The sequence below is a fragment of the Carex rostrata genome, chromosome 28 (genome assembly GCF_964058835.1).
Source record: "Carex rostrata chromosome 28, lpCarRost1.2, whole genome shotgun sequence".
NCBI classification, from domain to species: domain Eukaryota; kingdom Viridiplantae; phylum Streptophyta; class Magnoliopsida; order Poales; family Cyperaceae; genus Carex; species Carex rostrata.
This window is the reverse complement of record NC_135945.1, coordinates 2,735,345-2,807,433: the sequence shown is the minus strand read 5'-3', so window position 1 is coordinate 2,807,433 and position 72,089 is coordinate 2,735,345. Positions and strand designations below refer to the sequence as shown.

General features: G+C 34.9%; 5 protein-coding genes, 2 long non-coding RNA genes and 3 pseudogenes across 8 annotated transcripts; 5 read left to right on the top strand and 5 right to left on the bottom strand.

Annotated features, from left to right (window-relative positions):
- Positions 1–5,110: 5,110 nt before the first annotated feature.
- Positions 5,111–7,626, bottom strand: LOC144546015 (uncharacterized). Its single transcript, XR_013508662.1, has 2 exons — positions 7,457–7,626; positions 5,111–5,316 (listed from the first exon to the last, which is right to left on the bottom strand). It is a non-coding gene; the product is annotated as an uncharacterized LOC144546015 (long non-coding RNA).
- Positions 7,627–11,708: 4,082 nt separating this feature from the next.
- On the bottom strand, positions 11,709–20,199 carry LOC144545716 (oligopeptide transporter 4-like). The gene is made up of 8 exons (XM_078294263.1): positions 19,886–20,199; positions 19,278–19,544; positions 18,967–19,064; positions 14,103–14,666; positions 13,605–13,857; positions 13,327–13,509; positions 12,513–12,916; positions 11,709–12,109 (listed from the first exon to the last, which is right to left on the bottom strand). The coding sequence occupies exons 1-8, from the start codon at positions 20,126–20,128 to the stop codon at positions 11,902–11,904; spliced, it is 2,220 nt and encodes a 739-aa protein (XP_078150389.1). The 5' UTR covers positions 20,129–20,199; the 3' UTR covers positions 11,709–11,901.
- Positions 20,200–21,893: 1,694 nt separating this feature from the next.
- On the bottom strand, positions 21,894–29,748 carry LOC144545740 (phospholipase D alpha 1-like; annotated as a pseudogene). Its single transcript, XR_013508574.1, has 8 exons — positions 29,617–29,748; positions 27,225–27,541; positions 25,439–25,739; positions 24,842–25,215; positions 24,374–24,677; positions 23,495–23,863; positions 22,738–22,967; positions 21,894–22,575 (listed from the first exon to the last, which is right to left on the bottom strand). The product of XR_013508574.1 is annotated as a phospholipase D alpha 1-like (transcript).
- Positions 29,749–40,000: 10,252 nt separating this feature from the next.
- Positions 40,001–41,276, top strand: LOC144545758 (flavonol 3-sulfotransferase-like). Its single transcript, XM_078294301.1, has one exon. It carries the CDS (start codon positions 40,013–40,015, stop codon positions 41,051–41,053), a length of 1,041 nt encoding a protein of 346 aa, XP_078150427.1. The 5' UTR covers positions 40,001–40,012; the 3' UTR covers positions 41,054–41,276.
- Positions 41,277–43,857: 2,581 nt separating this feature from the next.
- On the top strand, positions 43,858–44,530 carry LOC144545502 (flavonol sulfotransferase-like; annotated as a pseudogene).
- Positions 44,531–45,866: 1,336 nt separating this feature from the next.
- Positions 45,867–47,478, bottom strand: LOC144545916 (benzyl alcohol O-benzoyltransferase pseudogene; annotated as a pseudogene).
- Positions 47,479–48,152: 674 nt separating this feature from the next.
- On the top strand, positions 48,153–50,451 carry LOC144545501 (benzyl alcohol O-benzoyltransferase-like). Its single transcript, XM_078294069.1, has 2 exons — positions 48,153–48,619; positions 49,162–50,451. Exons 1-2 carry the CDS (start codon positions 48,179–48,181, stop codon positions 50,101–50,103), a joined length of 1,383 nt encoding a protein of 460 aa, XP_078150195.1. The 5' UTR covers positions 48,153–48,178; the 3' UTR covers positions 50,104–50,451.
- A 2,761-nt stretch (positions 50,452–53,212) lies between these two features.
- PGR3 (proton gradient regulation 3) lies at positions 53,213–56,732 on the bottom strand. Its single transcript, XM_078294440.1, has one exon. It carries the CDS (start codon positions 56,605–56,607, stop codon positions 53,332–53,334), a length of 3,276 nt encoding a protein of 1,091 aa, XP_078150566.1. The 5' UTR covers positions 56,608–56,732; the 3' UTR covers positions 53,213–53,331.
- A 6,031-nt stretch (positions 56,733–62,763) lies between these two features.
- On the top strand, positions 62,764–64,922 carry LOC144546025 (uncharacterized). The gene is made up of 4 exons (XM_078294580.1): positions 62,764–63,007; positions 63,204–63,274; positions 63,748–63,919; positions 64,566–64,922. Exons 1-4 carry the CDS (start codon positions 62,876–62,878, stop codon positions 64,728–64,730), a joined length of 540 nt encoding a protein of 179 aa, XP_078150706.1. The 5' UTR covers positions 62,764–62,875; the 3' UTR covers positions 64,731–64,922.
- A 3,204-nt stretch (positions 64,923–68,126) lies between these two features.
- LOC144545945 (uncharacterized) lies at positions 68,127–70,565 on the top strand. The gene is made up of 3 exons (XR_013508644.1): positions 68,127–68,511; positions 68,757–68,944; positions 69,457–70,565. It is a non-coding gene; the product is annotated as an uncharacterized LOC144545945 (long non-coding RNA).
- The last annotated feature ends 1,524 nt before the right edge of the window (positions 70,566–72,089 follow it).

Genomic DNA, 72,089 nt, shown 5'->3' with positions numbered 1-72,089 from the left:
TTGAATTGGACATTTCCTATCGAACATGGTATGGAAAATTTACCCGGATCATCCAACTTTTTGGGCAATTCATTCATTACCATGGCACTACCGTTTGAGTCTAGGGACACCATTTGGACTTCTTCAAGTTTACGCCTATTCGAAAGGATATCCTTGAAAAATTTGGTGTAAATCGGCATTTGGGTCATTACCTCAGTCAATGGTAGGTTTACATGCAATTGTTTCAACAATTCAAGGAATTTAGCAAATTGCCTATCAGTTCTCTCATTCTTAAGCCTACCAGGAAAAGGTGCAAATTTATGAGGAGGAATGTAGAGAGGTACCTGTGCACTTACCTTTGGTGGCTCACCTTGAGATGGATTCGCTTGAATAGCAGGGTCGCATGGTGCAATTGGTGTAGCTTCCTTTGAGGCGGAATCCTCGTGTGTGGAGATGTGCTCATCATTGCTTCTTGTCTCTTCACTTTGCGGCTGCACATAGGCATGCTTTGGCATGGGTGGATCCTCATATTGCGTACCGCTACGAAGCATGTGCCTAACCGCCTTGACATCCCTGGGATTGTTCTCAGGTTTTGGTGGAAGGGAACCCGGTTGGCGGGAGGATTGGGTAGCTTGTTGTGCAACTTGGTTTTCAAGCATTTTGTTTTGGGTTGCCAACATGTCTACCTTTTTGGTCAATTCATCGAATTTTTGATTTTGACTTGCCATGAAAGTCTCCATCATTAATTCGAGATTGGACTTTGGTGGTGCATTAGAACCATACCCTTGGTTACCATAACCTTGATTTGGTCTATTAAAGTTTGAGTTACCTTGGGTTGATTGGTCATTTTGTCTCCACGAAAAGTTTGGGTGATTCCTCCAACCGGGATTGTAAGTATTGGAGTAAGGGTTGTTATTTGGTTTGAAATTGCCTTGGTTTATGGCATTAACTTCCTCATGACTAACCTCATTACCTATACCACAATTCAGTGCTAAATGATCGGTCCCACCACAAATTGAACAAGGAAGAGAAGAAGGATAATTTACCGATTTTACGCTCATTTGATCAATCTTGCGATTTAAAGCGGCAATTTCTGCGGCCATGCTTGAATTCGAGTTCACCTCCTTCATTCCCCGTTGCAGGATGACCGGGGTCTCCCTAGGGTTGTGCCATTGGCTTTGGTTGAGAGCCATGTCATCAACCAATTTGTATCCATCAACAGCCCCTTTGTTCATGAGACTACCTCCAGCGGCTGCGTCTAGCATACCCTTGTCTTGTGGCAGAAGACTGTTGTAGAAGATTTGCAACAGGTTCCATCCTTCAATTCCATGGTGAGGGCAGCACCTCTGCAGCTCTTGGAACCTCTCCCATGCTTCGCTCATGGTTTCATCCCCTCTTTGTCGGAAATTGTGGATTTGATGGCGCAAGGAGTTTGTTTTGGATGGTGGAAAGAACTTGTTGAGGAAAGCATTCGCCACCTTAGGCCAAGTGTTCATGTTCTCGGGCCGTTGTCCCCTTATCCACCCCTTAGCCTTATCTGCAAGAGAAAAAGTGAAAGCCATCACTTTAAGGTCATCAGGAGAAACAGTTTGTACCTTGATTGTACTGCAGATTTCTTCAAAGTTGGCTAAGTGTTGCGTGGCATCTTCATGAGGCAGACCATGGAAAAGATTTCGCTGCACCATGCTAACCCATGCAGGAGAAATTTGGTATTCCTCAGCATTGATAGTAGGTGCAGTGTACCCCAGGTGGATTTCCTCAGCCCTAGGCGCAGTAAAGTCCCTCAAAGGGCGGTTGGCATCGGCTGCTTCAAGATTTTCTCTCTCTTGGTTAGCTGCCCTCAACCGTTGGAGTTCATTTGCCATCCGATCCCTTTCTCTTTGGAGGTTTTGAAACCTAGCATCATCATTGCCGGACGACATGTCTAACCGGCGTGGATTCAAGGGAAAGAAAGGTCCCCTTGTCGGGTGCTTGTTTCTTCTCTGGTAAAAAAGATGAGTTGATCCTCTCCTCGAAAACCACTCTACCAAATCTGTGGCGTCCGGAGTAGGAGGTTCCTCTGCCAGATTTCAACCTAAATCAAAAGAGAAAGGAAATAAAAGAAAATTAAAAACAATTACTAACTAAATTACTTAGGTCCGAAATAATATTCACCGTTGTCCCCGGCAACGGCGCCAAAAACTTGATGTGAATTTTACTACTACACAAGTAATAAATTCTAATTTACCCTCAATTCGGTTGCAAGTGTACAACCTTGTCAAGTAGTATTTAGGGATCGTCTCCACAGGGACAATTCGGAATATTAAACCTAACCTAACTAATTTAATTTAGTAAAAGGAAATAAAGGAATTTGTTTGATTTCTATGATGGTTTGGTTTGTTGCTGATCAAATTGAATTAACTAAATTCTAGGTCTAAATGTGGTTTTAAAGCAAGAATGAGAAATTAGGGTCTATTAGGGTTCCTATCCACTAATGTCACGATTAATTGATTTATTAAGGTTGTTCTTATAAATATGAAGGCACAGTTTAATGTTATCGGTATAAAGTGATATTTCTATGTTAATACCGTCTTTAAATTAGTATAAATGTCACCTCTCGGTACTTGGTTACACTAACCCAAAGTTATTAAGTCTTTAACTGTCCCAATTGGTATAGAAAGTTATTCGTCACCTCTCGGTACTTGGTACAATTTTCTAACCTATCGGGTTAAGCCCGTATAAGATGAGAGTCGCCTCTCGGTATTTAGCCTATCAAATACTCTTTTCTTTATGGTCAGGACTAAATATTCAATTTCTCAATTGTAAATACCGAATCCTAGGGTTTCATGCAATTTCGCTTAAGTCATCACAAACAAGTAATATAAAGAAAAGATCATACCAAGGAACAAGTAAATATAATATAAAATCAACTAATCCATGACATAAGTTTCAAGTTCTAACCCTAATCAACCCTAGAAATAACCTTAGCCAATCATGGCTGAAGCACACAAGAGAAATAACAAGTAAAAGAGTTCTAAAAGAAAGAAATCAATGTAACCGCTCGAAGAATTCGCTATCTTCTTCTCCCTTCTTTTGTCTCTCCTTTTTCTCCTTGTTCTCCTGTGCTTTTCTCTCTTTCTAATGTCTAAAATTCGTCCCTCAAAACAGTTATGTCCCTTCCAGAAATAAAAACAACTAATAATAGCAAAAATCTCGCTCTGGAACTGTTTATTGCGGGCCGCAATAACCTCCATTGCGGGCCGCAATAATAATACAAATTTTTCTGTTCTGCAAATCTGTTCTGACTAGTTGGTTGCGGCCCGCAATAAAAGTGGAAATTCGCCAGACTTCGTGCTTTCTTGCTCCAGATAGCTCGTCTTCCTTCGTTAAGCTCCAAGCACTTGATTGCCTAAAAAATAAACACAACTAGGGCAGTAATTTGAACTTTTAAACATTTCTAACCTAATTAAATTCTAATTTCAACAAAACTCGGCTTAATTCACACAACAAACCCTAGGTTTCAACATATATCATTTTGGCTTATCAACACCGTGGACAGATTGCCAAGGTGCGGATTTCGAGTTATTCCTTGATCATTCTAACTAATTTTATTTTTGTTGTTTGTTTGTGGGTTTTATTGTTTGCTTAGTATTAATTGTTGTTTGTGTGATGACTGTGCTTGTGGGTAGCTTGCTTTTAATTGTCGAATCGTTTGACTGATTTCTAGATAAGTGTAGATAAGTTATATGGTTATGGTTTAAATTTGCATGGCATAAAAATGTGATATAATGTAAGAAGCAATAATTATATACAAAATTTGTAATTAGTACATGCATGACGAAATAAAACCTGAACCATGAATTTGGTACAAACAAATTCTGCTTGCATGACATGAACTGTAGAGTTTATAGAAATGAATTGCATTAGAAATTAGTAGATATTCTAATAACTTTTGTAGTGAATTGTTAACCAAATCAGTATGCATGGTGACAATCTTTAGACGAGATGTTATAATTTAGACAAGTATGCATAAACCTCAAGTATAGTATTTAATGGTTTTTGTATTAACTGCTAAGATTAGACCACGGTATGATTTCAATCAATTGGTTTGACATTAGTTGAATCAGGTGTCGGTTTCCTTGGTTGCTAATTTATTGTTTGATGCGTGTTGATCTCTTGTTTGTTAGTCCAACTATATTTGTTTGTTATTATTTAGAATAGTTTGATATGAATAAATGACTATATTTTCTCAAACATGAATGTATAATGTTGCATATAAGAGATCATCATGTTTTCAGAAATTTTGGTATAATGTTATTGGAAGCAATTGAATTGAATTGTGAAATATTCGGGTAGCGCATAGCTGGGCTGTGTAGACGCCATATTCGGGTAGCGCATAGCTGGGCTATGTAGGCGCCATATTCGGGTAGTGCATTGCAGGGCAGTGTAGGCGCCATATTCGGGTAGCGCATTGCAGGGCAGTGTAGGCGCCATATTCGGGTAGCGCATAGCTGGGCTGTGTAAGCGCCATATTCGAGTAGCGCATAGCTGGGCTGTATAGGCGCCATATTCGGGTAGCGCATAGCTGGGCTATGTAGGGACCATATTTAGCTTGCATGTGATGTCACTTGTTAGCATTTCATGGATGTTGGAAATTTCTTATCATGCTATTGGACATTGAGAATTACACTTTGGAAACTTATGGTTACTTTAAGAAAATGAGACAATTGCATATTTCCTTCATGAACAGATTACATGCTACTATTTTGATTTTAATTTTTGCAAGTTGTTTCTTTGATTTACATTATCATTGTGGATTTATTTTACTTGTGCTCAGTGTTGGTTTAGTTTCCGTTAGTTGGATCTTAGAATAACTCGACTGGAACTGAATACTGTACTGGGAGATTTTCAATCTCTCACATTTTTCCACTTCGGTGGGTTCCAGGTACCAAGCGCAAGACACAAACACGAGATGTCGAACTAGAAGATTGCGGGACATGCCGCTAAGTTTTTACAGTATCGTGGTTCTTGTCTATGTCATTGGTTGTCACATCCTGACAATAGGATTGACAACCCGCTGCGCTCATCAGCACAAGGCGATTATATTTTAATACACAACATAATTATACATACATTACCAATGACAAGTAGATAAGCCACAATACATGAAGTATTTTTTTTTTCTCAAAGTGTCATGAGTTATATGTAACAAAACAAATCGATATAAATCTGATACGGTATAACAAAATACAAATGAAATACCATAGCAGATTTATCGGAAACAACATATACTTTTATTGTGGCAAATTCCGCAATCTTTGTGTTTGACATCTCACCTCGGCGTCTTGCGCTCCGTACCTGGAACCCACAAAGTGGAGCGGTGAGAGATTGAAAATCTCCCAGTGCGGTATTCAGTTCCAGTCAAGTTATCCTTAGATCCGACCAACTGAAACCAAAACAACACCGAGCAAAACAATACATACTACAATAATCTAAGAGTCCAAGGATATAAATTACCAACTATATTCAGTCAAGAAACATAATTATAAGTTCAATTTAAGAAGTTTCTCAAATACCGCGAAAGAAATGAGCTACTTAGAGAAACAATTTATAATCAGCAAGTCATAAAAACAATTTATAGCAAACCAATCAAGCAAATAAATATTATGACATGCAATGCTCATGTGCAATAGATTTAAAAAGTTCAATCCAATTTAGTTGTGCAACCATATCATATAATCATGCTTTGTTCAAGACTATTCATGATAGAATAAAATATAACTATATTAGATAACCATTTTGGTATTAACAATACTGGGTCATGCGCTACAAGTACAGCGCCTACATGACCTCAGTCATGCGCTACAAGTTCAGCGCCTACATGACCGTCAAGACTCATACAGGACTCCGATCATGCGCTACCACGAATATTGCTCCTACACAATTTCTGTTATGGCCATAACCTGAAATTATGCGCTTACCCCGAATAGGGCGCCTACATGACTAAAGTTATGCGCTACAAGTACAGCGCTTACATAACCGAGTCATGCGCTACCACGAATATGGCGCCTATGCAATTTATGTTATGCGCTACAAGTTCAGCGCCTACATAACAAAAATTACACGCTTACCCCGAATATGGCGCCTGTGCAATTTATGTTATGCGCTACAAGTTCAGCGCCTACATAACAAAAATTGCACGCTTACCCCGAATAGGGTGCATACATGATCGTCAGGTTTCAGACATCTGGTTCTTTAACACAGTTCACAGCATCATATTTCAAATCATTCTTTTCCAAATCATGTCAAGCTTTCATTTCAAAATAAAAATATGCTCATGCATGCATCCTTTTGACTCAACTAATAAATACAATGCATAATATAATTCAAACAAGTCAATTCAAGCATACCAAGTACTTCAAACAATAAAATATGCCTCACATGCAATTTTAAGCATTCATTCCATGCATTTGTGAAAATTACTATGCATCCATTTCATGCTAAGGTTCATTTAAATCAAAATCATGCTTTACATACAAAGTTATGTATTCATGTCATGCATTTAGAAGAAATACTTATGCATCCATATCATGCAAATGGGTCATTTAAATCAAACTCATGTTTGGTGGGAGTGCTTCGTACCATGTCATGCACTAGCTTAAGAAAAATATAATCATGTCCTAAAGCATTTCAAGTATTCTTAGCATGCAATTTGAAAACTATAGTAATAATTACCTCACTATGCAATTTGAAAATCATAATAATGATGCATGCCTTGCAAACATTAATTATTGCCCCCAAAATTCATCTATATTAACTATATATCATTCAAGCAACACAAATCAATAATTATAAGCAAGCAATCAAAAATTAAGCAAGTCAAATCAACAACTATAAGCAAGCAATCAACAATAAAGCAAGCTAAATCAACAATTATAATATAGCTCAATAATGCCCTCTATCAATTTAGTTAACCATCACCGATAGAATTTGCGAAATTCCTGATTGAGCCTCAGTCAAGGACATAAAAGAGGTCAATTGCGGTACAACAATATTTCACATACTCTCTCTTTGGTTAACTTTTAGTCAGAAAATAAATTTGGGGAAACATCTTGCAAAAGTCTATTATGAATGAAATTAATTTTTTTAGAAAAACAATTATTCACTTACCATTTTACAAATTAAGTTGCTTGCATCTAAACAACTTAAATTTTCTAATGAAGTATCAATTTCTTAATAGCAATTCTTTTATATTTCACAAATTTACATGAAAGCTAGATTAAATCTGAATTCAAGACTCTTTGTAAGTTTTTTTTTTTTTTTAACAATTATTCCCAAACAACCCAACAATAATCCCCAATTCAAGTGTATATGGTCAACAAAACAAGGAAGTGCTATTTAAGGGGCAACCAAACTTTAAATCAAGCAAAGGGAATAATTAAGAAGAGTGAACTATGCCAAGAACTTGAAATAAGTGACAAGGAATTTGAGCACACACCTTCTATTATTTTGCATGCTTTGGTTGTTATGTCATTTCCAGATCCCTTCATATTCTTTCCAATTTCTAGTGGCAACATCAATGGAGATTGAAATGTACAAAATGGTGAGGGTATGATGGCGTGTAGGTGGAAGGGATTGAGTTGGCGGAGTTAACAAGATATAATCAAATGTGAGAGATGATTAATTTGGAGACAAAAAGAATAAGAAGAGGAGGGACAAAAACATAATACGGGAAAAAAATAATGGAGTTAGGTGAGTGGCATAATTGAAATATTGAGTAATCATATTGTAAGTGGTTAACACGTGTCCCTCTTACACTTTTATAACATAAATGAAATTCAACAACAATTTAATTATTCAAAATGATGGGTTCATTTACACTATGCCTTTATATATATAGCAAAGAAATTGATTAATAAAGTACTAAAATTCCAATAATGCATATTTTTGGAAATAAATCTTAATTCAAATTAATATATTGTTAGACAAATTATAAAACATTTCAAGAAATTGGCGATCTATCTAATATCTTATATCACCTTGAAATTAAATTTTCCCAAATAATTGTTCAAAATAAATTTACAGTACTTTAAGGAGAGTTTAAACATGTTATATCGTAATAATAATTCCTTCGATTACGAGTTTGACTTCTTATCAAAATAATATTTTCAAGTATTAAAAAACTAGTATGTTACATTGGTAGTGTATGTATATATATATTTATAAGATTGTGCATGATAATTTAGTCGCCTTGCGTTGACAACGCGGCGGGTTGTCGGCCCTATTGTTGGGGTGTGACAAACTTGAACCCGTGATTGATTAAATATAGTATAAACTATGCACATGCTGAAAACTCGTCACATTCATTGATTAAATAGAGTATCAAGTATCAACTATGCTGAAATAGAGAAATATGAATCCGTGATTAAAGATGTTAACAATATTTCATTTGGGTTTACAATATCTTTTTTTTTCTTCCGGACAACAATATCTCCATTTTTATCATTATACAAACGACGATGAAGTGATTCAGCCAGCACGACATAGTTTCTGACAGTGAAAGAGTATGTTTATAGTTTTAATGCTTGTATTATATTGTATTAGTGGGTTATTTGATTGTAATCATTTATCTAAACATAAATTATTGACAAATTAATTTTTTATCAATTTTTTTCCTTTTTTTTAGTGTAAAACAAGTTTATGACTAAAAAGTCCGATTTTCCGATCCGAATCGGCCGATACCAACTGATACCCCGATCCCGGATCGGTATCAGTCGGGACCGATCTCGATCCCGATATCGATATTTCCTACTATGTTAAAACCCTAGAAACGAGTATCTACTAGACCAAGGAAAAACCTCAAAAAAACACTAGAAACGAGTATTATAAGTGATTTCCGCCTGAAATAACGCTTGAAATAAAAAAGCTACAAATATAAAAAAAAATTGCATACCGCAACTGGAAGTGGGAGATTTAAATTTACGCTAAAACTATATAAAAATAAAAAAGAGTTATTAGTCTAGCAGGGTTTCTTTGCCACATATTTTACATCTGAATACATCAGAAAATTTGACCAAGATGTCATAAAATCTGCACCCAAATAGAGAACAGTTTCATAAGAAAAATAATACTAGAAAAGAAAGAAAAAAAAATTAAAAATTACATTTGTAGGTAATTACAACAGTTACAAGCCTTAAGTGGTAAGTAGAGGAGGTAGCATCAGAGATGTCTCCCCTTTCACCTTTGCATTAGTGTCAGGAAAGAATCCATTTGCCAGCAGATCCGACAACTCGCCACTGTCAGAGACCTTTATCGGGTAAGGAAGCAAATGCCCAGGCAAATCAATGATAGAATCTCCTGTAAACATCTCCCATAGTATCTCCGCAACTTCTCTCACTGTCCTGACGCACTCCAAGGTCTCCGGTTCAAGAAAAATACTGCTTGGGTGCTTGCATTGGCTCATGAAATGCTCATACCACAGTGCCATGCGGTAAGCATAAACCTGACCACGGGCGTGACCGTCTGGCCCATTTAGGTGTGACGGTTGGTATGACCCGTGTGCAATCTCGGTGTCTCGGTCACGAGCAAGTGATCTCTGGTTTAAGTTTGCTGATCCAACTATTACATACTCGTCGTCAACTGTACATTTGAAATTATCAACTCACTAATTAATGTGAACAAAATAATAGTAACAGTAACAGTAATAATAAACTAATAATAACTGTAATAATAGTATAACTTACTAACATTAATGACCTTCTTTTTTTATTCAAAGAACTAACATAATAAATAACATATAAAAAAATTATAATGATTAATTTATTATTTAAAAAATGTAAATTACTTATTAAATATATAAACTATTATATTAATCAATCTGTCATAAATTACTAATCAAATAATACTATATGAAATATTTGTATGATTCAATCTTATAATAATAGTAGTAGTAGTTGAATGTATGAAACAAAAGTATCATATATTTCTGTATTTATCAATTATTCTATAGAGTAATGGTAACAAACATATTCTTATCTTATAAGCAAATAAAATTTATCTTTATTATTAATATCCTTATTTGTTACGCTTCAGAAATAAATTCTTACTCATATTTGTCTCACCGAATTTGAATATATTAAATGTGTAGAAAAAATTTATTAACACCCCATAATTCATTAGAAAGAGATATTGACATACCAGCAATTAATTAATGAACACATTCAAATTAATGACAATCTTTTGTTATTTTTGAATGTTAAACCACAAAGCAGCACTGGTTCAGCTGTTGAAGCATTCTGATACCGAGTGCACGTACTGTTGATCGCTTGGTGCAGAGCTTACGTGCAAATTTTGAAGGTCGATTCAGTGTGAGTATATATGGTTGTGGCTCAAGAAAAGGAGCATAATGATACAGATATTGCATTGCAATTTGATGTGTATGTAATTTGTTGTATCAACATTGGTTTTGTTCATTATGTACTTCAATTTTTATGACATTATTATTCTATTGTCTTGTATCCAATCTGGGGGTATATTATAAAAATATTTTGAGACCATCTTGTACCACCCAGTTTAAAATTATGCTTGTTTCCTGTAGCAGTCAGTTTTCTAATAGATCACTTCCACTCAAAAGAACCGGTCATGAACCAGTACCATTATTAATCAGAAAATGCTACATGATGAAATAATTTTTCTACTGGTATTATACAAAGAGGTACATAAAACATGTAGCTTCAACATCTAAAATTAGGTTTTATTTACGAATCCTAAATTATAAGTTTGTAGCAAGCACTAACCGAAAGACAGATTTCCAGAAAATTGGACAAGAAAAAAATGTAAGGGCGGCCAGAGGTGTAATGACTAAAAGCAATTAGAAAAATTTACAGATTTTTCAAAGCTTAGATTAATCTCTTCCGTAAGGGGGTATGTTTGCCAAATCAATCTGATTTGCTTCGGAAACTGTCTCCGACAAGTGACAATTGGTGTAAAGTGAGGGGCACAGAGGGAGGAAATATATTATATCAGTACTTTGTGTGTAATATTCTTTTTTTGAAAACCTGATACAGGCTATCAGTTGCATACATCATCCAAATAATAAAACATCTTTACAGCAAAAACCAGAAAGAAAACAACCACTGATAAATTACAGCAGCAAAAACATTGAAGAAACAGCCATCAATGATTTTTTACAAAACAACCCCTCCTAACACCTAACAGTATCGGAGCCACAAGAAGGCCTCCTGATTCGCATGCTCCGCCACACCTATTCGATCATTTCCCTTTCCTTCAAATATATATAATGTTGTTTCTATTTTTCCAAATGAACCAGCACCCACCCTGCAAAGAAAAAAGCTCCCCATTTTCTTCTTTTCTTGAATTTAGAAATGGAGAATGAATTATAGATTTGTTCTCGTGTGTAATATTCGATGTACTTGTTTTAGTGAAGTTAGAACTATTATTGTGATATAAATATTTAAAAAATATATATATTGTGAAATTATATGAGGGTTGGATTCAGGCGGATTTCAAAATATAAATTCAAAAATCCAATATCAAATATTAGGTTAGCCAAAATATACATGAATATCCAAATCCTACCTGATGCCCCTACAACACAAACCTAGTAAAAAACTAGTTGGGTTGGATTGGTCTGTTGAATTGGATGGGTTAGCATTTTTCTTGCAGTACAAAAGCAAGTTATACTTCACAACAAAAAAAAAAAAAACAAAACAAACAGTACACCTCAAGGATTAGTTAAAGATGCTCAATACCATGAATCCATGAAAGGGTATTTAAGGGCACTTAAAACAATTATTTATCACACAATTTTTGCTGAAACAAAACCAGCCTTCAAAAAATTGAAAAAGAACATATACCATACTAACAGACAACAAACTACTGTAATAGTACTCGTGATTACAAAATACAGTTTTAGTAGACAAATCAGAAGATGGGACAGCCTTCCACAACTATTCCTTTGGCAGTGGGACAGGTAGCAAGCGGGCAGTGCTCCCCGGCACTGCCCCACCAATCGAGATTCACGTTCTCTATGGATAAACAGAAGTATATTGCCACTGCCATAAACGCTACTCCTGCATCAAGCGCTGCTGACAGAACATAATTGTACCTCTCCCACCACTTCTTCCTATATCTGTTGTACCAAAATGTTCAGTACTTATTCCAAATGGCACTTTGATAATTTATCTTGGTATACCATTAATATTAATTTGACTACTTGTATCATATGTAGCTTAAAATATTTGTTCAATTTCTGAGAGCAATGGAAAATCAGTTAAGTACATCTAGTTGGTTTTTAGAAATGAAACTAACTTGTACTAAAATTACAGGTTACAAGGTTCTGAATCTTTCAACAAAAGCATCATTATGATACAAACTTGTTTGTCATTAATAGTAATTCCGACAATGAAAAATGAATTTTTGGAGTGATTTCAGTAAATGTTTGCCCGATTTTCATCATTAAATGAGTAGTTATTTGAACACAACTATTGAAATAAACCAATAAGCGATAATCAAATATGTTAATAAGACGGAACCTGAAAACAAAGAAATTGAACACTGTCCCCACTGCGATCCACATATTTAAATTCAATGCTGTTGCTGGTGGTATGATGGCTCCACCAAAAACAACTGGAAGATTTATCATAGGGATCCACGACTGGCTTGGAAACACTCTGTGGAATAGCCATACAATGACTGGTCCGATGGCCCCACCAACGAAGAACCAGTTGAGGGCTGCATAATTGCCAAGTGGGCCAAAAATGTGACGGGGACCCACCAGGCCCCAGATGACAGAAGCATCAAAGAAGACTCGGTCACCAGGGCATGTCCATGGGCTGTCAGGTGGTAACAAGTTGTCTTGACAGATATTATGGATTGAGCCAAGAAGCCACCATGCCACGCTTATGTTGATTGTACCAGCAAAGATGGTACCTACAAACTGATGGAAGCAGGAATTGTTATACAAGGAAACTGTTTCATTACATCCTTAGGATTCTCACAATATGTCGTATAGTTGCTCTATCAATATATAATTAGAGAAGAACATCAATCAATGAGGGTACTCTGGGCATCTTATGAGAAAAACCTAACTAGTATTCCACAAGATAATACATGATTTTGTGACTTCGTAGCAATATAAATGAAACCATACCTAACTTAATGCACTAGTTCTTTTGGTTAAATTCATTACTGTTTTAATGTAATGGACCATAGTTTCTAGCACAAGTGTTCATTTTGAAATTTTAGACCATAATTTTTCTTGGTCAAACACAACTCCATTTACTTTGTCAGCTTCTATGTACCGGTTATTCCATTTTAAAATGTTGAGCTAAATCAGGCATATTTTACCTGGACAAGAAACATGGATTTGGGAGGGATCTTCATGTAGTGGCCAAGCTTGAAATCAGACAAAAAGGCAATGGCTTGCGACATACTCATGTGGCCATACACCTTAAAGCATACATTTGCAATCGGCTTTCCCGGCACTATCAAACCCATCACATATTCTGTTATCACATTTAGTCCTGGTGTCTTTTTTTCATTTCGTTCAGTTTGTAAAAGTAGTCAGATTTTTATTTAAAGGTGGAATTTTGTTAAAAAAAAAAAAACATAAATATACAACATACCTGATTTGTTGTTGCAGTAATGATGCTGATAGGAAGGGTGAACACAAAGGCCATGGCGCATGCGAAGAGGAGGCCCCACCATGGAAGTTGCACCTGGTCTTTAAGAATTGTGCAAAGAAGTACAGACACAATAAGGCTCAATACCAGTAGAACGTGAAACCACCAAGCTGGTATGTCATCATATCTCTTCATCAACTTTGTGTGTATATCAGGCTTTCCTTTGTATGAGACACGAAGCCGTTCATAAATCTCCCTGCAATAGCCAGCAAAGTGGCAAACTCCATTTGTGACATCATTTGACAGAAATAAAACACTCTAGTTTCATGGTAGCCAGGTAAAACACTGCTAATTAGTACCAGTTTGATTATTCTGATATTGATTTTAAGTGCTCAATTAGACAATTCATAAATAGAGTGAGACAAAATCAGTACCCAATTAGACAAAAAGGAAACTAGTAGAAGTGGGTACAAGCCACAAAAAGAAGAAAAGGTATATCACCTTCCATAGAAGAAAGCAACATGCGTAAGCGTAGATGCAATCATGGCAAAATTAAGCCCATATGATAAAGCAAAGAATGTGCTCAGGTGGATCTTTCCTTGCTTTTGGTAAGCATTAATGTCGATCTCAAATTTATCATTCACAATTGCTTCAATATCATACTGCGAGCCATTACCCGTAAACAAATGCGAAGAGAGAATCGGGAATGTCTTAGCATTGTACAAATCAAAACCCCAGTAGGAGACTGGAATAATGACATACATAAACAGGGCATAGCCAACAAAAATGTTAGCAATAGCAAAGAAGGGGCTGATGAGGGGACTGAAGAGGAAGGAAGAGACGGCCGACCAGTCGAGGGTGAAGGCACCGAGTCCGAGACCTCTCATCCCTGAGCCTAGCTGATGAGCCGTGACCGAGCGGGAGAACACCCAGCATACCCAAGAGATGTAGGTTAAGGTCGGGAAAAGAAAACCTGGGAAAATGTACCATATGAAGCTGCAGGAGAGAGCAATCATGAAGAATTTTGCACGTGACATGCGCTTCTCCTCCTTTTCATGTAGTGCCCTGCATCAAGTACAACCAATTAAAAGAGAAAAGGAAATATTTTCCGAAATTGGATAAAACAGGAAACTACACACACGTATATACATATACTTACATACAGTGGGGTAGCCAGGATTTTGGTTAGGCAAATCTTTTGAAGAAAACTACATATTTCATTAAAATTTTAAATGTTCATGAATTTTTTTCATATCCTTAGTCAATTAAAAAAAAAAGGAAAATAAAAAAGCAAAAGAACTAAAATATAGAAGGAAAAATGAAGAAATGCAGAAAAAAATAATATAAAAACAAATTCAACACAAATCAGACATGGAGGGAAAGAAGAGAAAAGAGGAATAATTAAAGAAATGAGAGTCAATAAATAAAAATGGAGACATCCTATGGATATATAATGGAGTGGAGAAGTAAAGGAAAGAGCCAGCTTTCTCTCAATAAATCGGACATGTTGCCTTTTATAATTGATATTTTATTATATAGACATAGCTCACATCATTTCATCACAAACTCTTTGATGGCTCATGCATGGCTCATGTGAACCATGTTCAATGGATGAAGAGATCATCTTCCCTAGAGAATATTTGAAAATCAAAGGAGGAAAACTCATATCCAACAAATTACGAAAATGGAAAAGAGATACAGTTTTTTCAAGCTGATTTTGCAGTCCAAAAAAGGAGTTGAGAAGAACATATTTACACTGCAAGGGTAGGCAAAATTTATAATCTAAGATACACAAAAATTGAAATTTAGATGTGTTCAAGTTTGATTATCAAAATCCAGGGGTGGGCATATAATCTACGATAGGCAAAAATTGAAATTTAGATGTGTTCAAGTTTGATTATCAAAATTCAGGGGTGGGCAGTTAGAACATATTTACACTGCAAGGGTAGGCAAAATTTATAATCTAAGATAGGCAAAAATTGAAATTTAGATGTGTTCAAGTTTGATTATCAAAATTCAGGGGTGGGCATATAATCTAAGATAGGCAAAAATTGAAATTTAGATGTGTTCAAGTTTGATTATCAAAATTCAGCGGTGGGGAACTGCCCACCACTGTACTACTGTAGCTCCGCCTCTGCTTACATACATATGTATATAGATTGGATAATATCAAAATGTTTGTTCTGGAGCCCCTATACTACCAATTAGTTTTTCAATTTTTCAAAATCCAAATAGTCAATCCAAACCATTAGATGTGATATCAATATTAAAATGTACTTGGATGCCAAATTTTACATTTTTTGGAATTTTTTATTATTTATTAAGTCAGTTTTAAAATCACTGATTTTAATAAACAATGAAAGCCTTCTAGATCATTGAAAACAACGATTTTAAAACTAGCTTAATATATAGTAAAAAGTTTTCAAAACATATAAAATTTGGCCTCCAAGGACATTTTAATATAGATTGAATGTTGAACGGTTTGGATCGATTATTTGGAGTTTGAAAATGTAAAAACCGAAATGTGTGTTCTAAGGTCCATGAACAAATGTTTTGATATTAGCCATTTTCTATATATATATCTATACACACGCATACATATGAGGACGGATCCACTTACAACATTTGAAAGTTACAACATCTTACAACAATTCGGTTTTATCATTTTCAAAGTCCAAACAGTCGATCCAAATCGTTCAACATGATCTCTATATTAAAATGTGTTTGGAAATCAAATTTTACATTTTTTTGAAATTTCTTTACTATTTATTAAGTATTTTACAAAAATTGCTTTTTTTTAGTGGTTCAGAATTATCAAGCAAGCAAAATGAGAAGGTCTATAAATTAATTTTAATGCATTCATTCACAAACTATAGTATAAATAAATGTGCTGTTCATTTTTTGGGAATAACAGGAACCTGTTATTATGAATTCAAACGTTCAAACTTTTTCATGTGCAAATCTCAACAAAGTAAGTTTTTCATCCACAAATCTCAACGGTAGTGTACCCATCAAAACTTTCAAAATAACCAATATCCCCATCAAAACATTGAAATTCCTTATTTTCCCATTCTAAATTGAAATCCTTTCTTATTTCCCCATATATTGATTAATTCTGAAAATTTAAGTTAAATTTATAATTTTATTTTATTTTAAAATTTAAATGTCTATTTTGCCCTTCTACTAAAATCCCCTTTCTTCTTCACCCCATCTTTTATACAGTTGCTCTCAACTAAAATTGTCAATTTGAAAGAAAAAAATGGAGAAGGAGAACATATTTTAAATAGTCTGGAAGAAGAGAAGATAAATGTAGAGGAAGAAGAAGATAAGCATATATTCGAGAATATTAATTAGCAATTACCATAAAGTGTAAAGGGGAATTGAATTTAGAGGCCCGGATGTACTTACCCCTTTCTTTTCTTGTTCCTGCTCATGTCGAAAATATACAACATTAATTGGAAGATAGCATATCCTGGTAAATCAAGCAAATGCGTCATGGGAATTTTGCATTGGATTTAACCATATTTTCATTCTTTATTTGATATGTATAGTTTACGAAATACAGCTCACTCTCCTTTCTTCTCTATTTTTCCCAATGGTACATTGTAAGATATACAATTTTGATGAATAAAGAACAATTAGTTTCTTCAATTAGTTTATATTTACCAGATTTCCTTTCCTTTTTTAATAGAAAGAGCGTGAAATGAGATATAGAGAGGAGAGTACTCAAGAGTCAAAGACTCTGAGATACGATTCTGATATGTATACATATATATGTGTGGGGAGGAGCAAGCAAGAGCATGCGTCGCTGGCACAAATTGTTTCAGATATACATATGAAGATGGAAAGGTTTTAGATACAGGAGGAGTAGGAGAATAGAAGGAAATTTCAAGAGCTTCATAAAAGATGGGATGAAAGAATGGAAGGGAATTTCAAGAGCTTCAATGCTTCATAGAAGATGGGATGAAGAAGGAAAAAGGAGATCTTAGTTTTAAATAGAATGACAAAATAGACATTTAAATTTTAAAATAAAATAAAATAATAAATTTAACTTAAATTTTCAGAATTAATCAATATATGGGGAAATAAGAAAGGATTTCAATTTAGAATGGGGAAATAAGGAATTTCAATATTTTGATAGGAATATTGGCTATTTTGAAAGTTTTGATGGGTACACTAGAAATTTTTCCTATTTTAAATTCCTAGTTCAACGTCAGTAAAAAGGCTGGAAATATGAGGAACATTAAAATAAAAGCAACATGTTGAGCATATGCTCTTTGCATGACAGATATATACTTGATCTAAAATATTTCAAGTGTGAAGTATCTAGGTTTTGGCCTGACATATAGTTTTCAATGAAAATAACTATGTACATAGAACTTCAAATAGCTTCTAAGAGCGTTATCAAAAAAGGATGTAAATGGATCCCTCCTCATATATCTACACACATAAATACGAGGAGGGACCCACTTACAATATTTGTAAGTTACAACATCTTACAACAATTCGATTTTATTACTATCAAAGTCTAAACAGTCGATCCAAATCATTCAACATAATCTCTATATTAAAATGTATTTAGAGATCAAATTTTACATTTTTTGAATTTTTTTTACTATTTATTAAGTTTTAAAACAGTTATTTTTTCAGTGGTCAAGAATTGTCAAGCAGTAAGTGGAGCTATAATTGACTTGTGAAGTATCAGGTCCAAGTAAGTGGAGCTATAATTTCTAAATGTCAAAAAGGCTGCTGTAGTAATCAATGGCCCCCGGTACAAGTTTTTCTCTGTTTTGATTGAACATAAAAATTGTTGGGTGAAGGAGGATGGATGAACAACGGATGGCTTTGATAGAAGAAAGGAACAGATACGACTTTCATGTGACAGTATTATTGGAAAACTTGACTATAGAAATTTCAAGAAAATGACTTGTTCATAGGAACAGATTCCCCTACTACGAATGTCACATAATATTGAAAATGCAGTAGAACTCAAGTCTAAAACCCATTGATTTGACTTTAAACGACGAATCTGAACCGTTGAAATCTGCCTATTTTACGAGGAATGCGTCTACATGTAAAAAAATTAAATTTTGCATAGAGTCAATTAGTCAAAAAAACGTTCAAAAGATGAATGCATTATAATTAATTTATTAACCTTCTAATTTTGACCGCTTGACTTTGTACTAAATTAATTTGAATATTTAATTTTTTTACATGTAGATGCATTACTCGTAAGGTAAACAGGTTACAACGGTTTGAATTGATCATTTGAAGCCAATTTGATAGATTTTAGACTTGAGTTCACCAAATTTACACCCTAGTTCTACTCTAGAAAATGCATTAAAAAAGAAATTGAAAAAGACACCTGAAGAGAGATATTTGTACAAGGGTAATGGGCCACCACATATGGGCCGGCTCCACCACATACTTCCTCATCAATCCAGCCCATCCATATCCGAGCACCTACACAAAAATAACAAAAATAACAAAAATAAATAAATAACAATAACAACTTAACAAGAGAGAGCTGGGGGCTCCTTTCGGTAAAAAAATTAACAGAGCTAAGTTGACTTCATACAGCGCATCAATTATATAATTTTTTTACTTTCTCTATTAGTTGAGGTGCGTGAAATCAAACTAGTTCTGTTAATAAAGCTGAGACGTGAGAACAATTACTTGAGTGGTAATGATCAGAAGCCAACTAGCGAGAAAGGAGATGTGTCTATGATAGAATGCTCTGATGATGTCAATTACACCGACAGCATAAGCAGGTCCGTATCCGAATGCATAGCCCGCATTCGCAAAAATAGAGATGAGCACGTGCTCCTTTATGTTAAATGGACCTGGATTTAGAGAGAAAAGACGATTGCCACACCCGGGAATAAGAAATTTCTTCTCCGGTAGAAGTTTCGCAAGTAGATGACCAATTGGAAGTGATGCAACCTGTAGTATTAAAAAAGGTTACTTTGTTTGTAGAAAATTATGACAAAAAGAAAAGATTTAATAAATTGCAATAATATGACTTATTATTTCAAATAACTTATGAATTATTATTATTATTATTGTTATTATCATGTTAGTATGTTACTGTGGGATGAGGTGTTGCCTTTTAAGAGAAAAGACCAAGAAAAAAGAGAGAGAGAAAAGAACACCATAACTGCACCATAGTGCCAAATAACAAATTTCTCTAAATTTCAGAAATTAACAAGCTTAAACACATGACCTGAACAGCAAGCAAGGAAGAGGAATCCAAAGTAACAAAATTTACAAGTTTAAACAAGAACCTGAACAGTGACTTGAGTGATAATGAGAGGTTCAGTACGATACGAAAAGAACTGGTTGAGAAACGACATGAGCGCGCAAGAGAAAAGGCCAATCGACCACATTCGAAAAGTCCAAACAGGTTGAGATGGGTCATCGGTTGTCAGTACCGTCAGGCGCACCTGCTCCACTGGAGAGTTCTCGTCATCATCAAATTCCTCACCTTTGGCACGCTCCATGTCGATCTCCACCGTTGATTGTCCCATTGTGAAATTGTGAGAGAAGGGAGGAAGGTGATTTGATTCTTGTGAGGTGTGTTTATGGAGGGAACAGTAAGGGGATGAAAAGGAATCTCGGCTGTAATTGAGCAGCATAGATTCTATCCAATAGACACTGGCTAGTATCTGGTTCAGATAATAATTTTATTATTTAAATATTTTAATACATAAATAGTTTTACTTTATATCAGTTATGTTTTAAAAATTCACTTTTTTCTTATACGTTATGATTTTTTTTTTCTTACAAGTTAGGTTTATGAAATACAACAATATTATGTTGTATTAGTTATTTGTAATTCGTCATATTTTTAAGATTTTTAAAGATATCACCAGAAAAAAAAAAACAAGATTTTATTATATGAACTAGGGTGTTCTTAAGTTCACCAAGCTCCTTGGTGAACTCAAGTTTAAAACCCGTCAAATCGGCTTTCAATAACGAATTTGAACCGTTGAAATCCGCCTACCTTACAAATGATGTGTCTACATGTAAAAAATTTAGACATTCGATTTAATTTAGTATAAAGTCAAGCGGTCAAAAAACTTTCAAAAAATGAATGCATTAAAATTAATTTATTAACCTTCTAATTTTGACCGATTGACTTTATACTAAATTAATTCAAATGTTTAAAAATTTCATATGTAGATGCATCACTTATAAGGTAGGCAGGTTTCAACGGTTTGGATTCGTCATTTGAAGCCGATTTGACGGGTTTTAGACTTAAGTTCACAAAAGAGCTTGGTGAACTTAAGAACACCCTAGTTCTACTCATGAAAATCTACCAACATTGTGTATATTAATTTATTTTATTCAGGTCCACAAGTTCTATTGATAATCTACTTCTAAAAGAATATTTTGACAATTAAAAAAAATATCAACATTGCGTGACCGATGTGTCCGGTTCCTATTCGGGATAGCACAGGGGGCAAATATTATTTGAGTTTTGAGATTCGTGCAGAACGTAGTTGAACTGTTGAGATTTTCCAAAGAGTCACGCACCATATGAGATATCTCAGAGGATGCGAATTCGATGAATCTTCCCCTGGTTCTCATAAGCTCCAATGTCAAGATCGAACTTGTCATTGACAATTGAATTGAGAGATTCATCACTAAAGTACTCATCAATGATGTCATCATCTTCCTCTTCTTTTCTCCTCCCCTTAGCATGATCTCATAATTGCTAAAAAATAGACTATTGTCATGTGTACATAAAATAAAATAAAACCATATAATTGATACACTATAGGAAGGAGGATGATATAAGAAATTGATTTGTAACTGGAAGCCCACCTTTCTCATTACTCATGTTACCTTGTCAAATAACTATAAACATAAGAAAATGATTTGTACCAATTTAGACCAAGAAGGAAGCTAAGGTCTTAAAAGAAACTGTAAAGGTCACTGAAACTATACTACTGGTAAAACAATACAGCCTTGGTAGGAATTACCCTAAAATCAATATATCAGCCCTTGTATGGATGCACAAAGAGAAGTTGTAGTTCTCTAGGTTGATAGAAGCCTGCTAAAGGAGTTAGGACTTGGTGCAGTTACCAGTAAATGAAATAGGTTACCAGAAAAACTCAATAAAACTCTAGAAACGAGTTTTTCTGGTAACCTCAAAATAACACTAGAAACAAGTATATAAGTGATTTCCGCCTGAAATCACGCTTGAAATTAAAAAGCTACAAATATAAAACAAATTTTGTGTACCGCAACTGGAAGTGGGAGATTTAAATTTACGGTAAAACTATATGAAAATAAAAAAGAGTTATTAGTCTAGCAGGGTTTCTTTGCCACATATTTTACATCTGAATACATCAGAAAATAAAAATAAAATTACTGACACATAGCAGATTTGACCAAGAAGTCAACAAATCTGCACCCAAATAGAGAACAGTTCCATAAGAAAAATAATACTAGAAATTAAAGAAAGAAAAAAAAAATTAAAAATTACATTTGTAGGTAATTACAAGTTACAACAGTTACAAGCCTTAAGTGGTAAGTAGAGGAGGTAGCATCAGAGATGTCTCCCCTTTCACCTTTGCATTAGTGTCAGGAAAGAATCCATTTTCCAGAAGATCCGACAACTCGCCACTGTCGGAGACCTTTATCGGGTAAGGAAGCAAATGCCCAGGGAAATCAATGATAGCATCTCCTGGATACATCTCCCATAGAGTCTCTGCAACTTCTCTCACTGTCCTGACGCACTCCAAGCTCTCCGGTTTGAGAAAAATGTCACTCGGTTGCTTGCAATGGCTCATGAAATGCTCGTGAAACAGTGCCATGCGGTATGCATAAATCTGACCACCAGCGTGGCCTTCTGGCCCATTTAGGTGTGATGGTTGGTATGACCCGTGTGCAATCTCAGTGTCTCGGTCACCAGCAAGTGATCTCTGGTTTAAGTTTGCCGATCCAACTATCACATACTCATCATCAACTGTACATTTGAAATTATTAACTCACTAGTGTTAATAGAATAACAGTAACAGAAACAGTAATAGTAACATGATAATAATAATAATAAGTGAAATAATACATATACATAGCAATAAAATACATGATATATTTAGTAACTTATTATTTTTGTAAATATACTAACCTATCATGAGCTTGGCATGAACGTAAATCATAAACTGCCGGTTAATCTGTGCCCTCGAGTAATCAGTCCCCTCTTCTGGCTTATCTGGAGGCACATAATCCCCATGGGCCAGGGCCTCCCTGTTACCGAGGCAAAAGAAGTTCAAGTAATCACACGGGTGTGCCTTCCCTTTCAGGCCAGCCTCCTCTATCGCCTTTGCTACTATTTCATACATCATCTCCATGGTCAACCTATCAAATTTGTTGGTCACATGATTTACTGGCATGATATATAGAAACTAGCAAATGGAAAGTGACTTCAATTATTTTAGAAAGAACGAGGCTATAGTACTTCGCAAAGCGCTGAATTGGCCTGTACTATGTATTTATATGTTTGTTTTCAAAGTTTAAATGGTTGATTTGAACCACTCGACATGATCTCCATAGGCTATAGTTAAAGACCGGATTTTATATATTTTTTTTTAGAAAAATTTTTAGAAAATTTTAGATAGGTCAAAAATCATTACTTTTGAATGGTCCCGAATTTTAAATTAGGTGATTTTCTACTTGTTTTAAAACATAGTAAACAAAATCTAAAAAATATAAAATTTGATCACTATGTACATTTTTATATGGAGATTATGTTGAACGGTTCGGATCGACTGTTTAAACTTTGAAAACAAAAATATAGATCTATAGTACATATTGATATGCACTTTGCAAAGTACCATAGCCTCACTCTTTCAGAAAATTAACAATTAAAAACAGTTAAAATGCACCTAGTCCATCTGAGTATGGCTTGAACTGAGCCGCCCTCAGGTAACCCTTCAGGCCACATTGGTGTGACTATATAAGCAGTGAATCTCTCGCCTTTTTTAATCTTACTCGCAATTTTTAAGGCAATCTCAATCGGTATTTATGAGGTTGAGGCACCCGCTGTCCTGGTCCTCCTTCCAAGCTGCACAACTACCGAGGAAATACTGGTTTTCGATGTAGATGAACCGCCGGGCTCGTCGGATGGCCTCAATGTATGCCACGTGTATGCTCTGGTCAATCGTTACGTCCTTCCCACTCACAAGCCCCATTTTTTATGCCTGTTCCGGGTCCGAAGGGAAATCCACTGATGCGTCATCTATTGATCGAAAGACCTACATATATAACATATGTTAATAGATACCTTATCCAAGAGTTGAACTAGGGTGTTCATAAGCTCATAATTCATAAAGTCTCTTGGTTAGCTGAACTTCAAAACTTATCGGATTGACTTGAAACGATGAATTCAAACTGTTGAAATCGATTTACTTTACGAGTTGCATGTTTATATGCAAAATTTATAAATTTTAGAATTAATTTAATACAAATTCAAGTGGTAAAAAAATGGATAGAAAACTAACACATTAAATTAATTTAGAAACATTTGTTTTTTTATCACTTGATTTTTACTAAACTAATTAATCAAAAATCTACAAATTTGACATGTAAATGCATCACTGGTGAAGTAGAATTGTATCAATGGTTTGAATTTATTACTTGAAGTCAATCCGATAGTTTTTGAAGTTCAGCTCACAGAGATATTTGGTGAGCTTAAGGACACACTACTTCTACTCCCTTATCCAATGAATAGTAGTCTTACACCTGTATATAGAGAGAGAGATAACCTGCACATTCCATGACTGTTGTGCATCGTGCCACGTGGGATTGGGAAACTTATTAGGCGTAACATCAAACAAGCTATTGCGCAGATCCTGAGGAGCTTGCTTCTTCCAGCGCTGTTCAAAGTTGGTGAGCACGTCCCATGCCGCTTGGCCCTCGAGACGAGAGTGCGCATCATGCCACGGTTCCCGTGGACCTCCTTGTTCTAGGCTCGCATGAAATAAGAGATGCGAGTAGTTGTTCTGCATGAAATCGTTCTGGTACGTTGTGTCCAGATCATGGAACAAAGTATGCTTCTCATCATCATACCTGTTGCATATGTTGCAAAATTGTGTCATGCTATGTTTGTTTAACTGTGTAAATTTCTAATTGTGCAGAGGAATCCAGACTCAACTTTATTCAGTTTACCTTGCTTAACCCTCAATTGGATCAGTACAAGACTTAATTTAACCTCAAGTTTTGATAAAACTCACCTTCCATCGCATATGTCGATTCCACCGATGAAACTAGCAACATGCCTTCCTGACCCATCAGCCGTAGCAACATCAAGTGTAACCGACTTTTGGTGGTGAGTGAACTCCATCATGAGCTCCACCTGTTCAACAGCGGTCAGAGACATGTCGGCGTCCCTGGAGCACAGAAAGCACCTCACCTTACTCCCCTCGAAAAAATTGAAGGTCTCTTCGTCGTGTGTCCCCATCAGCCCCACATTTCCAAGGAAGGAAATTGAGGTGCGATCCTGCCACACCATGACCAGCACTGTCACCCCTTCCTCGGCCTTTCTTTTCAAGAGTTCTCCTACTGTAACGCCTTCGGTTCCAGGAATCATTCGCTCGGAATCACGCACCTGTCAATACACATAATCTTTCATGGCGAGATCTGGTACTGGTTGCCCTCTTGTATAAAAATTAAAAAGAAAACATTAATAGAAACCTAGAATACCATTTTTAAGTTAGATACCGACAAATGACTCATTTGTCACTCAGGCATTTCATCCAACAGGTAGTCAGCAGTAAACAGACCAAAACCATAGTTACTAAAATTAAATACTTTTTTTTCTTGTAATTTACCAAGGTGATCTGAGTGTTGACGGACCACCCGGCGACATAGATAAAATGCCGGGCATTGTTGATGGATGTGTAGAGATCCTCCCATGCCCTGGGCGGGACGTAGCGGCTGCCGTCGGTAAGACGGATGTCGGGCTGAAATTCGTTGGAGAGGTGAGAGTTCTGATAAAGAGTGACATTGCACAAGGTGCGCTGCGGGAAGTAGCAATGGCGGACGCCTGTGAATTGCGGCAACCGGATGCCGGCATCCCAGCAGGGATCGGTATGCACCGGGAAGTACTGCAGCTGTGCCTCAATGCTTGCCCTGTTGATATGAAATCAGCAATAGCATAGGCTATAGCTAGTGTGTTAAGTATGCATGTATGTTAAATTGTTGGTTTACAAGTTTTTGCAGTATACATGAGCAGAATTATGGTGCTCTAATTAGTTTACCAAGTTCATTGGTGAGCTTAAATTCAAAATTTACAAAAATAATTTCAAATTAACAACAAATATCAAAACCATTAAAATCGGTCTATTAATTTAGGAATAATGTGTTTACATATTCAATTTATAAATTTCTGATTTAAGTATAAAGTTAAGTGGTTAAAAAAAAAAGTTTACAAGTTAATTTTAATGCGTTCATTTTTTATTATATTTTGACCGCTTAATTTTATATTAAATTAAACTGAAAATTTATAAATTTGACATATAAATGCATTATTCATCAAGTAGATCTATTTCAATGATTTAAATTCGTCATTTCTAATGAACTTTGGAGTTGAGCTCACAAAAAACTTGAAGTTTAAGAAGACCCTAGTTCTACTCCATGTAAATACAGGACCCTTTGTATACTTTTTATTTATTTGTTTGTTTATACTATTTTCCTTTTTAGAAGTATTTGTCTTGCGTATCTTAGTTTTTTTAAATATTTAACATTAACCATTCAATCTAAACAAAATATATGCGAGCATTTTCTTTTCAGTTTCTTTTTTTAATTCAAATAAAATGGGTGAAGACATACATTTGAAAACTAGACATGATTTTCATAAACTTTGAAAAAAAAAAAAAAAATACTACGTACCGGAGGCAGATTTAAGTAGTCCACCATTTTTTTTTTCAAATTTATGAATTATTTTCTATATAATTTAAAATAAAATGTCATAATATTGTAAAATTAAATTCTTTTTTTGTAAAATAATTATATGACTGATTTTCAGTATGCGTTTGATTTTTATAATTCAAAGGTAAGCTCTACCCCAAATAAAACTCTATAACAAATCGTAATGAACAAAATAAATATTAGGGCTCAAATAGGCTTGTTTTTGTAATCTCAAAGCAAACCATTATTTTAGTTTTGGGTCTGGCCTGTTTAAGAAATTTGCTTCCTTTTTATTTTGATTCTCTTCCGGTCGTAGGTTTCTTGGGCTCTTTGGGTCACAAATCAACGGTTTATCTTCTCTGGGAATTCAATCAATTCATATTATCACCCCAAGGTAACCGGATATTTCTGTTTAGATTGATCAGAATCCGCATAAATATTAAAAAACCTCCGTGCATTTTATCTTGGATCGGATTGATTCGGATTCTGATCAAACGGTTTGGATTTAAACAGAAATATTATGTTTTTTTTAAAAAAAAAATCTTAGCAGTTGCTGCTAAGTGAACAGAAATATTATGTTACCTCAGAGAATATGGATTCCTTCTGTGTTGAGTTGTGTTTTTTTTTTTTGAAAAAAAAAGATTGTTGGTACTTGGTACTATTACAAACAGCAAAATACAGTATACAATCAACTATCACAAAACATACTTAGGCAACTTGTTGCCAAGCTCACTGTGCAGTTCGAATCGCTCCTTGATGACTTCACCAGACAAGAGCCGGGCCGTAGCAATGGTGGCACGGCCAATCTCGTCAGCACCAACCGGAAGCTGGTTCTTTACTGAGAATGTGAGATCAGGAGATGCATGCGCCACATACAACTGAAACGATTCATTCCATACCGGGTTCTGCGGGTGGAACTCTACCAGCCTTGTGCGGGCCACACGGGCTGCACCGATATCTATCGTGGCATATACCTTGCTGTGCGACAGAGGCAAATGTAGTGCTTCCTCTAGTTTCTCGAAAATCTGAGCAATTTGAATTCAGAGAATAAGTATGATTATATGGATGTAGCATGAATCTGCTCAGAGAATCAGTATGACTATATGGGTGTAGCTAGCGTGATTCAGGCTGTCTCAGAAAATAGTATATTTTTTTAGGTAGCTGTACAGTATTTTTTAGATACTATTTTTAAGAGTTGAAGCTGTATATTTTCACAGAGAGACAGAGCTCGTGCTACTGTGATATACCCGCAGTTCTTAGCTAGGTAATTGTCCTATGGAACTTTATTTTGTTTCAAAAACTTTACATATAAAATTTCTTGAGTGAGTCTATGGTACTATGCATATTACGATTTGTTACCGTGCTACGGCTCTATATTCGAGTTTTCAAATCCTAACGGTCTATCCGAACAGTTCATCTTGTTCTCCATATTAATATGTATTTGGAGACCAAATTTTACATTTTTCGAAATTTGTTTACTATTTTTTTAGATTTATTGAAAATCACTGTTTTTGGATGGTTCAGAATTTTCAGATCAAGTTATTTTGTAAATATCTAAAAAAATAGTAAAAAATTTTCAAAAAATGTAAAATTTGGTCTCCAAACACATATTAATATAGAGAACAAGATGAACGGTTCGGATCGACCGTTAGGATTTGAAAACTAGAATATAGAGCCGTAGCACAGTAACAACCCGTGATATGCATAGTACCATAGCCTCACTCAAATTTCTTTATTGGTATTTGAATTTTTTAAATTGAGTGATACACTTGGGAAAAAATGGAGAAAATGTCCATACATTGTAAAGTTTGAAGAAAAAACAATTGTTTATTTAATAAGAATGTTATTATTTTTTAAATGAAATTTTTTTTAGGAGAATTAATGCAAGTTGCATATATATTATATATACCCATTTGATGCAGTATTGTAAAAACGGTTTTAATGGCCGATTAAACAGCCGTTTAATCATTAACGGCGGTCAAACCATTACGAATACACTTAACGGACAACTATTTGTGAATGAAAACGATTAATTGGCTGTTTATTCTCATTTATTCTAGTGAATATTTATTTTCATATTGATTATTTTTTTCTGTGATTGTGTGTGATAATAAGTTTTATAAATCATGTATTGTAGTTTTATTTGTGCTTGGACATAAATTCAATATTTTTTTATATATGTTTTTTCTTCTTACTTACTTTGAAATTGATTAATTATTTTTTTATTTATATACTATATATTTTTCTTACTTACTGATGTAGTTTTTTTCAATTGGTACGATATGTTTGTTATGAAACTAAGTTGTTATCATAAACTAAATTTAGTGATTTTATAATGAAATGTTTCATTTCTTTCAAATAATATATTATTAGTATTTGAAAAAACTTAATTCTTGAATTTATTTTTTTATTAAATAAATGTGTTACTTACACGTGTAAAGTGCTTATGCGTTAAGGAAAAATAAGCGTAGTGTCATGTTATAATAATATAACTAAATTAAATTAAGTTTATTTCATAAGTTTAATGAGTTAAATAAATTATGATATATATACATAAATTTAATAAAAACGTTAAATTGTCCGCATAATTCCAATTAATCGGCCGCATACCGATTAATCGCTTGGCGGTACTCTGTTCGTCCGACTACCGCATACCATTATTTATAACACTGATTTGATCCATTTACTTCTGTTTTTTTTTTTCCTCTTTGTCCTTCTTTAATTCATCGTTTTTCATTTTTTTTAATCATCACGTGGATACAGAATCCTTAAATTTGCAATGTGGAAAATTTAAATTTTAATTATTTAAGGATGCATGCTTTTGTGAAAAGGACACAAATCTTATAACTTATAAGACTTTCTTGCTCACCAACTAGGAAACTACTCACCAAAAAATAAAAAAATATGACCAATATCCATTTTTTTCCTTACATTTTCTCCTGTTTGTTTAAACCTGACGCCTCATCGTTTTACAGTAAAATAAAAATATACAAAACAAATGATATTTATTCAAACATAAAACACATACAAAATAATTTCTCTATATAGCCTTATTAAATCTCAAATGCATAGATTTATGAGAAAATATTATAAATAAAACCTGAAATATTGGTCCAACGATAGCATTATGTAGGTGATGCGCTTCAAAAACCGTCACCTCTAAAATTCCATGGAAAAAATCTGATGCCTCCATTTCTCTCTCTTTGAAGCTTCACCTTTTGCTCTCTCTTTTATTTTTTGGTTTTTTTATGTAACGCAAGTTGCGTATTTATACCTTGACCAAGCTGTCAACCCATGCACCCCCACTACTCAGTGTGGGTCCTGATTCCTTAATTTGACCACGTTTTATTTTAGGGGAATTAAAAATTTGTTAATTTATTTGGATGTCAAATTTACATTTTAAAATTGGGGGAATCATAGTATATGCCTCTCTATCTGATATAGAACTGAGAATCAAAGGGAATTCATTCATCCGTACAATCAATAAATTAATATTTATATAATTTAATACAAATTATAGCAAAAAAAATATTATTTTAAATAAATCATTTACAATATTGTTTGATTAAAAATATGTGAAAATGATAAAAAAAAAATATATATAAATATATATATATATATTGTATCCTGATGTTCTACACAGAGAATTAATCAATACAATCAGAAAATAGGCCAAATCGGACCAAAATTGACAAAAATGACTCTAAAATGAATCACATAAGTAGAGGATCGATGCATGTGGGAGTGTCTTTCAAAGTTGTCCGATAGCTGCACGCACTCTAGTGGAGGATGTGGAAGTGTCCTTTCAAAAGCAGTGTTGTATAAAATGGTTGTTTAGTATGACCAATCCACCAATTAATATGGGGGTCAATAACTAGTTGCCTCTGTTATCTCCTTTCTTTCATCTCGCGTTGCAAGCTTTCTCAGTTCTGTCCATCTCCTTCCTCCCATCTCTCCGCCAGCAAGCCTCCTCAGTCCCATCCTCGTCTTTCGCTCCCCCTTGGGGGGAGCGGGGGATCCGCATTAACAACCCTCTCCTCTTCCTCCTCTTCCTCCTCTTCCTCCTCTTCCTCTTCTTCTTCTCTGCCTTCTCCATTACCTCATCCGCCCTCTTCTACTCTTGTTCATCCCGTTTTCTCTTCAAAAAAATCATAGCCGCTAGCAAGCACTACTCGTTCCTACCCCCTACCCCAGCACCTATCCGTCGGGAAAAGAGAAAGTTGACGATAATAGCCCTAGTTGTCATCTCTCTTGTCTATCGGCACCTTCTATTTTTTCACCATCGTTGGGAGAACTAAGGACAGTTGGCGGTAATAGCCCTAATCGTCGGCTCTCCTCTCTCTTTGCACTTCCACCACCGCGGCACCCTGCCTTCTTCGCCCGTAACCCAAATAGAAAAAAAGAAGAAAAAAAAAAGATGTCTCCTTTCCTTTGGTCGCTAGCCAGCCAATACTGAAGGTTATCGGTGTCTACCGCTAAAGAATATGATTTATTTCTTTTGTTATTTTATTTGTTTGTGTTGTTAGATGTGATGTTTAGATATGGATGTTTTTTTAGATGTTGATATAGTTTGAATGATGTTTTGGATGTAGAACGATGGATGTATTTTATGTTTTAATTAATAAAAATTATACTTGACAGTCACTGTCAAGGTTTCAAAAAAAAATATGGGGTCAACAATATGAACTTTTCATATAAAATATGGGGGTCATTTTGAGGTTTCCATGGTATTTCACAGCAAAATCTATAAAAAAAAAAAAAAAAAAGCATACATAACTTATTGGTTTTTGAAAAAAAAAATTGGAGTCAATTGACCTCATTATATGGATATACGTCCGCCTCTGATTGACAATGATCAAAACGTTATGAATCATACGTTTTTTGTTTATATGATCCATGGTAATATTTATTATTATTTTCGGATGTACTACATTTTGCTTTCTCTTATCTGAGTTTTTCTAAATGATAATTTTATAAAACAAATAATTAAAAATGAAATGAAATTAAAATAAATTTATTTGATAAGTTTGATGAGTTAAATTAATCATTTTTAATATTTACAAGTATATACACATAACTTTAATAGAAATACAAAATTATCCACAAAATTTCAATTAATCAGTTGCATAACAATTTATTACTTGATAATATTCCGTCCATCCGATGAGCGCATACTGTTATTTACGACCATTTTTATTAATAACCCTGAAACAAATGTAAATTTTAAAAATGCCCCTGTCCCCAATTTTTTTTTAAAAATGCCCTGACCGCCTGGGCCCAGGGCGGCCCAAAATTCCATGTAGGGCGCCAGCCCCTGGGGCAGCCCAGAGCACAAGTGAGGCGCCACACAGCAGGGCGCCTCATGTGTGTGTGTGTGTTTTTTTTTTTTTTTTTAGAGAAATCTTAGTATTTTGATTTGAATAATTTTGTGAAAAAAGTTTAGGGTTTATGTATATGTGTATGTCAAAAAATAAAATATTATGAGTATGTCAAAAAATGTAAAATTTGGTCTCGAAGCATATTTTATAATAGATTGAACATCTAACGGTTTTAATTATATTGTTACGCTTTTAATTATATTGTTCAACTTTAATTGTATTATTAAACTGTGTTATAATAACGAAATGTAAAGTGCAAACAACATAATACCAACATGAACATGAAATAATAAAACATAATGTCAACATAATGCGCGCCAATGTAATACAGCAGTCCCATAGTAAAAATACTACAGTCAGAAATATATTACAATAAACAAAAAAGTTCACACAAGCAAAATAGCAAGTTTATCTCAATAAACCTAACAAACGACTAGTTGTACTGGTATGAGCTGCAGGTGCGGCATTACTTGTAGAGGCTTGGCAACTAGATGATTGGCTCGGAGGAGGGGGGGTTGTGTTCTACCAGTTGCTTCAGCAACAACTCTAGCATTTTCTCTTTCGTTGTGCGCGTTTATGGCATCTGAAAATAAGAATACAATTCAGTTAGTAATATAATAAAATCATAAATGAATTCCGAAAAATGCTACATACCTGCCCTGCGCCTGTCAGAAACGGAACGGCGAGCCTAATTTCCCGATGGCCTCCTACCACCCATCTTGTCCATGGTCATTATAGCACGTTTGTGTCTCCTCCTCCCCTTCCTTATCCATCCTTCTGAAGGGAGTATTCTATCACCGACATATGCAGGCCACTCGTGCTGATCGGGATAAGAATGGAAAGATCCACCCCAAGTGGAAGCAAGGTAATCGGTACGGTACATGTCAGCAACATAGTGATCCTCGCAGTAGTTCCTCACTCGGCATACCGCCATCACGTGACTGCATGGTATGTGACTTAGTTGGGGTCCCTGGCATGTACAGGTTACCGCCCTGGCATCTCCAAATTTAACCACGTACTTGCAAGCCCTCTTGACAAACGCCATAGTGCCGTCTGGTTTACGGCTGGTAGGAACGTACTCATTTGGATTTTGCACTTCGAATTCTGTTCCATCATTACCCATCGGGATCACGGTCATAGTTGCACCTTTGTCCCTGTGTCGTCTTAGTTTCTCCTCCACCCTTGTTGAAAATGACTGGTTCATCCTTATTAATTCTGCGGCCTTAGCACGTCGTTCCTGAAACCAGGCATTTAACTTGTAGAATGTGTCCTCTACAACTGCAGCCACAGGCAACATCCGGCTCTGCTTGAATACTGCATTCAGCGACTCGGACCCGTTGGTGGTCATAATTCCCCAACGCCAACCTCCATCACGGGATTGATATATTTTCTCGTATGCTGGATCTTCGTTGACATCTCGGAGATTATTTTTGCCCACCTTCATTAAGTAGAGATTTTCCTTTGGCATGTACTACATAAAAAATAAGGAAATAGAATAATGTAAGTAAACAATTGTACTAAAAAAAATTGTTTTCTTAAAGTACAATAATATATGTAAACAATTGAAATACATGTACCTTTGCAAAACTGCTAGTCATCTCTACCACCCTTCTCGGCTTTTTCTTTCTGCAATTCCATCTAAATGTATCAGTAACCCACTTGTCGCCCCCGGTTGCCTTGGAAAGGTTCTCCGCAACGTGTTGCATACACAACCTGTGCACACACTGGCCAGTACGTGTTGACCAACCGTAATCTTCACGATCAAAAACATATTTTATTCCTTTGTGCTGGTCTGATATCACGCAGAAAAACTTCCCTTCCCCAATCACCCGTCTTCTTAAAAACTGCATAAAGAATCCCCAGTTCTCGCCGTCTTCTTTATGAACAATTGCAAACGCCAAAGGCAACAGCTGGTTCTCAGCATCATATGCGCATGCTATCAGTAGCCTCCCCTCGTAACGGCCAGACATGAAGCATGCATCAATGCTGATAACGGGTCTGATGTATGGCACAGCCTGGATACAAGCGCCGAAAGCCCATGCTATGCCCTTGAATTGTTGAGCTCCCTCTATTAGTACTCCGTCTTTATCAAAAAAAGGGCCATGCCATCGCTCATATACGGTGCCGACATTTGTACTTGCCATGGCCTGGAGCAATGGTGCCAGATAGCCATACGAATCCTTCCAACTACCGAATATCCTGCAGATAGCAAGTTCACGACCTCTCCACAGCCTGTTGTATTTTGGGATTACATATTTGTATTTGTGTCTGACGGTCATAGCCACCGCCTTGATGCTCATGATGGATCCAACTTAATGTCCTCCTCAATTGCATCAACAATTAGTAATGTCGTCAGCTGCGCATGGTCTGTCCTTGTGGACGCAGACTTGCATGTATGAGGTGGTTCACACTTCTTAATCATCCATGCTTCCCCTGAACCCACAGGGGTTGCAAAAAGGCGGAACTCGCAGCGCGGGTGAGTTTTACACAGCACAACTAACCTTGTTCGGTCCCTTTTGTGTAGTATACATTCCCAGTTACCGTGAACATGAGTCTCATTTATTTTCTTTACAAGTTCGTCTATGTTGGTATAAACTTGCCCTGCGGCAAGTTCTTTATTGTATTCAACACGAGGACCGAAGAAACTAATGTCTGCCTCTTCGAAAGCTGTGGTGTCGTTGAATGTGGCGACCGGATGCTTACTTCCCCGACCTGTAATCGGGAATTTTTCTGCCCTGGATAAACCTGGTACATTTGCATCACCATCTGATAAGTCATCAGCTTCCCAAACCCCTTGGTATTCGTCCCCCGTTTCCATTTCCCTTTCTGGTATGGCATCAATAGCATTAACATCAATATCAATATCATTTCGATTAACGGGTACCGGTCCTGACTCTGGCATAGTTGGAAATCTAGGGATTATGGGTGTCTGTCTGGGTGGTGGTGGCAACTCTTCAGTATTTTCTGGGGAGTTGTGATACCCCTGGTTGTCATAACCGGGGCTGTGGTACCTCTGGCTGTCATAAGGGGACTGCTGGTGATATTCCTGGTTGTCATAAGGGGATTGCTGGTGGTACTCCTGGTGGTCATAAGGGGAGTGCTGGTGGTACCTTTGGTTGTCATAAGGGGAGTGCTGGTGGTACCCCTGGTTGTCATAACCTGAAGGTCCCGCCCCAGCCGAACTTGAAGGTCCAGCCCTCGTCCGGGGAACCCTCTTCGAATATATGTCCATCACCGGGACCCCACAAGCCACAAATTGAGTATACACAACTCTCCACAAATTGGCATCTGTTATTGGAAACTTAACAAAGTAAGGTCTACCCCCCACACGTGAGTTGTCAATCCGTGTAGCCAATTCTATTTCATACCTGTTGGGGTTTACAGATGTCTTTTCGTATATTAGCTCCTTCAGTTCCTCAAATGTGGTATTTTCATTAATCTCGAAGCCAAATGCGACTTCTTTCGTGTAATGCACGCCATCTTCATCCCTTTCTAGCTTGCCGCCGACATACAGTGCAACTAACATCTCTTCTTTAACAAACTACATTTAAAAAAAAATTACAAGTATTACATGACATAATAATGGGTACAATAATAAATGGCTAATTGAAAAATAATTAAAAAAAATTTTAAAAAAATTACAATGTTGCTACAGTACGTGTACAGCAATTGCTACAGTAAATATACGGTACGCTACAGTGCGTGTACAACTAAATTGCTACAGTAAATGTACAGTAGGCAACAGTAAATGTACAATACGCAACAGTAAATGTACAGTACGCAACAGTAATTACAACAGTAAAAAATAACTACAGTAATGATTAATTATTATAATTAAAAAACATACCTATTCACTCAGTTTCTCGCCTCGAGCGAAATTCTCAAATCGAGAAGTGACAGAGGCAGAAAACGGGGTTTAAATCAGATTAAATATGGGGCGCCCTGCTGTGTGGCGCCTCACTTGTGCTATGGGCCGCCCCAGAGGGTGGCGCCTCACAGGGAATATTGGGTCGCCCTGGGCCCAGGCGGTCAGGGCATTTTTAAAAAAAAATTGGGAACAGGGACATTTTTAAAATTTACATTTGTTTCAGGGATATTAATAAAAATCTTCGCTGTTATTTACAACACTATTCAAAAGTATTGATTTTTTATTAAGAAATTAAAAAAAAATATTTAGTTTGCAAGTAAATTTTCATACAAAATAATGCTAAACAATTTAAATCCACTATTTGAACTTTAGTAACCATGATATTGATTTATAGTATGGAGCACAAATTCGTGCTATGTGTAGTGCCATAACCTCAGTAATGATGATCTAGTTGACTTTAATATGAAGTTCTTTTATCAAGCTCCAAAATGCAAAAGATTTGACTCTTGACAGAGAGACAATATAAAAGTTGCTTTTATTGGCGGTCCAACCAGAGCGCACTTTTATTGTTCCTAAATAAAAGAGAATAAATTAGGTATCATGCCGAAATTTTTCTAGTTACCACCCTTATATTTTCAAATTCCTATGCTACCATATTTACCCTTAAATTTTCAAATTCCTACATTACCACTATTTTTGGCACGTACATAGACTCAGTCTGCACAACATTTTATTTTGATTGCATTTTTTTTTTTGGTTTCATGTCCGAACCTGTACTTTGATTCTAAAAAAAAAAAAAAGCGATTTGGCAAAATGCATACATGTCAAAAATGATGCGCAGATTGGTTCTGCACACGTGACAACTTTTGAATTATTTTTAAAGCAGTGGCAATATCAAAATTTTGAAATTTCAAGGTGGTAACTAAATTTTTTTTGGAGTATCATGATATGAAATTCCATTAATGTATGCCCACTAGAGAATGCTGCTTTTGCTTACATTTCTAGATAATATAATGTATTCAGTTACTCTGTACTATGCAAATTAGTTTGTAAAATTGGACTTTTTGTTTTGTCCTTTGCCTTGTTATATATATATATAGAGAGAGAAGCTAATATCAAAACGTTTGCACCACGCCTCCTGTGCAACCAAGTCATTTTCCGATTTTTCAAGTCCAAATGATCGATCCGAACCGTTAGATGTGTTCTCCATATTAAAATGTGCTTGGAGACCAAATTTTACATTTTTTGGAAAAAATTTTACTATTTTTTGGAAAATGTGCTTGGAGACCAAATGTGTTTGGATCAACGATTTTCAAAGTGGCTTAATAAATAGTAAAAAAATTCCAAAAAATGTAAAATTTAGTCTCCAAGCACATTTTAATATGGAGAACACATCTAACGGTTCGGATCGATCATTTGGACTTTAAAAAACAGAAAATGACTTGGTTGCACGAAAGGCGTGATGCAAACGTTTTGATATTAGCCACTCTATATATATATATGAGTAAAAAGGCACTAGAATACAGAGGAACAAATTGCATTTTTTATTACTTCACAACCGTTCACAGATTTAAAATATTATTAATCTAAGCTTTATGTGTGTTCATGACTATTTCTATCTTAAATACATTCATATCTTGTAAGAGAATAAATTGGCCTAGTGAAATTAAAATCGAGCTCATTTCCGTTCCTGATACTCCTTTTTTTCTCTTGCAAAAATTATGAAATAGAGTAGGGTTAAAATGCCTTATTTCCGTGCTCCAATTGTGCATCATATCCTTATCTCCATTTTTAAATCATAAACAATCAATTCATACCGTTCAATATAGTCCCAAATTTCATTTTTTTTTTTGAAAATTTTCACTATTTTTCTAAAATAGATACAAAATCAATGTTTTTTAGAAGATAAATTTGGACCATCTAAAATAGTGATTTTATACATATCCAAAAAATAGTAAGAAATTTAAAAAAATATATATAAAATTAGGTCTCCAAACACATTTTAATATAGAAATCATATTTAGTTCTTCAAATCAACTATTTGAACTTTAAAAATAGAGATAAAAATGTGAGGTATGATTGAAGCATGAAAATAATTTTTAATAGTATTCTACGAAAAATATCCATAAATTACAAATTTCACTTTTGCATTTTGTTTGTTAATCTTCGACAAAATCTTACCTCTCATCAGAATGTCATCTGGTAGGTTTCTTGGGTTCAGTGGTTGCATCATCAATAAGGTGAGATACTGTTGCATTGCTAATGGTTCTTTTCAGGTTCTTAATTTTACCAGAATGGGGTTCAGGCCGGACACGATAATGGGTAATATGAAAACAAACCCTTAACCCGAAAGCTGCCAGCCACGGCCACAACCACATATTGTAGCTGAGATACTGTTGAAAACCAAGAGGATAGAATACTTTTAGGCTTTTAGCCAAGTCAAAATCAATTGGGTGAGATACTGTTGAAAAGCAAAAGGATTAAGTGACTAATCGGGCCTCAGACCCGTTAAGGATATTTTGTAATCATTGACCATTTTTAGGAATAAAAAGAGTTACTAAAATTAGAAAATAAAGCAACACTATCTTTTTTCATTTTTAGATTGTTGAAAATATATAATAGGGGCTATAAAAACCTCCATATTGTAGCTGAGATACCGTTGTAATTGGGGCTATAAAAACCTCCATAGCATCAATAAGAAAATCAGATATGAAATTGTTCAAATCATCACTATTTCTGCAAATTACTTCAATTCACACAAAAATCAACAGATACACATGCTGCAGAATGAGATCACTTATTCTTAAATTGTCCCTATGCTTTCAAAATTTTGTACTGGATATGTGATTGTCAAGAATTACACTGTTACACATACATTTAGGGGTATAATTCAGTTTTTTCTTTTTAAGGTTAGTGGTTTCAAATGCCATTCATACATTTAAACTCATTTATTCTCAAAAATTAATTTAATCTTATTTACCTACACTCTTAATCACTCTATCACCTCATTCCCCATCTTTCTCCATAACCGGATCCGTTAGCCGCGATTCGACAACCGGATTTGCTCACCGCCGTGCTCTGATCGAGATGGGGTAGAGACTCTACGCTCCGAGCTCTCGCCTCCTCTCTCTCCCTCGTTCTCCTCTCCGCTCGAGGAGATAGAAGCGAGAGAGGGAGAAGGGTATCATTGTATCCAGGATGATGCTTAGTAGGAGTCGGAGAGGCGGAAGGGAGCACTAGGCGGCTCGATATAATTCAGTTTGCATTAACATTAGCACACACCGAGGAAGGATGTTTGTTTTAGTGGTCATACTGTACCCTCTGTGAGACAAACCATAGTGCTAATTTGTGCTTTACTGAATTAGTGGGCAGGGAATATAAAGGAAGGTGTGATTCAACACCAGACTAGATGGAAATAAGTGGATCTAGATATGATCACTGTGCAAAGCATTAGAAGGCTAAGAAGATGTGGAAGATATATATAGGGGTACCAAGACAGTACCACTGATGCTGCTGGCATTGAAGTCATGCAAAAATTTGAAATGTCTTTTTGGAACCAGTACTTAGGTATGTTGTGTTTTTGTGAAATGTCTTCTCCAAGGCAATTAAGGGTTCAACTTGAACCAAATACTGAGATACAGTAGTTGGGTATTTTTACAGTTCCCTCATTAAGGTTTTGAGTTTTTGGTACCCTGACACTCTTACCCTTAGTTTGTGTTTTTGGAATACATGTGGGCCACTCTTACCCTTTATTTATTTCCTCCTATATTTGATTTAACTGACGTGTTTTCTGTTTTGGGCCTAAGGCCCAGTAAAAGCTATAACGAACGAAATACTATTTTAATTAATTTATTTTTTGTTGCATTTGAAAGATGTGTAGACCAAAATTTGATACACTGGTATTGGGCTCGGTGTGAAGCCTTTGGCAATTAAAGAAAGATGTGTAGGTACTGTGTCAGATCCATTTATGTTTTGTGTAATATGAATTTGATTCATTGATTGTTGGCATGAACCAACTTCACCGGGCCAGATACATTAAGACCTTACCAAATAAATTAAATAACCAAACCTACTGACTTCTCTATTTTATTTATTATATATCTACTTCCAATATGTTAACTGCGTAGTTAAGTGGCAGCAGCCTATTGGCCTTTAACTGTTCCAAAGTACATGAGTAAGATTAAAGTAAAGAACAATTAACGCTGTAATAAAAGGGGTCCCCTTCAAGAGCTATATAAATATATGTATATATGTATTATCATCTTCACCTCAAATCCTCTCAAAATCTAGAAAGGAAAGTAATGGCAATAGAAGACTCAAACCTAAGATGTCGTCCACATTTTAATTCTGTTCCAGAAATTGAAGAAGTGGATATTATATATAAAGAATTCATTTCTACACTTCCAAAAGAAGAAAGAATGCCGCCATTTACGCTGAGAAAATACCAAGGTTTTTGGTACTCAGAACGGCATCTTCCCGGTGCATTGGCAATGCGAGATACATTCAAGGCTCGTCCCACAGATGTAATCGTAACAAGTTTTATCAAGTCAGGTACCACTTGGCTCAAAGCCCTCACATTCACAATAGTACATCGAAATAAGTACACTTTTTCTAATCACCCTTTGCTTAAACTCAATCCTCATGATTGTGTTCCGATTACTGAACATAGCTACGCTGCACGAGATGAACATTATCTCGAAACCCTTCCTTCTCCTAGAGTTCTAGGAACTCATTTGCCTTACTCACTGCTCCCAGAGAGCATCAAGACAACAAAATGTCCGATCGTTTATATTTGTAGAGAGCCGAAAGATGTCTTAGTTTCCTTTTGGCACAATGCTAACAGTTTTGAATGGATCAAAGAATCATTTCCTTTTACTCAAGCCTTTGAGTCATTTTGCGAGGGCGGAATACCATTTGGTCCTCTCTGGGATCATGTGCTCGGGTATTATACGAAGAGCTTGGAAACTCCTGAGAAAATTTTGTTCCTAAAATACGAGGAGATGATGAAGGACCCAATTGGCAGTGTTATAAGGCTAGCAAACTTCATTGGTTACCCATTCTCTGAGGAGGAGATGAAAAATGGTCGAGTGGAAGAGATCATCGAGTTTTGTAGCTTTAATAAACTCAAAAGCCTTGATGTCAACAAAAATGGAATAGGTGATGTACAAAATGATTACTTCTTTAGAAAAGCAATAGTGGGAGATTGGCAAAACTACATGTCGACCGAGATGGCTAATAAGTTGGATGAAATTATAAAAGAAAAATTACATGATTCTGGTTTCAGCTTTTGAGTGGCAAGCACTAGCTAACGGTGGTATTGGCCATGGAATGTTTTCCTTATCTTTTTTCTAATTTTTTTATTTGTTACCTATATATTTATTTCTCAACAAGTATGATGCGATTCATGTAATTTTCTGTTAGTTTTATATCTGTACCTGAGAGGTAAGATATTTACGATATTATCATATTAAATTTATTTGCATTAGAGTTCTTTTTTTATGATTCTATCTTCATTGTTTTGTTTCCTCAACATAATAACAATATCAATTTGAAATAATTAATTCTGTAGTTTTCTTTACTATTGAAGATAACACATGCATCGTACTAAAAGTTAGTTGAACTTTTATGTATATCCTGTCAAAACCCGATCGATTTGAGTAAAGTAGTCTGACATTTTTACAAATGCACCAAAGCATTAATTACGAATGGTCTAAACATGATTTAGGGAATTATATGTTATGAATTGGAAATCACGATGAACGGTTCGGATCAACTATTTGAATTTTGAAATCGCAAAAATGAGTTATAATGCATTATTTAATATGCTATCTATGGATGCATAACGACGACAGCTCAGCAGCAAGTAAATAAGGGATTTGATTGATGTTGGTTTCAAGCCAACTTCACCGGGCCCAGCCCCATCCACTCTAATAACTTCTCAAATAATAATGCATTATTTAATATGCTATCTATTGATGCATAACGACGACAGCTCAGCAGCAAGTAACTAAGGGATTCGATTGATGTTGGTTTCAGAAGAAATGTACTGATATGGTTAACATTTCAGTGCAAACAATTAAGCACGTCTTTCGGTGACGGGTCAAAATAAGAAAACATTGTCCAATAAATTTTGGGAAAAAAAGGCATTAGATACCCATTATGCATTAGCTACCCATTTTTCAAAATAAGAACAACACTATTGACTGCACAGAAAGTAAAACCGAAAATCAATTAAATTGGAAATAATATTAAGTGCTAGGTGGGCCACACTGGAAAGCAGTAGATCACAATCAATGGAGAGAGATTGATGAGGTTTTGTTTTGTATTTGTTAAATGTTACTTTTTTAATTACCGCTTGTGGATTCTGCATTTAATTCGTTCAGCAAGAAATTATATTGATGTCGGTCTAATTATGAAATCCATTAAATGCAGATACTAATTCGTTCAGCAAGAACAGCTAGCCAACTAACTAATAATTTCATTTCTAATATCGGTTCCTTCATAATCACTTAAAGTTGTTTTTAGTTAAATAATACAATGGGAGTATGGCTACTATGGCATTATTTCAGTCCCAGTGCTACCGACTCTAAAACTCATGAAATAAGCTTCAAACAATGAACTCAATCCGTTTAAACAAATTTAATTTACGAGTGATGAATTTACATGTAAAATTTATAAATTCCCGGTCCAATATATAATTTTCAAGTTTTTTTTTAATCCATTTATTTTTCATTATTTTTTTTTAATTTTGACTTCATACTAAATAAATTCAAAAATTTATAAATTTTGCATGTAAATGCATCACTCGTGAAGTGGACTGGTTTGAACGGTTTGAATTTGTTGTTTCAAACATGTTTGGGGGATTTGGAGTCCATGGCACTTAGACTGACATAATGCTGATGTCATAGTAACAACACACATACAATAGTATATAATGAAATGAGTAGCTAGCTAGCTAGGTTGGTGCTATATATCATAAAGCAAATTCATTTGAAACAGGTTCAAAACGAAAGCTTCCCTTCTGGATCCACATGACTGATCCTTCACTTAACAATAATTCCAAAATTTCCACCATCACTTCCAATGATCCTCTCAAGGATATTGAAGAAGAAGTAAAAATGGTGGCGGTCGGAGAGTCAAAACTAAGATGTCGTCGACTCGTGAAGGACCTTCCAAAAATTGAAAAAGTGGATAGTAAATACAAAGAGATAACTAATTCTTGCGCTTGAAAAAGAAGAAGGGTGGATGACGCCTGTGATGCAAAATTACAAAGGTTTTTCGATGATGGAAGAGATTATTCCAGGCGTTCTGGCAAGGGCGGAACCAAGATTTGGACATAGGGGGCGCTAAATAATATCATTATAAAAAAAGAGTGAGTCTATGGTACTATGCATATTACGATTTGGCACCGTGCTACGGCTCTATATTCGAGTTTTCAAATCCTAACGGTCGATCCGAACTATTCATCTTGTTCTCCATATTAATATGTGTTTGGAGACCAAATTTTACATTTTTTTTAAAAAAATTACTATTTTTTTAGATATTTAGAAAATCACTTGATCTGAAAATTCTGGACCATCCAAAAACAGTGATTTTCAATAAATTTAAAAAAATAGTAAAAAAATTTCAAAAAATATAAAATTTGGTCTCCAAACACATATTAATATGGAGAACAAGATGAACGGTTCGGATTGACCGTTAGAATTTGAAAACTCGAATATAGAGCCGTAGCACGGTGCCAAATCGTAATATGCATAGTACCATAGACTCACTCATAAAAAAATACATGACACAATATAACACAAGATAAGAAAATCCATCACTATTTGATTTCACAAAATATATAATAAATAACTACACCAACAAAGTTTCATGTCTATCAAAATTAAATAAAAACACATAATATTCATATATTTTTATTTAAATTTTTCCCTCTGATTTCCTAAAAGATCAAATGCAGTTAAATTTTTATTTATTAAATATTTTTATAGGGGGGGCTTATATATGTAAAATGAATAATATAATATAATTTATATATACTTGGTAATAAAAAAATTTCAAAGTTGGGGTGGCTTAGCACCCCCAAGGTATAGCTATGTTTCGCCCCTGCGTTCTGGCGATGGAGGATTCTTTCTAGCCTCGCCCGAGTGATGTAATCGTTGAAATTTATATGAAGTCTGGCACCACTTGACTCAATGCCCTCACTTTCACTATAATTAATGCACCGAAACAAGTATCCTTTAAATTTCTCATCTCACCCTTTGCTTATCATGATTATGTTCCATTCATTGAAGTACCTATACTATCCAAGATGATAAACAGTATCTCAAAACCCTTCCTTCTCCTAGAGTTCTTGGAACTCATATACCATACTCAATGCTCCCTGAGAGCATAACAAGTACGACATCAAAATGTCAAATCGTTTATATCTATAGAGAACCAAAAGATGTTGTAGTCTCCCTTTGGCACATGGTCATAAAATTTGAATGGTTTAAGAAATCATTTCCTTTTATCAAGTTTTTGACTTATTTTGTCAGGGTCGAATACCCGGCGGTTCGATTTGGGATCACCTGCTCAAATATTACGTAAAGAGCTTGCATTGCCCTGATAAAATTTTGTTCCTTAAAAATGAGGCAATGATGAAGGACCCTATAGATAGTGTCATGAGGCTAGCAAACTTTGTTGGATGTCCATTTTCTGAGGAAGATGTGAAAAATGGTCTAGTAGAAGAGGCCATATCAGTGAAATTCTTTTATCCTACTATATAGTTTGTCTTTAATTTTTTAGCCCAAATTCATGACCCAGGAGTTTTTTATTCAGATGTTATTAATATATACATAGTAAATAAAACTAGCTAGCTTCAAGCCTGTTCATGTATGAGATCTCATAATTAAATAGATATTTTATCTAATCAAATATATTAAATGAGGAAAGTTGCTGAAATGTTGAGAACTCTAAATAAGAATGCAACAAACATGTACCAGAGAGGAATTACTAATTTACATATTTTATCTATGACGTACGTTTGCTTTGGAGGGGCTTTGGAGTTGGAGAATGAGAGAGAGACGGCTTTGGAGGGGCTTTGGAGTCGGAGAATAAGAGAGAGATGGCTTTGGAGGAGTAGAGAATGAGAGGGAGAGCCGGAGGCGATGGGGAGACCCTCCGGAGAGGGAGAGATGGAGACAGAGAGAGAGACGGAGGAGAGGGAGAGACAGTGAGCGCAAGAGAGATATGGAGAGTTGAGGGTTAAATTTTGGCTAAGTAACCAGAGGTGGGAAATGAAAATAAAAACCCTAGCGCCAAATAAAGTTTTAGGATCGGTTAATTACTAACAACCGATCCAGATTATATCTATTAAAATCGGTTTTATCAAATATCTGATCCTGATGTTTTATTATATTTAATTTGTGTTGTTGAAATGTAATGAAAAAAAAGAGTATTAGGATCGGTTAATTCAAAAAACCGATCCTAAAAACAATCAGGAACAGTTATTTTAAAAGTCTGATCCTAATTGTGCATATATTAGGATCGGTTCTTTATAATAACCGATTATGATAGTATTAGAATCAGTTATTATAAACCGATTCAAATGTGCATACATTAGGATCGATTGTTTATAATAACCGATCCTGATAGTTTTTAGGATCGGTTTTTTGAAATTAACCAATTCAGATAGGCATTAGTATCGGTGTTTGATAATAACCGATCTAGATAGGCCGATCCTAATTCCAGTTTCTCCACTAGTGAACCATGTTCAATTGGAATTGCACATGGGGTATTACAGATGGCCAAACCATATCATTTTGGTTTGACAGCTGGTGTGGGACACCAATTGTGGACCTGTTAAAACTAACATTTATTTTGAGATGTTGTACCTGATGTAATTGTAAACGAACATTTATTTACTGCAAACCTTGGCTGCATCAGTTAAAACTAAAACAAATTGACTTGAGCAATATAATTATGAAACATGTACAATTTGGACTAGCGATTTTTAGCTTTCTAAGCTAGCGATTTTTTATAATAAAAACATGTACAATTTGGACTTGATGAAGCAAGTAAAGCTGTTTACAGAACAAGATTTCTCCAAAATTACACTGTCCAGAGATGAATTTTTCTTTACATATTAATTATACACGAGCATTTACAGAGGATAAACAAGTACGTAACACAGATTAAAAACAAATTACACGGTCCACTCAACCTAATTTGGTGGAATCTAACTTGGCGATGAATTTTCGTGCAAACAAACAAACGCTTGGCGGAGTAACTCCATCAGGTGGAAATGGCTAGGCTTGTTCATAGGCGATTCCGATACAAACCCGTCGATCCGACTGGGAATCGGCTGAGTTTGGGAGCCATGATTAAACTTTCCATCTCTTCTTTAAACCTTGCCATTGCGGGCTCAGGTAAGCACATCGGTACAACCACAACTTCTTCACCGACACTGTTTTTAAAGCTATTGTAGAAGGTCACAACCCAAGATAATAGCTTCGCATCAAACATCCCATCCCCCCAGCCGAAATCGAAGGTCTGAATACCAGAACGGGTCAGATCAGATACCATGAATGTCCTGGCAAGCATAAATGGGGGCCGTTTTCTTTGCACCACCGTATCGGCCAGCGACTGTATGAAATCACTTGATGTGGCCTCTGCCTTTGCTTCCTTGACCAATTTCAATGCATACTCGAGTGGGCTAGAACACAACTTCCCGGCTTTACTAAATGCCACAGCACGTGCAACCGCATTTCCGTAGAAGCCAGTCGGGAGTGGCGGGACCATTTTCTCCCTTGAATTCACCGCGAACAGCACGCGGACTTCAAAGTCTGAATTATAATCTAGTGAAATAGTGCGGCTTCTCCAAATGGCAGCGGTAAGCAGCTCAAATCTGCTAACATGAGACATTGGCTTGAGTGATTGCACATGCTGTCGCAAAGCTGAGATCTCCTTGGGACCAAAGAAGAAGGTTCGGTGCATAAGGTTTGCGGGTGGAGTCTTTAGTATCATGTCATACTCCAATTGAGTTGCATCTTCTATTGGCTCGTACTCCCGGTGTATGTGAGTGGGGACTGGTGGGTCTCGTGCAAGTAGAAGGTGACGGTCCCACACAGGAAGTACACTCGGTTGTTTGGCGCCACGTGCCAACTCGCAGATGACGGTTAGAAATTGCGCAATACCAGGTGCATCTGCGATGATGTGGCATATCTTCACCTCCAAGGTGAACCCACCACATTTAAAGCACGTCACCTGCATATATAGCAATGGCTGGTCGACGACTCCTGGGCCCATGAGCTCTGAATCAAATTTCAGCTGATCAATAAAAGATAATGGCTGTGTAAGCGGGTCTCCTAGGTACTCAAGCGACACATCTGCATCTGCCTCAACAAACATCACACCCTCTCCGATGCAATCTACAACCAGCTTGCCATCGGGCTGTTCCCTCAGCCGGCCAGCGATCGGATAGTAATATACTAGTGCCTTTGCCAGGGTTGCCTTGATGACATTGGCTGGGTCGTTGGCTCCATTGGAGGGATCAGCACGGTATAAATACATGTTTGATGGGTAATATCGCAAACTAGTCTGATCATCGTTGTCTGACAGAGATTTTACCTCATGAGGCGTCGGCTTTGCCGGAGCAATGACCTCCGGCTTTTTACGTTTGACATTGAAAGAAATGTTTGGACGAAGAATAGATGTCATTGAAAAATTGTTGTTTAATTAGTTCAAGGCCCAAGAGATAATAACAGGGATGATCGATTAAGAGGTAGTAAAGTAGGTAGGTGACATTTCACATCAGCTGTCAGATCCATTTATTTATTGTGTCATTATGAATTTGATTGATGTTGGCATCAACCAATTAACTTCACCGGGCCAGATAGGGATGATGAACAAATAATATTTATACAAGAAGCTATAATCTTTTTTCATATCAATGAATATTTATGATATTTTGATTTCTCAATTTATTTATCAGAAGATTGTCATGATAGTAGTGGAGCATCAGAACGATGTGTAGTCGGAGCAATTAACAATTACACGACACAACTTAAAACTTATCCTTCGACAACTTGTAAGATAATGTTTACAATAACTTAATTAACAATACAATATCTTACTATATATCTGGTTTAGATTCGTACCTAACATTGATTCTTTGTTTGAATTTCATATTACATTTAAGACCTTACCAAATAAATTAAATAAACAAACTTCTCTATTTTATTTACTATATATGTACTTCTCTATTTAATAAAGAATTTTTCTTCCCCTCCAACAAATACACAAACTCACAACTACCATTCCAATCATCTCTCTTAATCATTAACCAAAGGCAATCATCTCGATCTCTTAATCATTAACCAAAGGCAAACTTCTCCTCATTATTATCTTTTGGCCTAAACTAAACATTTTTTTCAATGACATCTATTATCCATCCAAACATCAAACGTAGCAAACCGGAGGTCATTGCCCCGGCAAAGCCGACACCACGTGAGGTAAAATCTCTATCAGACATCGATAATCAAGCCGTTTTGCGATATTACACCTCAAACATATATTTATACCGTGCCGATCCTTCCAAAGGGGCCCACAACCCAGCAAATGTCATCAAGACAGCCCTGGCAAAGGCACTGGTGTACTACTATCCAATCGCTGGCCGGCTGAGGGAACAACCCAATGGCAAGCTGGTCGTGGATTGCATTGGAGAAGGGGCAATGTTTGTCGAGGCAGATGCAGATGTGCCGCTTGAGTACCTAGGAGACCCGAATACACAGCCAATACATTTTATTGATCAGCTGCAATTTGATTCAGAACTCATGGGCCCAGGAGTCGTCGACCAGCCATTGCTGTATATTCAGGTGAAAGGCTAGCTGGGTCAGTCTAGAATCAATTATCCTATACATTTCCTGTCTAAAATTTGCTTCTGTATATATGAGACAATTATTTTGCACTTCATTTACCCTTTTTAATTTGGTCCTTTTGAAAGTACAATAAAGACTTACATATTTAATTCCCCATTCCTGAAAAAAAAGTATTTTAGTGTTTACTATGCATGTTGCTTTTATTAATTATATATGATTAACAAATTATTAAAAATGATGAAGCCAACTTTATTTTGACTACACCAATTTAGCTACGTAAGAATTTGCATTTGATCTAGTGGCAAAGATACATATCTTTCATATAAAAGGTTACAGATTCGAAACTCACAAAGTGAGAAAATCTTGTGTAATATAAACAGGGTTTAAAGAAAACTTGTAACTTGGACCTCTATCTTTCATTTCAAGAAATCCAATCTAGCTATATAAAGATATATAGTCAACCCAGAGATTAAAATTATTTCGAAACAAAATTTCAAAAATAGTGATTTCAATATATATATACATGCACACTCGTGCAGGTGACGCGCTTTAAGTGTGGTGGGTTCACCTTGGGGCTGAATATCTGCCACATCATCGCAGACGCGCACGGTCTTGCGCAATTTCTAACTGCTATCAGCGAGTTGGCACGTGGAGCCAAACAACCGAGTGTACTTCCCGTGTGGGACCGTCACCTTATACTTGCACGAGACCCACCAGTCCCCACTCATATACACTGGGAGTACAAGCCAATGGAAGATGCAACTCAAGAGTATGACATGGGACTAAAGACTCCACCCGCAAACCTTGTGCACCGATCCTTCTTCTATGGTCCCAAGGAGATCTCAGCCTTGCGACAGCATGTGCAATCACTCCAGCCAATGTCTCATGTTAGCAGATTTGAGCTCCTTACCGCTGCCATTTGGAGAAGCCGCACTATTTCACTAGATTATAATTCAGACTTTGAAGTCCGCGTGCTGTTCGTGGTGAATTCAAGGCAGAAAATGGTCCCGCCACTCCCGACTGGCTTCTACGGCAATGCATTTGCACGTGCCGCAGCAATTAGTAAAGCCGGGAAGTTATGTTCTAGCCCACTTGACTACGCTTTGAAATTGGTCAAGGAAGCAAAGGCAGAGGCCACATCAAGTGATTTCATACAATCACTGGCAGATACTGTGGCACAAATGGTACAGCCCCGATATATGGTTGCCAGGAAATTCGTGGTATCTGATGTGACCCGTACTGGTATTCACAGTGTTGATTTTGGTTGGGGGAACGGGATGTATGTTGTGAAGCCAGTCTCTTGGGTTTTGACCTTCTACACCAGCTTTAAAAACAGCATCGGTGAAGAAATCCTGGTCGTACCAATGTGCTTACCTGAGCCTGCAATGGCAAGGTTTAAAGAAGAGATGGAAAGTTTAATTTATCCGAAACTCGACCGATTCCAAGTCAGATCGGCCAACTCGTATCGGAATCGGCTATGAACGAGCCTATTATCACCGGAGTTACTCGGCCATGCATTTTTATGTGACTCAGAAAGGAGGAGCTTGAGGAAATTACTTGTACCGGCTTTGAAAATAAAATTGATTAATATGTATTTTAAGTTGTCATTATGAGTGTAATTTCTTGTCTTCACATCAATGTTGGAGTAATTATATTACAAACCAAGTTTTTTTTTTTTTTTAAATAAATCCGACTGTTTAAGTTGATTCTGTCGATTCCATCTTATTCCGATTCCATGATCAAGTAATCAATTAAAGCTTCTGTTTTTTTTTATTATTATAGTTTTTTATAAAAGTAGTCATAATTATATTGCTCAAGTCAATTTGTTTAGTTTTAACTGATGCAGCCAAGGTTTGCAGTAAATAAATGTTGGTTTACAATTACATCAGGTACAACATCTCAGAATATAATAAAGATACACTTTGGCACATGCCATCATTAGAAGCCACCTGTAAATACAACATGATTTGCTTACTTGAAAGTCAACACTTGATAGCCTTCACCAAGATTTAAAAAAAAAAAAAAAAAAAGAAGTTCAAGGATGAACAAGCAGCCATAAGCTTATATACTACATGGCTTGCTATAACTTGTTCACCCAAAATAAAAATTAAAAAAAATTACCATTGGCTTCACACTAATCCACCTTTAGGAAGGAGCCATGCATGCCTATATTAGTTCTCTGTAAAAATTATGTCTTTCCAAATATTTTCATAAAAATATACTTCTATTTTTATATATACTTTTCTTAAAAAGAATTATAATAATATACTTAACACTCAAAATAATTATAAAATTGTATCTCACCCTAAAGTTTTGCTCCATTTCATTAACAATCTTGGCTCCGCCATTAATTTTAAAAACCTTATGCCTTGCACTCTTACTTGTGTGATTGCTTCCTCATTTTATCAATCACAACTCCATTATATCAAATTTAGTCTTGGTGTTCAGTCAGTTATATATTAAAATTGCATCGACAATTTGTGACATGTAGTGTGTGGCTATTTCAGCTCTTGCCCATTTATCTCTAACAATCAAACGGTGGTAGAGCTGCTCCAAATTGAAACCTCCAAACGAACGAGATTGGCAGCCATTTTCTGAATTGTTTGAAATCTGGAAGAGGCTCGAGGAAAAATTCAGCCTTTCAACGCCACTACAAGAATGAGAGAGTATCCATGAGAATAAAATTGACTTTCTGTGAGGTATACCGACAGAAAGGAGGAATGGGATTACACTGGTCTAATAAAACTCTTAAGACAATTTCATTCCACTGTCTGATAAAAGCATGAAAAACTTTATAAGTAACAGGAAGGGTATGATGGGAAAATATAAATTTTCTTAATATATAGATGTGGGTAATTAATTTTATGGGTAAATAGAAAAAAATAACAAGAGTTAAGGGATATATTAAATATAAAGATAAATAATAAATTGAAGAACTCTTTGAGGGTACATAGAAAATTAACCTTTTAGAAAAATATCAGTCTTCTAATTGATTGGTTGCCGATCGAGGACAAGTGAATTATTTTCCTACTTCTGATGCTTGCACAAAAAATATGCTCCATATATTTGATAGATGTGTGTGTGTACACACACTTTCACCATTTAACCTGAACAAAATAATGTGTTCACATATCAATTCGAACTCATTCCTTCCCTCAACTCCGTCATTATTTATTTAAAAAAATACGAGCATATTTTCCAATTTTTTTAATTCAGTTAAAATTATTAATAAATTCGTTTGTTTGAAAATTAGGCATAATTTCTATTTAAAGTTCAGAAATTTAAAAAAAAATCGGAACAAATTAAGAAGTCTGTTTTGTAATCTCAAAATAAACCAATTATTTTAGTTATGGGTCTGGCCTGTTTAAGAAATTTGCTTCTTATTTTTTTTTTATTTTGATTCTATTTAGCCCGTTGCCACTTTGGGATTTTGATAAATTATAAGGCCCAGCCCCCTCTTGGGCCTAGTTATGTTTTTCTTATTTCTCAACTAAAAAAAATTGTTGGTACTTGATACTGGTACAAACAGCAAAAGACAGTATACAATCACAAAAAAAAAAATGAAGTAACAATAATAAACATTATATTAAACATTACTAAAAGTGGGCAACTTTTCCTCCATCACAAAGGCAACAGCAAATCAGCAATACAGATTTTCATTCTGGTATTATCTAATATTATCATAAAATTCTTCCAGAAGTGCCCTTTTCAAAATCCTCTCAGAATAGTGTAAAATCATCACAAGCATTAACTTAGAAATAATCCCTATAACATGAACATGCTGGTCAAGAATAAACATATACAAGATCATATATTGTAAAAGTTAAAATAAAGTAAAAGGATTGCTGTTAGAAGTTACAATTCCTACTCTGTTAGTGGTGGCAATGAGTTTGGTCAGATATATATATTAGATTTTGATATTATATATTTTTATGGAAAAATTGGTTATTTGCCACTCCAAAACTTTCAAATTGTAAAAATATTATCCCGAAATTTGAAATTGTAATAATGCCACTCTAAAACTCATTAATTTGTAATTTTGCCACTTCAAATAATTAATGACTAAAATACCCTTCTTTCTTCTCCTCCTCTTCTCTTGCCATGGAGAAATACTAACCATTTTCACAATTAGTTCCTATGACAACGATGGACCAAATAATTTGAAATTTTAAATTTCGCCATGGCACGAGAAGAAGAGAAGAAGGGAGGGTATTTTGGTCATTAATTATTTGGAGTGGTAAAATTACAAATTAATAAAGTTTAGAGTGGCATTATTACAATTTCAAATTTCGGAATGGCATTTTTACAATATGAAGGTTTTGGAGTGGCAAATAACCAATTTTTCCTATTTTTATGGGCTAATTTGTAATTTAGTCTCTATATTCATTGTTAAGAAACCAAAAACAGCATAACTAAGTTGGGTCAGCTCCAGTTTGTTATCGAACTCTTTAACTCAGACCCACAACCCGTTAACCCTTCGAATCAAGACATAGGTTGACACATCAGATCGGGCAAGAATTGTCACCAAGCCAATATTCAACCAAGAAATGCCTTACTGAAACAGATTATACTCAGATCAGATGATGAATCTTTGAAAAGAAACTGGAAATTTTCCTTTTATTTTTGACAGTCAAAATACAACTATGTTTCAAAAAAATTTAAACCCTGTACAACAACTAGATCAAAAAAACAGTGTATAAACATCTGTTTCATACCATAGCTAGGTTAGGAAGCTGTTGATATGTACCCCAATTCGGTTCACAGCCTTGAATCCGCATCTGCTTGTATATCTCATAAGCTTCTTCGATCCGATCCAAAGACCCGTACCCGTTAATAAGCGAATTGTAGGTGAATACAGTTGGTTTGAACCCTCTTTTTTGCAATTCTTCGAACATCTCCATTGCATCAGTAAGCCGACCTGATTTCCCGAGATAGTGAATCAATGTATTATATGTATACAAATCTGGTGAAATCCCTCTCTCTTTCATTTCATTTAACAAGGTCATGGCCTCATCTAGCTGTCGTGATAACCCAAACCCGTTTATCATTAGGTTATAGACATATATATCGGGTTCAAGACCCATTAACCCGATTTGATTGAAATAATAGAGAGCCTCGTTTGTTCTCCCCACTCTGCAGAGTATATCTATTAGAATAGTATAGGATTGAAGATCAGGTTTAATTCCCTCTTTTTCCATCCTTTTGAAAACATACCAGGCTTTATCAATTGAACCCGATTTTCTGAACCCGCTAAGGAGAATGTTGTAAATCGCACAATTGGGTTTACACCCGGTAGCTACCATCTCATCGAATAAATTCTCAGCCTCCTCATATTGACCTGATTCCATAAGCCCATCGATCAACGGGCCATACGTGCAAGGTGTAGGCATGAAATCCTCTTCGATCAACTTATTGTAAAAGGCAAAGGCTTGATTGAGATTTCCCGATTTGACGAGGTTAGAAATGATAATGTTGTAAACCACAATGTTAATTTCACATCCTCGAAATTTCATATCCTCATATAACTCCAGCATTTCATCGATCTTCATTGATTTCCCGAGAGTGTCTAATAGAGCATTGTACGTGCAAACATCAGGGGTACAACCGGCATTTTTCATATCCGCTAACACGTCACGTGCCATAGCAATTAAATTTGATTCAAGGAGGCCGTTAATAAGTGAACTGTATGATTCGGTTGATGGAAAGATAGCGTACCTCTTGAAGCGGTAAAATAATTTGTGAGCAAGTAGGGGTCTCTTTTGCTTGCAAATGCTCCTGATCAAAGGACCCAAAAAGAAATCAAATCCATATATACCCTTTCTCACGCCTATTACAGCAAGACGTATTGATTTCTCAACCCCGGCCTTGTTGATTATTCCTTCAAATAGATTCACCAAGAGGGACTTATTTTTAATTCCATTTTTTCTGAGGATGTTTTCGGAAAATATCCTCATCGTCTCACCTACAAGCCCCATTCTAACAAAAACAGGAATCACAGTACAGAAAATTGCGAAATCGGGCTGCAAAACCTTTCTCATTTGATAGAAAAGCCAGAATGCAGTATCATATCTATCCTCTTTAATCAAACCATATATCACAGTATTATAAGAGAGAAGGTCTGGTATGCAGTCCCCTCTCTCAGACATTTCGTAGAACACCTTCACTGCATGGTCAACCTCGCCGTTTTTACACAAACAATCAATAAATGTGTTGTAAGTTATAATATCAGGAGAGCAACTTGGGATTTTTTGAACCGAACGCATATCTTCAAATAGGATTGTAGCCTCTTTCACTTTCCCTTCTTTCCCTAAACCGGCTATTAGTGCATTATAGGTTGAAACGATCGGTTTGAGACCTAGTTTTTCCTTCATAGTATTGAAAATTTGCCAAGCCTCCTGTTCCCGTCCCGCTTTGTAAAGCGTGCTGATTATAGAATTAACTGTGAGTGTATTAGGCTGGCACCCACTTTGGAGCATTTCCTCGAACAGTTTCATTGCTATGTCGGTTTTACCTGCCCTGTTGCAACACTTGATCATCATGTTGTAAGTAATCGAATCTGGGCTGGACCCGATTGCACGCAATTCTTGTACAATCTTTTTGGCCTGAGTAAGCATCCCAGACTCAGCCAGACCCGTCAAACATGCATTGCACGCAATTGTATTTGGTGCAATTCCTCTCTCTTTCATGGCATTATAAATATCAAGAGCTCGGCCGTGGTCTCCCGATTTACCATAAAAATCAATAAATAATACATATGAGTGAACAGTCGGTTTCGGGCCATGAGTTTCCATACGACCAAAAAGCCACCGAGCTCTTTCTACCTCGTTATTTCCAAGAAGGCCATTAATTAGGTTGTTGTATGTATAATCATTCGGTGAAATGCCTTTCTCTTGCATGTAATCAAGCATAGAAAATGCATCTTCTATCTTACCAGTTTTACACAAGGCATCAATATAAGTAGTATAAGAGACCACATCAGGTTTATACCCGTCAGATATCATCGCATCCCAGAAAGCCTGAACAGAATGGAGATCTCCATTTTCTCCGAATTCATCAAGTAAAGTGTTATATGCCACCAAATCAGGCTTCCAATCCATTTTTTTCATCTCCCAAAACAACCCCTTTGCTTCCTCAGCCCGACCCGCTTTGCACAAAATCTCTATAAGAACCGTGTATGCAACTACATCTGGTTTACAGCCCTTATCTGCCATTTTACGAAAAACCATACAAGCAAGATCGGTTTCACCGGCTTGGCCTAGGATTTTAAGGCAAATTGTAAAAGTGTAGACATTCGGCTTGAGACCGAAACCCTCCATATCATGCATAAGCTTCATCACTGTTTCAGTATCTCTCCTCTTCCCCAATTCTGACAAGAGAGTAGAATAGGTCTTATGAGTAGGGATAATTTTTGCATCAGAAACCATACAATCATATACCTCAACCGCTTGCCTGACGAACCCTGATCGAAGAAGGAAATATATCAATCCATTATATGAGTAAGGGTTTAGGATAAAGCCGGCATCTTTCATCCTCTGAAGTGCAAATGGCGCTGCCTTGAGACCACCTTTTATGGATAAACCCTTGAAAATAGATAAAAATGTTGCCGAGCTACGGTTAACAACCATCTTTTGCATTAAATCAAACACCTCAGCCATCTCAGAAATCTTCCCATGGGTTTGCAACAGTTCAAGCATGTAATTGCACGACTCGGTCGTATGAACCTTCTTCGGTTGCTCGGCCATTGATCTGAAGACAGACAAAGCTTCAATTGGGTCGGGAATTGACCGGAGCAGTGGGACCACATTGTCAGAATTCACCTCAAACCGCCGCAGTTTGTCCCCGAATTGTTCACTGTAATAGTTCGCCGTGCACAGCCGCCACCGACCTGATTTGGGTTTGTTGGGTTTTAAGCGGCGCGTGAGAAATTTGGAAGGAGAAGATCTGAAAGGCGGGAGCTTTAAATCAGTGAAAGAACAGAGCTCCATGGTATGGTACAGTTGTTGTAAATATGGATGTAAACGAGGTTATAATGGCATAAAAAAATGGGGTTTTCACATATTTTTCTTCTCTTCTTCGCTGCGAGTAGTAACTTTGTTACTATAAGAGCTGCTGCTTAGTCGAGAGGGACGGAGATATCGAGATTAGATTTTTTTTCTCTCTTTTTTGTTTTGAAGTTAAAAACCGTAAACTGGAATTTGTATCCTCTGAGTTAACTCAAATTTTGATTTAAGATCATGACCGTCCGATTTGATCCGGATTTTGATCAAACGGTAATATGAATTAACTCAAACGGTGCGTTGGTTCAGAGGAAGGAATATGTGGTGGTGGTTGTCCGGCAACAAAAATCTAGGCCCATAAAAGCCCATAAAGCCTGCACCAGAAAATTTCTAGGAATTGGTCATTGGTTGGGAAGATAGTTTTTTGTTTTGAGAAAATTTGCAGTGTTCGCATGTAAATGTTAGAAATAGTCAATTTTTTTATCAAAATATCACAATATTCAATATCCCCATACAAATTTAATATTATTTCTTCTATCCCCTTCTAACTATTTAACATTATATTTAATTATTTTATAATTCAAATTGACTAATATACCCTCAAATTTTAACTGGACATGTCCATTTCATGCCTATCACAGTGAGAACTCACACGCCATTGCTGAGGATGGTTTTCTAATCTCTCTTCTAATCTCTCCATCTCTTTCATGTTCGCATTGAGTTCAGCTTGGGTCCGATGCCCATTGGACTCAAAGTGGTTCCAATGGGTTGTATATGTCATTGTGGAACCGTTATGAGCCGTGCTGCGACAACACCCGAGATCACAACAAATATTACCTTAGACAGATGACATAATTACTCACAAGGTCGATTCTTTATTAAGTATCAATTTTAAATTTGATTTTAGATCAGAAGCTGAATTCCTTAATGAATCAGGTTTCTTTACAACTAATTTCCTCATAGGTTATTGTTTGAGCTAATTTCAATTTATTCCGTATTCAAGTTGACTTCGTCTTATATATTCAAGGATGGTGTTGGCATCGGGGGATGTTTATAAGTTTATTTATGGAAGCAGATCACCTGCCCTCCGGGGTGCAGGAAAATCCTGCCCTCTCAGTCATTGCGGGGTGGGATCGGGTTTAGAATTTAGAGATTTAGGATTTAGGGTTTAGGGTTTAAGGGGTCCACCAACAGTGACTCTAGGGGCAGGAAATTCCTGCCCCAGGGGGCAGACAATTCAATCTCATTTTTGTAGAAAAACATTGATGATATAATTTTCATTTTCATTTTGACTACTACCAATACATACTATGCTGTAACTTTTTTTTTCTTGCAGAGAAATACCCGTAGGAAAAACTTAAAAAGACAATCAGATAGCTACGTAATTCTCTAATCCAAAACTGCTAATTATAATTTAAAGATTGGATATGTGAACCCAACATTTTTTTTAATTTAACGGGGACAAGAAGAGAGAAAGAGTACCGAGATGATGAGGAAGAGAGATGAATTTGAGGAAGGAAATGACATTTAGAATTAATGGACATGTTCATTTAAAATTAGAGGATATATTGGTCAATTTAACTTTTGAAATAATTAAATAAAATGTTAAATAGTTAAAAGGGGATAAATTAAAGAATTATAAATTTGTATGGGCATATTGGATATTGTGATATTTTGATGGAGAAATTGGCTATTTCAAAGATTTAGATGAGTACACTAGAAATTTTTCATTTTTTTTTGCTCAGAAGATTTTGGGTTATAACTTTTAACAAAGCAGTTTTGACTTCATACAGCGCACTATTTATTGAATTAAAATGTGTTGTATGTGATTTGTGCACTGCATGAAGCCAAAACTGCTATGTTAAAATCTTTACCCAGATTTTGAGGTGGATATCGGATCTAAAATATGTTTGATGTACAGTTAAAATTATCTAATTTGAGTTGATATTCAGACGAGTAAATTTAAATCTTCACTAAAACTAACTGTTCGATTTAATTAAAAAAAGTTTGATCTCTGATTTATATTCAATTTTTTCAAATAAATTTTGAATCTTCATTAATTTTAATGTGAATTTAAACCATTCGCTCAATTTCAATGCGAATCAATGGTTTAAATTGAGCATCTCCTCTACCTTGTCTAATATTCACATGCAATCCCTTATTTTGAATTTCGAATTTCGAATATGCGATTTTTTACATAAAAAGTATTGTCTTTTGTCTATAAATCTATATATGGTAATTAGATAATTAATGATGGTGAGCATCTACATCCCAGCAACTTAAATGAGTTTCTAATAAATAACTATTAACTACTTTTTAAAAATTAAGTTCTCTAAAGATTCTAACTCTCACATCTCTGAAATTAATTTTAGAGTTTGTATTAAGTCAAGTCAACAATAAATTAAAAAAGAGAAACAATTTCAGCCAATCATTTGACCAGCATAGAGTTTATAAACAATTTCTTAATAATAAACTTTACGGCATAATTTCTCTGAAACTGAATTAGAAACTGTCACGTCATATTAGAAACTCTAATAGTTTTAGAAATATAGATGCTCTGAAATTGCTAAATGAAAATTCGAATGTTTTTTTTATGGTGAAGATGCCGCTGCGATTGTGTGAGATCTTGATTAAATGTATTCCTCATTTTTCTGAAAAAATTATAGAAATATGAAAATTTCAAAATTACGACACATTTGTAAGGTCAATAAAAGTAATGTTTATGTTTATAACATTGTCCCTAATATGCAAAATCTAGTACAATTTAGTTCCGTAATCTTTCCAATTGATGGTAAACATATTTTTGTGAACTTGTCATAACTTCAAAACTCGAGTAGAACTAGGGTGTTCTTAAGTTCACCGAGTTTTTTGGTGAACTCAAGTCTAAAACACATTAAATCGGCTTTAAATGATGAATCTGAACCGTTGAAATCCGCTTATCTTACGAGTGATGCGTCTACATGTGAAATTTTTAAACATTTCAATTAATTTAGTATAAAGTCGATTGGTCAAAATTACAAGGTTAATAAATTAATATTAATGCATTCATTTTTTGAACGTTTTTTGACTGCTAGACTTTATACTAAATTAATTCCAATATTTAAAATTTTCACATGTAAATACATTACTCGTAAGGTAGGTGGATTTCGATAATTTGAATTCGTCATTTAAAGTTGATTTGACGGGTTTTAGATTTGAGTCACCAAAGAACTTGGTGAACTTAAGAACACCCTAGTTCTACTCTCATTAGCAATTTTATTTCACAATTAATCATTGTGTAAGTTAGTTTACTTATAAATAACCTATCTTATTAATATATATGTTATTGGTAATTGTCGCTAACTTCAAAAAAATATAAAGAGAGGGAACGAATATTATTGTTTGTTTCCCTTTTATTTGCACAGGTATTGTTTGTTAATATAATTTGTTTTTATATACATTTTAAACGTGCCATGACATGATTTGGTCACAGTATAATTAACATATTATGATCATGCATGTGATCAATTTTTGTAATTTTAATCGCAACACTAGGGACTAGGGGTGGCAAAAAAGGCTCGTAGCTCGTGGTTCGATCGTGACTCGCACCTGACTCGCTTGCTAATAGCTCGTTTGTTACTGGATCGAGCTGTTAACGAGCCAGCTCACCACTAGTTCGGTCCATAATTAACGAGCTCAAGCTGGGACCTAGCTCGCGAGCTAGCTCGGCTAGGCATCAATTTGTGAATTTGTATGCATTTTATAATGTCTAGCTCGATTCAGCTCGATCCAAAAGGTTTGTAAAATCTATTTTCTTCATAAAACAAGGTCCAGCCAGGCCAAGCGACTCAGCTCGCGAGGTAGCTCAAGCTAGCTTATCACGAGTTCAAGCTGAGGTTTTAGCTCGGATGCTCTAGATCCAGCTTGCTTGACTGTAGCTCGGTCCAAAATTAATAAGCCCAGTTAGGTCGTTGACATCCCTACGCAACACAGTACAAAATTACATTTTAACACCTGAGATTCCATATCTTCACTGTCAAACTCTTATATGTTAATTTATAATTATTTATCTATTAAGTAAAAATACAGAACTGTTAACTATAAATCTATATGTTTGTTTATAAAATTATCAAAATTTGGCATTAACTATATTTTTGATATAATAAAAAGAGAATTGTGAGTAAAGGAGAAAAGTGGATCATTGGGTGAAAAGTAAATAAAGAGATGGCTCATGTAAAAAAAAAATGGTCTTATCAGGTGAATAGTATATACAATTTCCAATGACCACCATTAAGTGTAAAATTTAAAAAAAAATATATAAGCCGTTTAACAAAAATTACAAGCTAACATCCATTTAATGATATTTTGTTATATATTTTTATTAGTAGTTATACTTTAATATTTAGCAATGAGACAGTAAATTTCTCTGATAGAAAGTACTTGAATTTTACATTGCATAAATTAAGCATGTATTTGATAGCTTAAATTAAGCATTGCATATCAAGTATTTACCTGTACTCATTTGAAATGAAACCTTATATTTTGCACTGAGCTACTTGTGTTGTTCTAATTTAATGTTACATGTTAATTTTAAATTTGAACCTAAATAGTTCGCGAATCAATTTCGAACGAACTATACTCAATTTGAGTTTGAATAAGATTCAAACCAAACTGATTTAATTTGTCTCAGAATAAACTTTAATCGAACAAATTAATTACAAAAAAAAAAATTCGAATCAAAGTTAATCGAATCACTAACTACGCACTTTTTGACAGCCCTATATATCAGATGCTTTATTAATTTTTTTTTTTTTTTTTAGACATTGTTTGATTTTTAGTGTCACGTTCCAAAGACAACAGATTAATTTAAGAGATCCGAACTGCGGATAACCATTCACCCAATTTTGACCAAAAAGGTTAAGTCACTTTTGTAAATTAGTCCCTTCATACTTTTAAATTCAAAAAAATTTCAGAGCCATCAAGTAATCAATTGTGAAACAGTAATAAAATAAGATTGTTAATGAGTAATCCAGTGTTCTAAATAGCGTGCTATAGCGACGCAATAGCAGCGTTAGAGCGTTTTCGGGCCTTAAACGCTACACTATGAGATAAAAGTGCGTTATTTCAGCTACGAATGCTATAACGGTAATAGCGGTCCACTATTTGCGCTACGCGCTATGCTATATTGGCTTCTATATAAAAGCCTAAACTAAAAATTACTTTTAAAGATCAATTTTTTCAAAGTCCGGATTGATTTTGCTTTTAAATAGAATAAGATAGTTTATTCTATGATACCTATGTTTTTTTTAATATAACAAAATATATAATTTATGCCATGATGCTTAGGTATTTTGGAAAAAAGATAGATATTTTATTATATTATTAGAGATATTTTAAATAGCAATTTGGACTTTATACTGGTTCAATATGAATACTAATTACTTAATTGATTTTGTGTTACTTATAGTTTTATAAGACTTTAGATAATGTTGATAATTAGTAAAAAATATAAAATATAATTTTTTAAACAAAAAGCGCTATGTAGGATAACTTTCGCTATAGCTACGCTATTCGCAATAGTTTTTTTTTATTTTTTTTCGCTATGACATGATAATCGCTATTTAAAACCTTGGCAATCCATATTCTTTAATGTCTTGAGATTATTCGAGAATATAGGGGCTAATATGCAAATTTCCATTGCGTTGTCCCTTCAAATACTATTATAGCGTCTGCCACAAATGCAAGAGCTAATTAATCCAAAAAAAAACAAAAAATGCAAGAGCTAAACAAAGAAAAGAAGCGTAAAACAAAGAAGAGGAAGAGAGAGAGAAAGATAGCTAGGTCTAATTATAGTTTCCTATTTCCTACCAAGAGAAGCAAAGAAAGAACGAAGAAACCTTCAATTCAATTTCTCGCCTCTGAGTCCGAGTCCGAGATAAAAATAAAATTCATTCCGAAATTGCCCCTGAGCTTTCTCCATTGGAGAGAAGAAATAACAAAGAAAGCCAGCACCTCATCTCTCGCCTCTATACTCTCTCTATACATGGATGTGATGGGGTCTTTCTTTTGGGGGCCTTTATTGTTTCCCTCTCTCTCTCTCCCCTTCGGTCAAGCAAAAGGAGAGAGAAACAAACCCAATCCAAGCAACCCACTTTATTTTCTCCTTCCTTCTTCCTTCCTATTTTCTCTCTCTCTCTCTCTCTCTACCGTTTAGGGTTTGCTTTCGTCTCCGTCTTGCCTAGCCGCCTCTCTCTGTTTCTTATCTATTTTCAACAAGATGTCGAAGAAGGCGAAAAGGGGTGGCAATACGGAGATGTATTCTTCTTCTTATACGATTGGTGGAGGTGGTGATGATAAGGCGAGGCTCAAGTACGAGATCTTGTTGCAAGATTACCATGATTTGTTGAAGGTCTCGATCTTTCTCTTCCGATTAGGTTTTCTGATCGCTATCAATTTTGGGTTTTTTTTTTTTGTTCTCCAAATTTCATTTTAGGGTTTGTGATTGGGATTTTTTATACTTAATTTATTGATTTCTGGATACAAAATTGGTAACTTTTTAATTTTTTTATACTTAATTTATTGATTTCTGGATATGAAATTTTCAGGAAACTGAAGCAAAAAAGAGGGAATTGAAGAAGATAAACCAGAAAAAACTCAGATTATATGATGAAGTCAGGTACTAACACTATTTTGTGTAAATATTTTAACAGAGCAGTTTTGGCTTCTTGTAGCGCACAAACCATATGCAACGCTATCCTGATTATATAGTCCATGCGCTGCACGAAACTAAAACTGCTCTGTTAAAATCTTTCCCACACTATTATGCCCTTTCCCCTTATTATTGTTTCTCTATGTTTTCATGATAAACAGTATTAAGTTGTTTCAGAAGTGAGAACCAAACCTATGCTATTAGTTTTAAGTTTTATCTAAATGGGTAGATTTCATATTGTTTGCATTTTTTAATAAATTATAATTTCATTTATATGTCCAGTTTCACTTCTGATTAGTACCAGCAAATGGTTTGTACCAGTTGATCTTATTTCAGCATTTTCATTTATGCCAGTACTATTAAATTATTAAATAGAGTTAGGCCGTTGTATAAATTTGCTTGATGTTGATTAATTGTATTTTATGGAATTTAAATGTTAGGTTCTTGCGAAAGAGGTACAAAAAGCTGATGAAGAACCCGTCTCATCAAAGCCAGTGTGTACTGATTAAGAAACAAACTCTTCTAAATGAATCAAATTCACGCATAAATCCTTCTGAGACACCATCTACAAGCATAGACGCCTCGTTAGATCTGAATCAGTCATCTTTACAGGTAAATTTTATTAAATGAGTGAGGCTATGGTACTATGTATAGTGCGGATTGATCCGTACTATGGATCAAGCTAAACCGTTCAGCATGATCTCCGTATAAAAATGTACTGTAGATCAAACTTTATATTTTTGTAGAATTTCTTCAATATTTTTTTAGATAGGTAGAAAGTCACTCTATCTAAAAATTCTAGACCATTCAAAAGTAGTAATTTTGTACCTATCTTAAAAAATAGTAAAAAAAATTCTAAAAAATGTTTGGTTGGATTGAGAATAGGCTATTCGGAATAGCCTATTCCATGTTTGGTTGGATTAGAATAGCTAGAATAGTGAATCCAAACTTTTTGTCTTATTATAATATGTTATTTCTAAGGGTTTTGAGATTTATCTATTCTAATAAGACAAACAATAGCTATTCTAGATTTGGCTTTTCTAGCTATTCTTGTTTTGCAACCAAACATACATACATTTTCATATGGAGATCACGTTGAACGGTTCACATCGATTATTCACTATCAGATTGAATATTCCCTTTGGTTTTTTTGAGTGTGTTGCTTTATTATCAACAAGGGGTTCTTGCTGTTAAGTTAGGTCTTTTGGTTTTAAAATTTGACGGATTTGTTCCAAGTAAGAATTTTATTTAATTGTAGAATGTGGAGGCCACAGAGTATTATTCTGAAGACGGTAATTACAACAATCGGTACGAAGAAGAGGAAGAGATGAAATTAGTTTATAGAGATGTAGGTGGTACCAGTTCAAGCCGAACTGGTAAGAGGAAGATATCATGGCAAGATCAATATGCCTTAAAGGTGTAACTAATTTATTAATTTTTTGATTGATTGATTCTTCACACCAGTAACACTCTTTAGTGTTTTTCTTTTAAAATAGTGGGCTTCTGTGATTTAATTTGCTATGATGCTATCTGGCTCTGTAAATGGAAGGAAAGATTTTAGTTTTGATAATTGAATATGATTTAGCAAGCAAAAGGTGGTGTTTGATTTTATGTACATTTTGTGTAAATTCTCTTGTTCAATGGTTGTTTATATGTATATTTGTAAATAGAAGTTTATACTACTTGCCTGCTCCAACAGGATTTCCATATAAGCACAAAAATCATGTTTAGAAATGGAGTACAAGTTAAAACAATCAACTTCAAGAAAATAGTATAATATTCTCAAAGAAATTCCAAGAAGCAACATTTTTAAGGGGAAATAAAAGGGGATTGTAGAGTCCTGTTATTCTAAATTCAAACTTTCGTTTTTTGAGTTCTACAAATTTCTATAGAAGTTACTTTTTATGCACGAATCTCAAAATAAATGAAAGGTTAGATTTAGAATAACAGGACCCTATAATTCTCTTGGGATCGTAGCAGATTTATTTCCTTTTTAAGGATGTTACACTTTCTATACATCTAATATTTTGATACCATGCATAGTACATGTGTGGCAAATAGGAATGTGAATTTGTGTCTTGCTGTGACAAGACATGTCGTGGTTTGGATCATGTGTTGTCTTGTTACTAATTTAGTGTTTTACAAGTCATATTATGTCGTGATTAAATTCGGAGAGACGGTCACAACACATAAATAGTCATCACACATTAATTATATCGTGATCACACGTGTTGTGTTCAAACTTAATTGGTTATGTTTGATTGTGTTTAACTATTGTTTTTGAAATTTAAGTTAGTTTATTCAAAATTCACTATTAGATCAAATATTAACAATCCCAAATCATGCATGACTCATGTGAATAGGTCAGTTCACGTGTCGTATCATGCTGATTTTCTAATGACAGACAAATAATCATATCACAAAACACACGAGTCACAATGTGTGACGTGACATATCCAGTCACAACGTGACTTTTTAACATCTCTGTTGACAAATTGTATTATTTTTGTCCTTTTTAACATTTCTAGTAGCAATTTGTTTTATTTTATTTTTTTGTCTTCAGGTTTTATTTGGTTGATTTAGAAAAGTTTGAGTCTAAAAACCAAAGCAAGCCATCAATTGGTCCGGATTCAAATATGCTTCATTTTTTCACTCTTCTATTCTTTCATCCGAAACGTTCAAAATCAATCACACGGCTTCAATTATTTTTTTTAAATTAATATAATATATTAAAACAAACAGATGTAATTAAAACCGTGTGATCGATTTTGAACAGTTCGAATGAAAGAATAAGAAGGTGCTTATTTATTTCAATTGGTCCCTATACCATACGAATCCCAACCATAAAAAATAGCAGGTACATCCGTACATGGCATCCTGGAAACAATCAACCGACATTATTGGTTGAATTTTATTAATCTAATGAGCTGTTGATTGGCGATCTTTTACAAACCAAAAAAACAAACAAAATTGGCTTTTTTTTTTTTCGGGTTGATTTTGCCACCTGCTTCAACATTCAACAACCATTCAATCATGTGTTCAGAGGACCTACTCTGGTTCGATGGGTGTAGTGGCCATCCTATTGAATCAAGATTCGTGCACTCCGTATTAAAATATGTGTGTATGTATTAATTTCTGTGTGCATAGATCTTAATGCTAATCGTACGGTGTTTTGAGCTAATTGAACCTAAAAGTAGGTCCAATGTCTATCGGGCGTACTCCTATCTCTTTAATCATATGTATTTTATAACCCACAAATAAATAGGAAGTTATTCCAACTGAACGTTTCTTGATCTATTATTTACAGAAGGACAATAAAACAATAGGGTTTAGAATGAATGATTTAAGCTTATTCAAGTTTTGTTCTTCTTTAAAAGTCATTTTATATAAAAATCCTTTTTTTTTATAAGGAAAGTAATTAAGTTATTAAATCAAGATAAAAAGAACATTTCACAACTCACAAGAAAGGAAAGAATGTTATTAGACTTAAAATGTGTGAAACCTTGTGCAATAATATTATACAGCATCTTTGTTATAAATTAGAGTAATCATAGTATATACATCTAGATGATATTTTGAAAAGATGTCTTAAAGAAAGTATAGTGTGCATTAAATTTAATTAATTATTTGCCAAAGAGTTTTAAATTATTTATTGAAGGCTAAAATGTTTTTAAATTGATCAAAATTTGATAAACGTTATTTAACTAAATAACATACTTAACAATTTTTAAATTTTTAAATTCAAACAACAAGGTTGCATAATATAAAAAAAAAATTATGATTTTCCTAAGAATATTCGGGACCATTATATTAAATGATATAATATATTAATATTTGTATTTAAGTGGTCAATCCAAGCTACAGATAGTAGGGCCCTCATATCACATATATAAGGCTTAAAATTACAAGTATAACCAAGTACCAGTGCATAAATAGATACATAAATAGTTATTTAATAACTAGGAGAAGCTTCCATAAACATACAATTAAATAGAGTATTGAGTGGGGTTATGGTAATTAATATTCATTTTTTTAGGGTTATAATTAATATGCATATTGCAGAGTAACTCTCTGTGTTATGGACTCGGTGTATTTTTTTTCAAAGTCTAAATAATTGATCAGAACCGTTCAACATAGCTTCATATGAAAATGTACATGCAGATTAAATTTTATATGTTTTAGAGTTTTTTTTTTAACTTTTCTTTATATATGTAGAAAATCACTTGATTTATCTAGACCATCAGAAATTAGTGAATTTTACCTATCTAAAAAAAAAGTTCTAAAAGATATAAAATTTAGGGATCGACTAATAGTCCCTCTACTTCAGTCCCCTAAATGTCCTCCTAACTAACTAATGAATAAAGTACAATAGAAACAACTAACTACATGGGAAGGTACTAACTACTTTGGAGACTACTTATATTTGAAAAAATTAACAACTGACGCGCGCATGTATGGATACTTATACACACAAGTATTACCATATCTCTCCTCTATATTATGCACCTTAAATTGAATTGGATGACAGAAAGTCGTGTGGCTGAGATTTATTGATCGAAATTCAGATTGAATCTGAACCATCTAAACAAATAATCTGTCTTCTTTTGATTAAATACACCCTTTCTCTTTGTAGAAGTCTAAATTTAGTGAAAATTACACCCGCCACACGTAATGCTATACATATCTCCGTTATAAACCGTTTAATTTTTTTCGTTGGGATGCGCTCCTCCAGCGAACCTTCCCCGATTCCTTCTTCTCGAAGAGAAAAAAAAAGCTAATCGATGGGACAAACAACTACTCTAGGTTACGCCTCTCCGTTTCCTTTTCCTCGATTCGAAACCCTAGAAGATAGCCGAGTCATTCGTTCATTGTTATCATATCTATTAGAAAGAATTGATCTTTCCCTAAAAGTTGTCTTCTATCCGTAGCCATGAATCTAGAATAGCAAGAAATTATTTTCTCTTATATCTTCTCTTATTTTTCCCTTTTAAATTTGATTTTTAGGAATACTAAATCGGTGTTGGATAGTTGGTTTTTTATTCAATCGTGAGTTCCTTTGATCAATCTCATAAGATCTGGAATATGCGCACATTTATATTGGTACAGAATAATTATTATATATTGTAAGAAACTTAAGACTAAAAGCAAGCTAGAACACCGCTTTCTCTTGGCTCCGTAACATTTTCCATGGCTGCGCTGTTCAGGTATAATATTCCAAAAATATTCTAATTTTTTTTTATAATATTTTAGCTTCGTTTGTATACTCCAAAACCCTGATTTAGTGATTTTGCATTAATAAGTAACTTATCATCGTTTTTCTTTAATGGGCCATTGCAAAGCAGAAAGAATCAAGGTTGTTACTATAATGTACTTCCATTTTAGAGATAAAGCTTTAATGATTTTTGTTCAAGGGTCTTTTGTTTGATGCCATTATTACCATTAATTTTAGTCTTGTAATGCATCCTTGCTGTTGGATTCAACAAGCGAAGTATTTCAGAGAAGGAAATGGGTAGAAGCTTTGGCATGAGAAATTTCAAGTACATAGGGACAATTAAAGAGGCAGTGGAGCGAGAATGCCCCGGTGTTGTATCATGCGCTGATATACTTGTTCATTCTGCCCGGGATGCTATTCTCGAGGTGTGTTTTGCATTTGTGCATGAGTGGGTGTGTGCTTCGTTTTGAATTATGTTTTAATTAAGCCTCAATTAAAATATAAATTATGGAATTGGTACCAATTTGATACCAACAATCAATGGACACTCAGAATGTTTATGTCTAAAGGTTTCCTATATTTTATAATTTAGTGCTTCCTATGTGGCTTCATTGCACTGCATTATTTCAACTGATTTTATCTGAAACAATTGAATTAATAATTTTAAAGTGGTCTTTCATTGCACACCACTTGAAAGTGGTTCTTCAGTGATCTTATCTGAAATAGTCAATAAATGAATTAATAATTTAATATTAAACTGATTCAGTAACAATTTTAGGGGCATTTAAAAAGGTTAGCTGATAGTAAAGTACTATTAGTTGACAAATTTCTCAAGAAAAAACAATAACATGGCATGCAATGGCTTACATGCTCCATAAAGAAAAAGAAAAAATGGAGAATATTTTGCTGTAATTTATTTATTTTGTGAGTGTTGTAGATAGGGGGCCCTTATACACCTCTGAAAACTGGGAGGAGGGATGGAAGGAAGAGCCGGGCCCCACTTCTTGAGCATTAACTACCAGAGCACAACGAGAGCATCTCCTCTGTCATAGACAAATTCAGTGCGATTGGCATTGATACTGCCGTTGTATGTCGCATTACTTGGTAACTTAAATTATTACATTTAGTTTCTTTCAAGTAATTACATCAGTCAGTTGTAACTTGGTAAATGTAGCACGATAACAAAGTTTAGAATTGTTGTTGAAGGGTGTGAGACTGATATCAAATGATCTATTGATTCGAAATGCTGATCTCCTGGATTAAATTTTCCTTCAATAGGCCAAACCCTTAATTGCTCAATAAAGTATCAGCTACCAACAAGTAAATGTAATTGTTCAATTAAGGATCAATGTACTCCAAATTTGCATATGTTGGCATTAAAATGCAATTTCATCCGAGTTTTATGCACAGTGCTTTAGTCAGGACATATACTATCAAATGATCTTAGAAATGCAAACATTTTTTAATTATATTTTCATCCATTTTTATCAATTTCAATTTCATTTCATGTCATGTGCAATTCGGGTGAAACCGAGGCAGCGGTACACCTTATGTATCAACGCCGGTACGCGACACAGGTATGGAGGGGATTAGAGGAAAAGTAGGGTCTAAAGATGATGAGGAGCTCAACTTCGGTTGAGGAATCTTGGGAGGGGTCATGGCAATTCGCCAAAAATCTAAGAGGCATGAAGGAGGAGGAATGGGTGGTACATACTATGGCCGTATTTTGGAACCTTTGGCGACAGAGAAATAAAGTTGTATTTAGGGGCAAAAGGGTACCAAGCAAAATTATGACTGACAAGGCGTAGGGAGAAGGGGAAGATGTGGATCAGATGCTATGGAGTTCATCAATTCAAATAGGCAATAGGAGATTGAGTGAGAAATTTTTGTGCTATTGTTTTATTTTTTCTGTTGTTTTGATTTCGTTGATGTAAAGAAATAGTAGCATTATGTGGGATGTACTTTGCTATTTTTAATGCACAACTGATAACTTCTGTCAGTATTTTTCAAAAAAAAAAAAAATATGTAAGAAGTATTTCTATTGTTGCTTGAAGAATGGTCACTTAATTATTGTGCTTACTGTTGTTTTTTCTGATTTTGCTTGCAAACACTGTTATGTTTGATCGCTATTGGTACATACAGTTCCAATTCCTTGATAGTTATTTAGCAATAGTTAGGATATCTTTTTATTTTGCTTGAGGTTGTAGTTGGACTCAGTCCTATCTAAATAAAGTGCATGCATACTTCTCTTTTATAATAATGATGATGATGAATTATGATAATGTGATGATGAATATATAAATAATATTTAAAAAATAGTTGTGTAGTTGGGTGTACTAAAGTTTCCGATAACATATTTTAATAATTGTCATTTTCAAATAAACAAAGTGTAAGCATTTTTTTTTCCAAATCAAAATAGAACGTTTCAAATATACACGGATAATAATTTGACTAATATAATATTTTAATTTCATACGTTGCTAATTTATGTGTGAATATCAATAAAAATAAAATTACATATGCTATTTAATTTTATAATATGTCCCCGTCGCAACGCACGGGTACGATACTAGTAATATATTAAGTATTAAAAAAAAACACTGAACATCAACTTTCTTTTACATATTCATCTTTTACACATTTTTAGAAGTGGGTTTTTTTTGTCTATTTATTCTCGTTAATATTTCTAACAATATGTGAGGAATTTTACGAATCTAAAATCATGAACATCTTCTACGTAATTTTCTTTTTTCAAATGAGATCCATGATGAAGTACTTGCGGGTCCTTTGTCGTTCAAGTATTCATAACTCGGTGTGCAAGTATTCATACATTGTGAAGTATTCTTCTCTAAAATGTGAGTATTCATACTTACTCAGTAAAGTGTGAATATTCATGTTGTAAAGTATTTCTGAGAAATCCACATAAGTGTCTTTGGCATTAACTACTTGGGGGATCATTACCAATAGTTTTTGTAAAAATATTAATATCTAAAATTTCAAGTATTCACACTTACGCATTGAAGTGTTAACTGCTATGGTGTAAAGTAACTTAAATCAGTTAATCAGTTAATCTATTTGGTAATTGAATGTATTGATAGGTACTGAATAAAGTATTCATACTTATAAGTGAAGTATGAATTATTTACATATGACATTTGTATTTCTAAAAAAAATATATAACATATCAAGTATTCATACTTACACATTGAAGTGTGAATTGTTATGTTGTAAAGTAATTTAAATCAATTAATTTGCTTGGTGCTTGAACATATTCATAGGTACCGAGAAAAATATTCATACTAGTCACTGAAGTATGAATTGTTACATTGTAAAGTATTTTAATTTAATATTTTTTTAAATTGACAATATTCAAACAATTAATATATGAAACGGTAAGTAACAATAGTTAAAACAACAAGTATTCATATTTACTTGGTCAAATTTTGTTGTTATTGTGATGCATATGTTTTACCAATTTTTATGACATGAAGTATTCATATCTACTTGGTCAAATTTTAGTATTACTGTGATGCATGTGTTTTACTAATAGTTAAGACATTAAGTATTCAG

What these genes read in the sequence shown, in the direction of transcription:
- LOC144545716 (XM_078294263.1), bottom strand. Translation starts at nt 20,128, where the DNA reads ATGGGACAATCAACGGTGGAGATCGACATGGAGCGTGCCAAAGGTGAG. An exon ending in TTCTGATCATTACCACTCAA is followed by an intron (nt 19,065 to 19,277) that starts GTAATTGTTCTC and finishes ATTTTTGTGTAG; the next exon opens with GTGCTCGGATATGGATGGGC. An exon ending in TTACTGCAACAACAAATCAG is followed by an intron (nt 13,510 to 13,604) that starts GTATGTTGTATA and finishes AATGAAAAAAAG; the next exon opens with ACACCAGGACTAAATGTGAT.
- LOC144545758 (XM_078294301.1), top strand. Translation starts at nt 40,013, where the DNA reads ATGTATTATCATCTTCACCTCAAATCCTCTCAAAATCTAGAAAGGAAA.
- LOC144545501 (XM_078294069.1), top strand. Translation starts at nt 48,179, where the DNA reads ATGACATCTATTATCCATCCAAACATCAAACGTAGCAAACCGGAGGTC. An exon ending in AGCCATTGCTGTATATTCAG is followed by an intron (nt 48,620 to 49,161) that starts GTGAAAGGCTAG and finishes ACACTCGTGCAG; the next exon opens with GTGACGCGCTTTAAGTGTGG.
- PGR3 (XM_078294440.1), bottom strand. Translation starts at nt 56,607, where the DNA reads ATGGAGCTCTGTTCTTTCACTGATTTAAAGCTCCCGCCTTTCAGATCT.
- LOC144546025 (XM_078294580.1), top strand. Translation starts at nt 62,876, where the DNA reads ATGTCGAAGAAGGCGAAAAGGGGTGGCAATACGGAGATGTATTCTTCT. An exon ending in AGATTATATGATGAAGTCAG is followed by an intron (nt 63,275 to 63,747) that starts GTACTAACACTA and finishes TTTAAATGTTAG; the next exon opens with GTTCTTGCGAAAGAGGTACA. An exon ending in TGAATCAGTCATCTTTACAG is followed by an intron (nt 63,920 to 64,565) that starts GTAAATTTTATT and finishes ATTTAATTGTAG; the next exon opens with AATGTGGAGGCCACAGAGTA.